The sequence below is a fragment of the Mustelus asterias genome, unplaced genomic scaffold (assembly GCF_964213995.1).
Source record: "Mustelus asterias unplaced genomic scaffold, sMusAst1.hap1.1 HAP1_SCAFFOLD_124, whole genome shotgun sequence".
Lineage (NCBI taxonomy): Eukaryota > Metazoa > Chordata > Chondrichthyes > Carcharhiniformes > Triakidae > Mustelus > Mustelus asterias.
Genome location: NW_027590162.1, coordinates 92483 through 152730, shown reverse-complemented (window position 1 = coordinate 152730; position 60248 = coordinate 92483). Strand labels below are relative to the sequence as shown.

General features: G+C 45.4%; 8 non-coding genes across 8 annotated transcripts; 5 read left to right on the top strand and 3 right to left on the bottom strand.

The window, feature by feature from the left end:
• The first annotated feature begins 13755 nt into the window (after positions 1-13755).
• trnam-cau (transfer RNA methionine (anticodon CAU)) lies at positions 13756-13827 on the top strand. The gene has a single exon. It is a non-coding gene; the product is annotated as a tRNA-Met (tRNA).
• Positions 13828-21754: 7927 nt separating this feature from the next.
• Positions 21755-21836, top strand: trnas-cga (transfer RNA serine (anticodon CGA)). Its single transcript has one exon. It is a non-coding gene; the product is annotated as a tRNA-Ser (tRNA).
• Positions 21837-28104: 6268 nt separating this feature from the next.
• trnap-ugg (transfer RNA proline (anticodon UGG)) lies at positions 28105-28189 on the top strand. The gene is given in 2 exon segments: positions 28105-28140; positions 28154-28189. It is a non-coding gene; the product is annotated as a tRNA-Pro (tRNA).
• A 6247-nt stretch (positions 28190-34436) lies between these two features.
• trnar-ucg (transfer RNA arginine (anticodon UCG)) lies at positions 34437-34528 on the bottom strand. The gene is given in 2 exon segments: positions 34437-34472; positions 34492-34528. It is a non-coding gene; the product is annotated as a tRNA-Arg (tRNA).
• Positions 34529-37708: 3180 nt separating this feature from the next.
• Positions 37709-37780, bottom strand: trnag-ucc (transfer RNA glycine (anticodon UCC)). Its single transcript has one exon. It is a non-coding gene; the product is annotated as a tRNA-Gly (tRNA).
• Positions 37781-39620: 1840 nt separating this feature from the next.
• On the bottom strand, positions 39621-39702 carry trnas-gcu (transfer RNA serine (anticodon GCU)). Its single transcript has one exon. It is a non-coding gene; the product is annotated as a tRNA-Ser (tRNA).
• A 5436-nt stretch (positions 39703-45138) lies between these two features.
• On the top strand, positions 45139-45221 carry trnal-cag (transfer RNA leucine (anticodon CAG)). The gene has a single exon. It is a non-coding gene; the product is annotated as a tRNA-Leu (tRNA).
• A 6777-nt stretch (positions 45222-51998) lies between these two features.
• On the top strand, positions 51999-52070 carry trnam-cau (transfer RNA methionine (anticodon CAU)). The gene has a single exon. It is a non-coding gene; the product is annotated as a tRNA-Met (tRNA).
• The last annotated feature ends 8178 nt before the right edge of the window (positions 52071-60248 follow it).

The window sequence follows — 60248 nt, the reverse complement described above, 5'->3', positions numbered from 1 at the left end:
TTTTCCCCATAACCCCTGATCCCCTTATTCATCAAGAATCTATCCATCTCTGCCTTAGAAACACTCAATGACCTGGCCTCCACAGCCTTTTGCGGCAAAGATTTTCACAGATTCGCCACTCTCTGGCTGAAGACATTCCTTCTCCTCTGTTTTAAAGGATCATCCCTTTAGTCTGAGGTTGTGCCCTCTGGTTCTAGTTTTTCTTACAAGTGGAAAAATCCTCTCTGTGTCCACTCTATCCAGGCCTCGCAGTGTCCTCTAAGCTTCAATAAGATCCCACTCATCCTTGTAAATTCCAACGAGTACAGACCCAGAGTCCTCAACCATTCTTCATACAACAAGCTCTTCATTCCATGGATCATTCTTGTGAACCTCCTCTGGACCTATTCCAAGGCCAGCACATCCTTCCTTAGATAAGGGGCCCAAACTGCTCACAATACTCCAAATGGGGTCTGACCAGAGCCTTTGCCAGCCTCAGAAGTACATCCGTGCTCTTGTATTCTGACCCTCTCGACATTGCATTTCCCTTCCTAACTGCCGACTGAACCTGCACGTTTGCCTTAAGAGAATCTTGAACAAGGACTCCCAAGTCCGTTTGTGCTTCTGAGTTCCTAAGCATTTCACGATTTATAAAATAATCTACGCCTCCATTCCTCCTTCCAAACTGCATAACCTCACACTTTTCCACATTGTATTCCATCTGCCACTTCTCTGCCCACTCTCCCAGCCTATCCAAATCCTTCTGCAGCACACCTGCTTCCTCAATGCTACCTGTCCCTCAACAGGTCCTCACAGGCTTCTTCCCGTAAGGAAAAATACCCAACCTCTCAATCGATCTTCATTGCTACAAACCTTTATCAATGGAATCATTCATGTGAATATCCTTTGCACTCCCTCCAAACTTCGACAAGTGTGGTGCCCAGCACTGGACTCAGTGCTCCAGGTGAGTCCTGTCTAGTGTATTTAAAAGCTCAACATGATCTTCTTATTCATGTATTTAATCCTCCAATAAAATGTAGGATGCCATTTGCTTTATTAACAGCTTTCCCAACATGCTCAGCCACCTTTAATGACTTTTGTACTTAGAAACTGAGATCCCTTTTTTCCTGCATTTCATTCAGAGTTTCTCCATTTATTTCTCCACAATCTCAAAATGAATCAACTCACACTTCTCTGCATTGAACTTCATCTAGTTAGGTGATTGACCCGCACAGGTGCCCGACTGTGGCAAATTGGGGAATTTCACAGTAACTTCATTGCAATGTTAATGTAAGCCTTGTGACTAATAAACTTTCCTTTAACTTTACTTTTCTGTACTTTTACTTCATCTGCCACTCGTCTGCCCAGAGGACAGCAATGGAAGCGTTCACTCAGCATTTACACATTGTTCTGAGCTCTAGGATCTCTCAGCCTAATTCACTCAGCCTTTCAACATGGAAGAACCTCCTCATTCCAGGGGGCAATCGAGTGAACCTTCTCTGTACCGCCTCTAATGCAAGCTTATCTTTTCTCAAATGTGGATACCATAGCTGTTCACAGCATTGCAGATGTGGTCTCCATAAACTCCTGTACAATTGTAGCAAGACACTTTTCTTCATCTACTCCAATTAACTTGCAATAAAAACAAACATGCCATTTGCTTTTGTGATTGCTTTAATGAATAATCCAGATTGTGCTCCGAATTCTCCTCAACATTTTAAATCCGTCACATTTCAACCCCTCCTCAGCTCTGAAGAAGAGTCATAGGTACTGGAAGCATTAACTCTGTTTCTCTCCCGATAGATGCTGCCAGACCTGCTGAGGTTTCTAGCATTTTCTGTTTTATTTCAAATTCCATCTCTCTGCCATCCTCACCTCCTTGTAGACACATATTTGTTATTTTTTAACTCTCCCATTCGACTTAGGCCACCAACTGTCGTGTCATTTAATCATTGCTGCACTTCTCCTTGTTTAGCAAAGACAAGAGAACAGTTCCCACTCGATTCAGTGATGAGTGATGAATGAGAAATGATGTGAGGAGTTGTGACAGAAAATCAACATCTCCGCCTTCTCCCTGGAATCCTGCACATTCTTCCTTTTCGGAGAACAGTCTAATTCTCTGAGGGCGTTTCAATTGAATCTGTATCCACCACACTCTCCAGCAGTGCATTCCACACTTTAAACACTCACTGTGTGAAAAATGTTTTCCTCGTCTTCCTATTCCTTCCTTTGCTCATGATGTTCAATCTGTTCTCTCTCATTCTTCATCATTCCACGAATGGGAACAGTTTGTCCCTATTCACTCTGTCCAGACGTCTCATGACATTTAATACCTGTAAGTGGAACCCCTGATGGGGTGGTAAGATTTTTAAACCAGTCGACATGAAGGCATTGATAAAACTAGCAGCGTTCAGTTAAATGACTTTTAAATACATTTATGAGCTAACAAGAAGCAATGTGAGATGCAGTAATTGATTCAAACGAGTAATTATGATTGTAAAACACACATGCTGATATTTTGAATGGATTATTATTGACTTTAAGGAAGTTAACAGTTGGCAGTAAACCAATCTCGAAACATTAGTTCATTTCACTCCTTACAGATGCTGCCTGACCGGCAGAGATTTTCCAGTATTTTCTCTTTTGGTTTCAGATGACAGCAACCGCAGTAATTTGCTATTATTTTAGAGTTGTACTATTGCACCTCATTTAGCGTTGTAGGACTGAGAAACTCACTAATGAAATTGATTAGATACATTGGAACTGTTTTCCTTTTACTTTTCATTGTCTCTCTATAATTTTCCCACCAGAATGAATCACTTCACAATTCTCAGCGTTGAATTTCATCTATAAATTGTCCACTCATTCCGTCAACTTGTCCATGTCCTTTTTGAAGTTTCACACTATCCTTCTCGCAGTTCACAATGCTTCCAAGTTTCACATTATCCACAAGTTCTGAAATTGTGCCCTGTGCACCATTAGCTCTGTCACTAATAGATCCTGGTGCATGTTCACAGTGTCTACACCTTGTGTGCATACCAAACTGGTTTGGGGCTTATAACAGAAAAGAGGAGCCAATGCAGATACCTGTCTGCATATTCCACGTAAATGTTGCAGAATTGTAGTCAAGTGGTTTTGTTATCATTGTTAATAGGAAGTAGCAGAGAATGGTTTCGATCCATCGACCTCTGAGCTATGGGCCCAGCAGGCTTCAACTGCCCCACTTCTGCTATGTCAAGTCCAGCTTCACCTACCCCCACCCCACCTTCACCCCTACCTCCCCCCCTGCCTCCGCCCCTCCCCCCCTCCCCCCTGCTCCCCCTCACTCCTCCCCTCCCTCTTCCCCTCCCCCTCCTCCCTCCCTCCCCCCTCCTCCCCTCCCCCTCCTCCCCCTCCCCGTCCCCCCTCCTCCCCTTCCCCCTCCCCCTCACCCTCCCCTGTCCCCCCTCCCCCCGCTCCCCCTCAGTTCTCGCCCTCCCTCCTCCCCCTCGCTCCTCCCCCTCCCTCCTCCCCCTCCCTCCTCCCCCTCCCTCCTCCCCTCCCTCCTCCCCCTCCTCCCCCTCCCTCCCTCCCTCCCTCCCTCCTTCCCTTCCCCTCCCCTCCCCTCCCTGTCCCCTTCCCCTCCCTGTCCCCCTCCCTGTCCCCCTCCCCCTCCCCCTCCCCCTCCCCCTCCCCCTCCCTGTCCCCCTCCCTCTCCCCCTCCCCGTCCCCGTCCCCCTCCCCCTCCCCTCCTCCTCCACCTCCCCCTCCTCCTCCCTCTCCCCCTCCCGTTCCCCCTCCCTCTCTCTCTCCCCCCCCCCTCCCTCTCCCCCTTCCTCTTCCCCTTCCCCCCTCCCTGTCCCCCTTCCCCCTCCTCCCTCCCCCCTCTCCGCCTCCCCCTCCCCCTCCCTCTCCTCCCCATCTCCGCTGCCTTTCAATGTAGCCAGTCAGATATTAACTTCCACGTTGTAGTTTAACACCAGCACCAGTGTCAGGAGGCTCAGTCTGGACACAAAATTCCACTGCATAGCACCAAGACTGAAGGGACAGAGAAATACACGCACAAAAACAGCAAAAGAGGTTGCTTGTACACGTGTATGGACGGTCACGGAATTGATCACTGATGTTTTAAATGCGTTTTCTCGTGTAAATATGTTTGTAAATATAATTCCTGCCATGTACCTGTGCTCTCTGTTGTTCAAAGATGTTCACTGTTGTTGTGCAAAGTATTTCACTCTTTTTCCTGCTGTGCTCTGTGACTTAGAGGTTTACAGCATGGAAACAGCCCCATCGGCCCAACTTGTCCATGCCGTCGAGTTTTTTTTACCACCGAGCTATTCCCATTGCTCATGTTTGCCCCATACCCTCCAGACCCATCTTACCCATGTAACTATCTCAATTGTTGTTGAGAGATGATTTCTGCTGTTGTGTAAGATGCTCCCCTGTTGTTGTAAATGTGTTTCCAGCTGTGTAAATGTTTTTTTTCTGTTCTTTTAATATGTCCCCTGCTCTGCAAACGTGTTCTCTATTGTGTAAGAAGATTCTCCGTGAAGATGTTTCTGTCAGTAAATTTTTGTATGTTGTGTTAAGATTTTCCCTGTTTAGTGTAAAACTCTTGCATATAAAAGTGATTCACTGCAGATCGAAGTTTTCTGGGGAAAAGAGAAGCCGATGTAAATACCTGTCTGCATCCTGCACCGAAAAGTCACAAACGTTCTTGTCAAGTCGTTTCATTATCAGTGATAATAGGAATAGCAGAGGATGGTTTCGATCCATCGACTTCTGGGTTATGGGCCCCGCACGCTTCCGCTGCGCCACTCTGCTACGCCAAAGGCTGTCTGTCTATCAATGTAGTCAGGCAGATTTTCGCCCCTGTATTGTTTAATACTAGTTCCAGTGTCAGGAGGCTCAGCCCCTGCATCACACCCAGAATACAACAGAGAAAAACACACAATAGCAGTAAGCTAAATTGTCTGGACATATAACGACAGACAAAGGTGATGGGAAACCGCATGACACGGAATTGGAGAATCTATCACTATATTTCAAGGAATTTTCTGTTGCAAATACATGTTTGCAAATATATTTCCTCCTGTGTAACTGTGCTCTCTGATGTTGAGAGGTGTTTTCTGCTGTTGTGCAAAATGCTTCCCTGATGCTGTCAATGTCTTTCTGATTGTATAAATACGGTCCATCTTGTGTAATTTTTAAAAAATGCTTTGTTAATATATGCCCTGCTCTGTAAACGTGTTCCCTGTTGTGTGAAAATATTCTCCGTGAAGATGTTTTCTGTTCGGCAGAAAGTTAATTATCTGGTCTCATGATGTTCCATATTGGGTTAAAATGTCGCATGTTGTGTGAAGATGTTTTCTGTTCTTGTATAAAACACTGGTTAAACTGCAACTGGATAACGATCGCCCAATTTCGACTGCATTTTACCCTCTGTTAGTGAATGTGATTTGCGGATTCATATTGTATCCAACAAAGGCACGTGAGTGAGATTTGTTCTGTATCTGTCTGTCTCCAGTTGTAGTTGCGAGTTTTTTTTTTGTTTTATTCATTTCGAGAGGGCATCACTGACGAGGCCAGCATTCATTGCCAATCTCTAACTGACCTTAAGAAGGAGGTGGTTTGCTGCTTTATTGAACTGCTGCAGTCGCTGAGGTGTCGGTAGAGCCACAGTGCTGTTAGCCAAACAGTCTTTCAGGATTTTGCCACTGCGACAGTGAAGGAGCCGCAATGTATTTCCAAGTCAGGACGGTGAGTGCCTTGAGGGGGAGTTTGCAGTGCTGGTGTTCCCATGTATTTACTGCTGCTGTCCTTCGAGATGGTAGAGGTGGTGGGTTGGTGGGTGCAGTCTAAGAAGAGGAGATGAAGAAATATTGTTCCCATTGCCAGAGGAGAGAAAGATGGTTTTTAATGTGCTGAGTGTTTAGAACCTGGAATGCACTGCCTGGGGGGGCGGGGGGGGGGGGGGGGGGTGGTCGAGGCAGCATCAAATCCGGGTTGTCAAGGGAGAATGGGATCAGCACCTGAAGTGAAAGGATTTCCAGGGTTTTGAGGCAAGGACTTGGAAAGGGATGAGCTGAGATGTTCTTGTACAGCCCAGCATACAGGCAAAGGGCCGAATGCTCTCCCTCTCTCTGTTGTATCTATTCTAAGATTCTATATGTATTGTTGGACTCATTCTGTATCGCTCTCTCTCTATCTGAGAAACTTTGCAAATCTGTACATATTCTACCCGGAAGATACCTAATTGAAACTGGGCCTTTTGTTCTAATTAGTATATGATTCCACACGGTCCTCTACTCAAAATCTTCAACGGAACATCATCTGCTTACCTCTGAAATTCATTCTCCAACGTCTCATTACCTCGATTGCCCTTTAGTACGTCTGTGCTCGTCGATTCAAATGCTCCAGGTAATACCAACTTCGAAGTTATAGAACAAAGAACAAAGAAAATTACAGCACAGGAAGAGGCCCTTCAGCCCTCCAAGCCTGCACCGACCATGCTGCCCGACTGAACCAACACCCCCTACCCTTCCGGGGACCATATCCCTCTATTCCCATCCTATTCATGTATTTGTCAAGACGCCCCTTAAAAGTCACTACCATATCCGGTTCCACTACCTCCCTCGGCAATGAGTTCCAGGCACCCACTACTCTCTGTGTAAAATATCTGCCTCGTGCATCTCCTTTAAACCTTGCCCCTCGCATCTTAAGCCTGTGCCCCATAGTAATTGACTGTCCCACCCTGAGAAAAAGCTTCTGACTATCCACTCTATCCATGCCTCTCATAATCTTGTAGACTTCTATCAGGTCGCCCCTCAACCTCCGTCGTTCTAGTGAGAACAAACCAAGTTTCTCCAACCTCTCCTCATAGCTAATGCCCTCCATACAAGGCAACATCCTGGTAAATCTTTTTTGTATCCTCTCCAAAGCCTCCACATCCTTCGCGTCGTATGGTGACCAGAATTGAACAAGTGCGGCCTAACTAAGGTTCCATAAAGCTGCAACATGACTTGCCAATTTTTAAACTCAATGCCCCGGCTGATGAAGGTAAGCATGCTGTATGCCTTCTTGACTACCTTCTCCACCTGCATTGCTACTTTCAGTGACCTGTGTACCTGATCCCTTTGTCTATCAATACTCATAAGGGTTCTGACATTTACTGTATATTTCCTATCTGTATTAGACCTTCCAAAATGCATTACCTCACATTTGTCCGGATTAAACTCCATCTGCCATCTCTCCGCCCAAGTCTCCAACTGATCTATATCCTGCTGTATCCTCTGATTGTCCTCATCGCTCTCCGCAAATCCACCAACCTTTGTGTCGTCCGCAAACTTACTAATCAAACCAGTTGCATTTTCCTCCAAATCATTTATATATATTACAAGCAGCAAAGGTCACAACACTGATCCCTGAGGAACGCCACTTTCCACTGCTACCCTCTGTCTTCTTTGACCAACTACATGTCGGTCAACAGCGACAGTTAATGTGCATTTTTTCCCGCGCTACTACAGTTCTGTATTGCGGCCAGTGGATGGCAGCACACTCTGGTAGACTGAAGTTCAGACATCAGAGAGGGACACAACAGACAAGAATTGTTCACATTATATTGAACCCGGGACGGAGGAATTTAGAAATACTAAATCTGTTGGCCGTATCTTTTTGAAATCTACCACGACGCTGCTTTCCTCTGTAATGAAATTAAATCATTTAAATTATATAAATCAGTAAGGCTATGCTTTTTACGGAATGTATTAGTGCCGGTTGGCATTATGTTTTGAACGAAGTGGCATTTTGAATCACTGTTGTTTCGGATAGTAAGAATTGAATATCCAGCCTGCAGTCTGCATTGCACCTTTTGCTTGTACAGTGATCATTAAACATTTAGCACTCCGACTTTCCTATGTATCTTCATCCGACAACATTTCCCTGCTCCGTCTCACAAGGCAGTCAACGTCACACCTCCACTTTGTCTTTTGCCCATGGGAGGCTTATCGTGCCCAGTCCCCATTGTGTTTCACTTTGCTCAGTTATATTGCCCAGATTGCATACAGTTCCAACTTTTCTATTCTCCATTAATAATAAATGAATAAATAGAACCATCCCTTGATTAAACACTGTAAGCTTTGAGCGGGTGAGTTTCATGAAGTGCTGTGTGTGATGCCCGCCTTTATGCTTCTGTACAAATTCAGTCAAAGGAAAATTATCCAAATGTATCTTCAATTCTCCTTCTCACTCACAATGAACTGAATGGGTTATAGATACAGATTCAATTGCAGCTCTAAAAGATAGAGAATGGATTTACAAATTTAAAATCCAAGGGCGACATCAATGCCTGGAGTGGTTATCAGGCTGTGGCCACTAGAATAACAATGCGCATTGTCAATTTGGATTATTCAAAATCATAGAATGGCCCATCCATTGTGGATGAAAGGAAACTTTAAACTGTGCAGCTGTGCTGTGCTTCAGGAATTTGTTTTCCAGAAATCTCCATTAATCAAAAAGTTTGCCTCATCCGCTGAGCACTTCCAGCATTTTCTGTTTTTGTTTCAGATTTCCAGCTTCCAGCTTTGCGTTGTGTTCTGTGCAGATGTTTTGCTGGAACAGGGAACAGGTTCTGATCAGCCCTGTGGCAGATAGAGTAGAACGTGTCTCCCGACTATCAAGCCTGCGAGATTTGACTCCAAGCTGTACAGAAGAATGAGGAAGAGAGAGAGGGAGGATCATTCTGTGATGGACACATTTCCTGTATAAAAGTGTGTATTTCCACAACTGTCTCAACAGACATAAGATGTTCCAACACGAGTTGCAATCAATGAAGTTCCTCTGAACAGTTCTTGACGTTTTAACTACGAGATTGGTGAAAATACGAATTGTTTCTACGTTGTCAAAAATCCATATATGGACAAGTAAAGTAAACTTCCGTCACGCAGCTCTGTGGCGCAATGGAAAGCGCGTTGGGCTTCTACATGATAGCAAGTTAGCCATTCAAAGGTTGTGGTTTCGAGACCCACCAGCGTTGGATTTTGGGTCAGATTCGTGGCAAACAGTTTGCTGCTTCAATGATGTGATTCAGCTTCCTGCTCTGCCAACTCTCCACGCTATTTCTGTTGCCTCGGCTCCCAGGGAAACCACTAACTCGAGAATAAATCACAAACCCCGGGGGCTTTCTTTAAGTTTGATACAACGTTCGCTGGTTGGGTTAGAAATAGTAGCATCTTTTTCAATTAGATATTTCACTTCTTTTGGAAGATAAAGAGGATTAAAGAACACACACACGCAACAACAACAACTTACAAATAACTACACTCAATAAATGAATATCAGTGCCCTGCAACCTGGTGGTGTTATTCTGGTGTGTCTGCTGCGCTTGTCCTTCCAGGCTGTCGTAGTCATTGGTTTGGAAGCTGCTGGCAAAGGAGCCTTGCTGAGTTGCTGCAGTGCATTGTGTAGATGGTGCGCACTGCTGTAGTGGAGGGAGTGAATTTTTATGCATGGGAAGCGAATGAAGTGGGATGCTTTGTCCTGGATGGTGCTCAACTTCTGTAGTGCTGTTCAAGTTGCATTCACCCAGGCAAGATATCTCAGGAAACCAAGTGCTCCTGTTTACTCCCACAGTCCAAAGATGAGCAAGTTGGGTGGATTGCCCATGCTCGATTGCCCCTTGATCCCGAAGGTGTTTGTATAGGTAGATTAGCGGGGTGGATGCGTGGCGACGCGGGGATAGGTCTGTGTGCAATTCTCTGTTGGAGAGTCGGTACAGACTCGATGGGCAGAATGGTCTCCTTCAGCACTGTTGGGATTGTATGATTGTAAGGCCATTCGACTGTGTTAAAAATTCCCTGAGGAAAAAAAAATGGAAAGTTGTATTTGTAGAATTTACAGCATTGGCTTTATTGCAGATTATTGTTTTTCTGCAAAATGATGAAAATACCTGATCGAGTAAATAAATAGTAGATATATTTGTGGGGAGTCTCGAAACATGTTTTTGTTTCATCTTTGTAGATCATCCACTGTAAAGGTAAAGACAATATTGACTAGCAAGGATGGGACATTGTGACTTGCACAATTGCACTGATCACTTGAAAGGACTCAAGGCTCTCGCTGGGATTTGATACCGAGATCTCCTGTTTACTAGGCTTGTGCATTGCTCTATTTGCTCAAGTCAACAAAGACCCAATTCCCGCCCTACGTGTTCCTTGCAAGAAGGTGCTAAGATTGAGAGGTCTGAGTAACGTGAACAATGCAATTGGAGGCTTTCATCCTGGCAACAGGAATATTTCTCCACAGCTGCTTTCGGAGCTGCTGAATATTTCCAGCATTTCCTGTTTCAGATTTTGTGCCTTCATTACAGGAGTTAATTTACTGACAACACAAAACTTGTCTCTTGGACACAGCACCAGACAGAGCTTTTCTGTGATGTTCACACAGACAGGTTTACCCTTCACTTTCCGACACACGTGCTTTAAAATCGGCTGTTTTCACACTGAGCACCCTGCAGCATTGCCTTCAAACCTCACCCCACCCTCCACCTGCCTTGGAAAAACAGCCAGTTTAATCATGGAGCGACGCACTCTGGACATGCTCTCTTCCACCGGCTTCCGTCGAGAAAAAGCGACAAAAGTCTGAGGACAAGCACTAACCAACTAAAGAACAGTTTCTTCCTTGCTGCCATCAGAATTTTGATTGGACTTATCTTGTATTAATTTGATTTTTCTCTACACGTTGCTGTGACTGTAACACTACATTGTGCACTCTCCTTTCCTTTTATATGTATGGTATGCTTTGTCTGCATAGCATGCAATGAACATTACTTTAACTGTCTATTAATGCATGTGACAATTATAAATCAAATCAAATAAAATCAAAGAATATGACACAGATATAAAGGTAAAGTCGCCGTTGTTGCCAATGCCCAGAGGCTGCTTTCCCCCTCAATGGGGAGAGCTTACTCGTGGTGATTTAGCCCAAGTGCTACCACACCTCATGCGGAGGGGCAATGCTGGGAATATCTAATGTGCGATCTAATAATACATCTGGATTTTGTTTGCAATAAATTTGTATCAACATCTTGACTTCATTTTTAAATCTGAGGATAATGTCCGACTCTAACAACCTGTCCTGCCACCTTCAATGATTTATACACAGGTTCACACATTTCCCGCTTTCCCTGCATCCCGATTTGGAATTATACCCTTTATTTTATATTGCCTCTTTGCGTTCTTCCCATCAAAATGAATCACTTCATTCTTCATCTGCCATATGCCCCCCCTCCCCCCCCCCCCCCCCCCATTCCACCAGCATGTCTGTGTCCTTTCGGAGTTCTACTGGAATTTCTGTAGCTCTTTTAACAACCACAGGACTTCCCAAAACATTTCACTGAGTTTTTGAACTGTCTGTTCGACGACGTCAGAAATAACCATGTGGGGATTCGGAATAACGGCTCCTGGTGTGGCTTTGTGGCGCAACCCATAGCGTGTCATGGTTTGGTGAGACATTCAAAGGTAAAGTTTAAAGAAATCAGCTGTTCATAAATTTGCAGGCGGTTACAGCTGCGATGGTCGAGTGGTTAAGGCGTTGCATTTGAAATCCAATGGGGTTTCTTCGCGTAGTTTCAAACCCGACTTGCAGCGAGTGCGTTTGAAGCTGTTCATTCTCTTTGATCACTTCCAGAGGGTTGGTCACTGCCTGAAAAAATGATCGCTATTCCTATTGGATTTCGTGAAGGTATCGACGAAATGTTGGAAAAGAAGACAATGAGAAAATCTATTTGATTTCTATCTTTTGGGAGCCGATCGTGGCTCTGGGAGAGGAAGGGGTGAGGGCAGGGGTGAGGGCAGAGGTGCGGGAGATAAATGGGACATGGTTGAGCGCCCAGTCAAACACCGAGGGTGGGGGTGGAGTCACCCTGGTTTCAGGAAGCTGGAGTCCATATCAGGAGCGCTGCTTTGGAAAGAGGCATCAGGGGAACAAATGCGACTGAGGTTCAGAAGCTAGGAGAATGGGGATGGCGTCCTGACAGGGAGCGGGGAATGAGGATCTGTACTCGACGTGTGAGTCAATCGGGTTTTAATTACAGGTGGTCAGTCTGTGTAGAATTGGAGACAGAGAGGTCAAGGAAGGGTAGGGAAGTGTGAGAGATGGACCATGTGAAGGTGCGACTGTGGAAATTGGAAGGAAAGCAGCTATTTTTTGTCGAGGTGCAGACGAGAGCAGGACGCGGCACCGATACAGTCATCGATGCAGCAGAAAAAGAGATGATTGTTGGGGGCGGAGGGGGTGGGGTGGGGTGGGGTGGGGGGCGGTTGGGGGTGGGGGTGGTGGGGGGGGGGGGGGGGGTGGGGGGGCGGTTGGGGGGGAGGCGAACGAACAGGACTGAATAAGGAATTTTCCACAAATTCCACAAACGGGCAGCTCTGCCTGACCGTAGACTAGCGGGTAAAGCGATTAATTTCGCGACAGTACATGCTGGTATCTAACGATTGCAGGTTCGAATCCGGTCTCTTTATACAGAAATCTGGTGGAACCTCCTGAAAACCGAGCTCTCGCCCGTTAACTGAAATCCACCGTTAGTTCCAAACAGAATTACTTTCCTTGTAACTTTGTTCATTTGATTCTCACTTATCTTAGTATTGTTAGATCAGAACTATTCCACAATGTGTGTTTGATCTGGATAAATTGGTAATGTTCCAAACGAGAACAAAATGCTTTGTATCGATCGGCTAATTGAAATTCTGTGGCGGGAATTCTAATCTCCTCAGGAAGAGGTTTAATGCTGAGCTGAATGAACTGCTTCCGGATGTCAGAAGGACGTATTTTACACAGAGGGTGGTGGGGCCTGGAATGAGCTGCCAGGCAAGGTGGTGGAGGCGGACACACTGGGAATGTTTAAGACTTATCTAGACAGCCACATGAACGGAGTGGGAATGGAGGGATACAAAAGAATGGGCTAGTTTGGAACAGGGAGCGGCGCGGGCTTGGAGGGCCGAAGGGCCTGTTCCTGTGCTGTATTGTTCTTTGCTCTTTGTTCTTTGTTTTTGTTTACAGGGATGAAAGGTGATGTCACTGGGCTGGTAATCCAGATGCCCGCGCTAATCTTTGGGGACACGGAGTAAATCCCACCATGGCAGCTGGTGAAATTCAAATTCACTGATTTAACACATAGGCACATGGATAGAAAACAGAAACAGGAGTAGGCCATTCGGCCCAAACAAAGCTGGAATTGAAAGCAAGCCTCAGAAATGGCGGCCTTGAAATTTCCGTCGATTGTTTTCCCACAGTAAACATCTTCACGGAACAACAGAGAACATTTCACACAAAAGGAAAACTTCTGCTCAAAACGGAACATATTTACAAACCGGGAACACATTTAAAGAACAGGGAAGAATTTGTCAGAACCACAGTGAAGATCTGTCAACGACAGAGTCATAGTTCCAAACAGAGAGAACAGTTTCCCAGCAGAGAGCACAGTTACACAACAGGAAATACATTTCAAAACAGGGCCTATCTTTGTGGAACAGAAAGTCCCTTTTCATACATAATCAGCTTTTCCATCTCAGTATCTTGCTGCTTTGCTTGAAGCTTTTCTGTCTCTCATTGTGTGTGTGCCCGAATAGTCTTTTACTGCTGTTCCGTCTGTCTGTTACATTCGGGGTGATGTTATGTGTTATTATCCAGCCATTGTGTCCTTTCCAACACGTGGGCCTTGTTTGAAACAAAAAGAGACAGTGAATAGTTTCCTGGCTCGCGGGTAGCAGTAATAAGCAGGGAGGGATCAACTTTCGAAGCAGAGTGGCGCAGCGGGAGCGTGCTGGGCCCATAACCCAGAGGTCGATGGATCAAAACCATCTTCTGCTATCATGTACTCACTCCATCGAATAGAAGCATTCTGCTGCTGCCCCAAGGCAAATCTGGGTTTTCTCCGCAGTCCATTTGCTTCATCTTCTTGATTTTCACCAATGAGTCGTCCAGCGCATTTGTCCCAGTTTAGCTCAGTTGCGGGATCAATTCCTGTATCAGTTGAGATTGTTCATGAAGGCCCCGCCTTCTCAGCCTTGCTCCTCATCTGAGGTGTGAATCACAGCCAGTCAGCTCTCCCCATTGATGGCTCCCAGAAACAAGTGGGACTGTCGACCTTGCTTCAATTTTACAAACAATGGACGAATCATATTCCTGACACATTGTTCAAATATAAAAGTGTGCAAAAAAATAAACTGAGCATGCGAACGGGATCATCCCTAAAATTTCATTTCTATCACAGTTTTTGGAATTTGCCATTTCAGGAACAATTGCAAACAACCAAAATCCAAAGACCTGCGTCGAAAAGCTCTGTGATTTGAACACGCAGCCCGCTATTCTGACGTCAAACGCTCTTCCGCTGCGCCACAAACTCACAGCGCTAATAGCGTTTTACATCAGGTTCATGTTCAGAGAATTCAAAACCATATCGGGACCAGAGAGGTGAACTGTCTCTCTCTTTACTTTCTCTGGATTTACATCAAATGGAAACGTAACAGCGAATCAAGATTAACGAGAAAGCGGAAAGGGAACGTTATCCTGCGGGAGAAATGTGTTCTTTGTTACGGATGTTAAAACACAAGAGGTGGTTTGGGGAACAATCACGGTATGACGACGTGGCCGAGTGGTTAAGGCGATGGACTGCTAATCCGTTGTACTGTGTTCGCGTCCCATCCTCTTCGGTGGTGTATATGTTTTGTCTCTTTATTGCCGGTGAACTGATGATTCGTTCAGTATTTTGAGGTTCACGGAACCAAGATGAAGTTTGGGGACACAGGCTTGACGGGTGAATGGTCCAGAATAATTCCACATTCCCATTTTTCTCATCCGATGAGAAACTCGATTCACATCAGGACGCCAGTTTTGGACAGGAGTTTGCCACCAGATTAACATGTGGTTTCAGAAGATCGAAAGCAGACGCCAGCTTCATTTGCGGCCCGAATGGCAGATTTTGTCTTTCCAGAATAGGCAGCTCAGCCATGAAAATTAGCACCGTATTAGCAGGATTGGCTATGCTAAATAGTCCCTCAGTGTCAGGGGGAGTAGCACGGTAAATATGTGGGGTTACGAGGATACAGGCTGGGTGGGATTGTTGTCGGTGCAGGCCCGACGGACCAAGTGTTTTCCTTCTGCCCTATAGGCATTCTCATGAAGTTCCAGTCGGCAGTTTCACTTCTCTGAGAGCATTGATACACCAGTTCCTGATTTCTTCAAACTTTACCTAAAAAGCCGACTTCGATGAGATTCTGACCCACAACTTTGAATGTCTCACCAGACAACATTCTCTCTTCCACATTCTTCCATCGGGAAAAAAGATACATCAGTCTAGGATCACCTACCAATCGACTCAAGAACAGCTTCTGCCCTGCTGCCATCAGACCTCTGAATGGACCTCCCTTGCATTACGTTAATCTTTCTCGACACCCTTGCTATGATTGTAACACTACATTCTAGAACATAGAACAGTACAGCACAGAACAGGCCCTTCGGCCCACGATGTTGTGCCGAGCTTTCTCTGAAACCAAGATCAAGCTATCCCACTCCCTATCATCCTGGTGTGCTCCATGTGCCTATCCAATAACCGCTTAAATGTTCCTAAAGTCTGACTCCACTATCACTGCAGGCAGTCCATTCCACACCCCAACCACTCTCTGCGTAAAGAACCTACCTCTGATATCCTTCCTGTATCTCCCACCACGAACCCTATAGTTATGCCACCTTGTAACAGCTCCATCCACCCGAGGAAGTAGTCTTTGAACGTTCACTCTATCTATCCCCTTCATCATTTTATAAACCTCTATTAAGTCTCCCCTCAGCGTCCTCCGCTCCAGAGAGAACAGCCCTAGCTCCCTCAACCTTTCCTCATAAGACCTACCCTCCAAACCAGGCAGCATCCTGGTAAATCTCCTCCGCACTCTTTCCAACGCTTCCACATCCTTCTTATAGTGAGGTGACCAGAACTGCACACAATATTCCAAATGTGGTCTCACCAAGGTCCTGTACAGTTGCAGCATAACCCCACGGCTCTTAAACTCCAACCCCCTGTTAATAAAAGCTCACACAATATAGGACTTCTTCACAGCTCTATCCACTTCAGTGGCAACCTTTAGAGATCTGTGGATATGGACCCCAAGATCTCTCTGTTCCTCCACAGTCTTCAGAACCCGACTTTTGACCCTGTAATCCACATTTAAATTAGTCCTACCAAAATGAATCACCTCACATTTATCAGGGTTAAACTCCATTTGCCATTTTTCAGCCCAGCTTTGCATCCTATCTATGTCTCTTTGCAGCCTACAACAGCCCTCCACCTCATCCACTACTCCACCAATCTTGGTGTCATCAGCAAATTTACTGATCCACCCTTCAGCCCCCTCCTCTAAGTCATTAATAAAAATGACAAAGAGCAGAGGAACAAGCACTGATCTCTGTGGCACTCCGCTAGCAACCTGCCTCCAATCCGAAAATTTTCCATCCACCACCACCCTCTGTCTTCGATCAGACAGCCAGTTACCTATCCAATCGGCCAACTTTCCCTCTATCCCACACCTCCTCACTTTCATCATAAGCCGACCATGGGGGACCTTATCAAACGCCTTACTAAAATCCATGTATATGACATCAACTGCCCTACCTTCATCGACACACTTAGTTACCTCCTCAAAAAATTCTATCAAATTTGTGAGGCATGACTTGCCCTTCACGAATCCATGCTGACTATCCTGGATTAATCCGCATCTTTCAAAATGGTCGTAAATCACATCCCTAAGGACCTTTTCCATCAATTTACCAACCACCGAAGTAAGACTAACCGGTCTATAATTACCAGGGTCATTTCTATTCCCTTTCTTAAACAGAGGAACAACATTCGCCATTCTCCAGTCCCCTGGCACTATCCTCGTGGACAGCGAGGACCCAAAGATCAAAGCCAAAGGCTCTGCAATCTCATCCCGTGCCTCCCAAAGAATCCTAGGATACATTTCATCAGGCCCAGGGGACTTATCGACCTTCAGTTTATTCAAAACTGCCAGGACATCCTCCCTCCGAACATCTATTTCCTCCAGCCTATTAGCCTGTAACACCTTCTATTCCTCAAAAACATGGCCCCTCTCCTTGGTGAATACTGAAGAAAAGTATTCATTCATCACCTCGCCTATCTCTACTGACTCCCTACACAAGCTCCCACTACTGTCCTTGACCGGCCCTAACCTCACCCTGGTCATTCTTTTATTCCTCACATAAGAGTAAAAAGCCTTGGGGATTTCCTTGATCCGACCCGCCAAGGACTTCTCATGTCCCCTCCTAGCTCTCCTAAGCCCCTTTTTCAGCTCATTCCTTGCTAACTTGTAACCCTCAATCGAGCCATCTGAACCTTGTTTCCTCATCCCTCAATAAGCTTCCCTCTTCCTTTTCACAACACATTCCACCTCTTTCAGGAACCATGGTTCCCTCACTCGGCCATTTCCTCCCTGCCTGACAGGGACATACCTATCAAGGACACCCAGTCTTTGTTCCTTGAAAAAGTTCCACTTTTCATTAGTTCCTTTCCTTGACAGTTTCTGTTCCCAACTTATGCCCCCTAATTCTTTCCTAATCATATCATAATTACCTCTCCCCCAATTGTAAACCTTGCCCTGCCGTACGGCCCTACCCTCTCCATTGCAATAACAAAAGATACCAAATTGTGGTCACGATCTCCAAAGTGCTCTCCCACAACCAAATCTAACACTTGGCCCGGTTCATTTCCCAGTACCAAATCCAATGTGGCCTCACCTCTTGTCGGCCTATCCACATATTGTGTCAGGAAACCCTCCTGCACACACTGCACAAAAACTGCCCCATCCGAACTATTTGACCTACAAAGGTTCCAATCAATATTTGGAAAGTTAAAGTCCCCCATGACAACTACCCTGTGACCCCCACACATATCCATAATCTGCTTAGCAATTTCTTCCTCCACATCTCTATTACTATTTGGAGGCCTATAGTATACTCCTAACAACGTGACCGCTCCTTTCCTATTTCTAACCTCAGCCCATATTACCTCAGTGTGCAGATCCCCCTCGAAGTGCCTTTCCGCAGCTGTTTAACTGTCCTTAATTAACAATGCTACTCCTCCACCTCTTTTACCAGCTTCCCTACACTTACTGAAACATCTATACCCCGGAACGTCCAACAACCATTTCTGTCCTTGTTCTACCCACGTCTCCGTAATGGCCACAACATCGTAGTCCCAAGTGCCAATCCACGCCCCAAGTTCATCTACCTTGTTCAGGATGCCCCTTGCATTGAAGTAGACACACTTCAACCCACCTTCCTGTCTACCGGTACCCACCCTTGACCCTGGTACCTTCCCCAATACCTCACCACCCTCACTGACTTCCAGACTACAACTCCTTTTCCCACTCCCCTGACAAATTATTTTAAACCCCCCTGAAGAGGTATCAAATTTCCCTCCCAGGATATTGGTGCCCCTCTGGTTCAGGTGCACCCCGTCCTGTTTGTACAGGTCCCACCTTCCCCAGAATGTGTTCCAATTATCCACGTATCTGAAACCCTCCCTCCTACACCATCCCTGCAACCACATGTTTAACTGCACTCTCTCCCTGTTCCTCAACTCGCTATCACGTGGCACCGGCAACGTACCAGCGATGACCACATGTTTTGTCTTGGCTCTCAGCTTCCAGCCCAGCTCCAGAAATTCCTGCTTTAAATCCCCGTCCCTTCTCTTACCTATGTCATTGGTACCAATGTGTACCACGACTTGTGACTGTTTCCCCTCCCCCTTCAGAATCCAGAAAACACGGTCCGAGGCGTCACGGACCTTGGCATCCGGTAGGCAACATACCATCCGTGAGTCTCTTTTCCTGCCACAGAGCCTCCTATCTATCCCTCTAACTAACGAGTCCCCAATAACTATTGCCCTCCCGCTCTGCCCCTTACCCTCCCGAGCAACAGAGATGGAGACAGTGCTGGAGATCCTCTCACTGCGGCTCACCACTGGTATGTCATGCCCCTCAACCGTATCCAAAGCGGAATACTTGTTGCTAAGCGGAACGACCACAGGGGATCCCTGCATGGACTGCTTCCTCCCAGCCCCTCTCACCGTCACCCATCTGTTTTCATTCCTCGGAGTAACTGTATTACTTAAGCTTCTGTCTATGGCCACCTCTGCGTCTCTAATGATCCTAAGTTCATCCAACTCCAGCTCCAGTTCCCTAACACGGTTTTGGAGGAGCTGCAGATGGGTGCACTTCACACAGATGTAATCAGCAGGGACACTGACGTCGTCCCTCACCTCAAACATAGTGCAAGAGGAACATAGCACTGCCTGCACACCCATCCCCTTGCCAGTACCAGGTAGAAAGTGCAAAAATGAATTTAAACTCACTCCTGCTCGCCCATTCTGCCTAAGCACTGTGAGCCAAAGCCTTATAGCTCACGCTCTGCTTCCCACGCACTCCCCTGCCCGCTCCCGACGCTGCCCGCTGTATACTGCAGCCTACCTTTTATACTTGGCGCACTTAAAAAACCCTTCCCAGACTCCTTAGCAGCCCACTTCCGGTTTTCACTTTAAACTTAAGAAAAATACTACTGCAAAAGTAAAGGCCAAAAAAAACACACACTAGCTGACTAATTAAATAAATAAATAATTCAATCAATCTCTCACCAGCACTCCTGCCTCCAATCATTCCCTCTCAGCTTGCTCCAGTGGAACAATGAGCAAGTCTCTTCTTTCCTTCTGCAGTCTCTTCTTTCCTTCTCCATGAACGGTATGCTTTGTCTCTACAGTGCACAAGAAAAAATACTTTTTCACTGTATACTAATACATGTGACAATAACAAATCAAATTAAATTAAATAAAACAATGATGAGAAATCCTACATGCCATTCTTTGCACCACAGATCCGCAGCTGCAGCGCTCGTACTGCAACAACGAGCGCTCAGAGTAGAAAGTTCATCTTGCTGAAATAATAGGCCAATTGGTTCCAGTTCAACATTTAAGCAAACGAGCAAATAAACATGACATGTCGTGACAGGGAAAGGATATCGTGGGTAAAAAATGCAAGAATCAAAGTGCATCAGACATGACTGCCGTCAAACTGAACAGGACCAGATATTGGGCGGCACGGTAGCACAGTGGTTAGCACTGCTGCTTCACAGCTCCAGGGTCCTGGGTTCGATTCCCAGCTCGGGTCACTGTTTGTGTGGAGTTTGTACATTCTCCTCGTGTCTGCGTGGGTTTCCTCCGGGTGCTCTGGTTTCCTCCCACAGTCCAAAGATGTGTGGGTTAGGTTGATTGGCCAGGTTAAAAATTGCCCCTTAGAGTCCTGAGATGCGTCGGTTAGAGGGATTAGCGGGTAAATATGTGGGGGTAGGGCCTGGGTGGGATTGTGGTCGGTGCAGACTCGATGGGCCGAATGGCCTCCTTCTGCAATGTTGGGTTTCTATGATTCTACGATCCATTATGCAAATGCTCCCAGTGCCACAAGAGAAGCCCTTTCTCCAAATAAGTGTTTGTATAGTTTTATTTGTTGCTCCTGCACTGACAGGTAACAGTAAATCACAACCACAACAACCAGTAACAGCCAGTTAAATGGTCATCCCAGACTCGTTGATAATGGAGTTTCTTACAGTGACAGACAGTTTCTGACCATCCGCAGATTGGACCCGGAAGAAACCAGATTCACTGTCAGAGCTGAACTTTCTTACAGAGTGGGTGGCAGAACCAGGTGAGCGATGGTGGTGGAGTGGTGACTGTGCGAGCATTTGATCTAGGGTCAGTTCCTGGCCATCACAGTTCTGATTTCTTAAATTCGTTATCGCAGGTCATAACAGTAGGTGGGCACCCTTAAAATGAAATCCTCACCATCACGATCTTTCTAATGGAAAATTAAGCTTCAATTTACTTTCAGTGGAAACTTTGTTCAATGAAAGAACAGGCCTCAAAATTGATCAATGAATTCCCAGTATGAAACAATAGTAAAAAAGTGGCTAAAACGAGACAAGCCAATTTCAGTTTACTACCGGCACACCTGGTGCCTGATGAAATCAGCAACTGAGGTTTAAATTGAGGGGTGAGCGATATAGGACAGATCTTCGAGGTAGGTTCTTTACTCAGAGAGTAGTAAGGGCGTGGAATGCCCTGCTTGCAGCAGTAGTGGACTCGTCAACATTAAGAGCATTCAGATGGTTATTGGATAAACATATGGATGATATTGGAATAGTGGAGATTAGAGGGGCTTTCGATTGGTTCCACTGGTCGGCGCAACATCGAGGGCCGAAGGGCCTGCACTGCGCTGTAATGATCTATGTTCTAAGGTAGTTCCGTAATTATAACAAATGCAAATAACGATTGCTTATGTAGCGCGAGCGATGGTAGTATCGTGGTGAAAATAGCTGCCTTTCAAGCAGGTGATATGGGTTCGATTCCCGGCCATCGCATTGATAATTTATTTAGAACCTTATCGGCGGCCTCTTGCATTTTCAAACGAGTGAACAAAAACAGGGCAAACGCAACATTCGACAGTAATAGAGATACTTTTTTTTTCATTTTCTCTTCGGACGTAATTAGTTTTCACTGAAAAATAATTTAAATAGAAACAAACAAGTCTCTGACCTAATAAATGAATTCAGAGACAAAGATACAAAGTAAAAGTTGAGGAACAAATTTCAGCTCACACACTGTGCTCTGTCCAATCCTGGTCCTGATAAAGTTAATATATGCACGTTACTGAGGTTTTTACATTACTGTGGAAAATAAGTAGCTGCGATGGCCGAGTGGTTAAGGCGTTGGATTCGAAATCCAATGGGGTTTCCCCGCGCAGATTCGAACCCTGCTCGCAGCGATTATGGTTGGAAATGTTTGCTTCAGGCACGTACGAAGTCGCCATTTTTTTTCTATTAAGTATGTGGATCTCCATCATGCTTTCAGCTGCATGGCTCTGGGCCGGGTGTCGGAAGCTGAGCTTGGAAAGGACACCTGGCGTGTCCTCGGGCTGGCATGGATGTGATAGGCCGAATGGATTCCTTCTGTGCTGGTACTTTTCTCTGGTTCTTTCTGCGGTTCCATGCGGAAAATCATAACGTGAGCAGAATGAAAAAAAAAATCAGCATCAGGTGCACAACGACAAAACAATGTCTCACGTCAGAGGAAGATTCTGATGTAAAGACACACAGAGCATAAGAAGGACATTTAATCAGAATGAATTGAATGAATGAGAATATCAAAATGCTGCTTAGATGATACGTCATCGCGTTCATTCAAACACATTGCTACAAGCTGGTCATTACTGCGCGTTCGGTTTTCCTGGCTCAAACGGATTGGGAATGGAAAGAACAGGTGCACATTGTCAGGTCAAACTGTGTCTCAGATTGACAGCTCCCAGGACAGGTTTTCCTCTCCTCTTGCTCTGTGCTGTGGATTCTCGGGGATTAGTTGGGGTTTTCCAGCTCAGTAACTGTTCAAGCCTCTGAGGCCGGCGATGCTCACAGTGTCTGTTCCTCAATTTCAGGGGGCTGCAGCCAATCAGAGTTGTTCCGGGGATAACCCAGAACTGGTTGAAATGATGATATTGTTCACGAACTGAATTCTATTTGATCAAATGAGATACAGATTGTGTGCACTCAGTCACTAAACAACAATATCCCGCCTTCATATAGAGTGGATGAGATGGGGCAGAGGGATAGAAAGAGACAGAGTGAGTTAGGGCAGTGAGACACAGACGGCCAGACAATGTCTCAGTGACAGAATTCCTTGTAAATTCCGGTTTATCAAGAAAGATTCTCCTGGAGAAACAGAAGCTGCAGTCTCAGCTCTAATTGATATTGTAGCAGAGACACATTATTAATCCCACACTCAGGAACAGTGCTGCATTTTGACAGCAAAGATGGGGAGAGGCAATAGAAACTGAATGGTCCAGTTCTAAACAGTGTGCAGGTCCAGATGGACCTAAGGTTCAGAGAGATCGTTGAAGATGAGAAGAAATTTTAAAAGAGTCGCTAGGAAAACGGAAGGGATTCTTGGTTTCATAAGTGAATACACTTTGTATGCATAGAATCTCTGCATTGCAGAAGGAGCCAGTTGGCCCATCGAGTCTGCACCGACTCTCTGAACAGCATCTTTCGCGCAATTTTACCATCGCTAATCCCCCGAACCTCCACATCCTGGGACACTAAGGAGCAATTTAGCATAGCCCATGCACCTAAGCAGCACGTCTTTGGACTGTGGGAGGAAACCGGAACACCCAGAGGAAACCCGCGCAGACACAAGGAGAACGTGCAAACTCCACACAGACATGCACACTTTCTTACACAATATTCACACCTACACATTCACAGGACAAAACTTTCACCAAATGTAAGGTCCCAGACGGAATTTCCCCTCCTTTTAGCCTTTGCTCCGGATTACAGGGGGTTAGTTATAGTTCTTCACCTCAGTAACTGTTCTTCACCTCAGTAACACTCTGAGGCCCGCTTTCCGCAGATTGCCTTTGAATTCATTCATGGAATGTGAGCGTCGCTGTCTGGATCAGCATTTATTGCCCATCCATAATTGCCCTTGGGAAGGTGGTGGTGAGCTGCCTTCTGGAACCGCTGGAGTCCATATGGTGCAGGACCACATCTGTTCACCAGGTTCCGCGGCAAGAGCCAATCATATCTGTTTTTTTTTTCAGTTATTATAGTGATTACAGATGTCATTGCGTTTCTTTCGGGTGAAAATACAAATTATCTGCTCTCGGAATCTCTGGATTTCCTGTTTTATTTGTTTCTCCTGCACTGATAGATAACAGTAAATCACACCCTCAACAACCAATGACAGCCAGTTAAATAATCATCCCACAGTCGCTGATAATGGAGTTTCTGACAGTGACAGACAGTTTCTGACCACCCTCCGATTGGGCCTGGAGGAAACCAGATTCACTGTCAGAGCTGAACTTTCTGCAAATTAACAGATGCAGTGAAAAGAACACAGAAAAATAACATCGCCGCTGGAGAAGGCCATTCGGCCCTTCGAGCCTGCTCCGCCTTTCATTATGATCATGGCTCATCATCCAACTGGTCCCACATTGTATCCACGTATCCTTTCCTCCAGTTTGCCTCAAGTGCTATATCTAATTGCTTTGAAAACATTCAATGTTTTGGCCTCAGAAATATTGTCATCATCCGTGTGTGTCCAAGGTAAAATCCAGTTTAAAGTTGCTGTCAGTGGAAACTTTGTTTAAATCAAAGAACATGCCTCAAAGCTAATCAATGAGTTCTCAGTCTGAAGCAACAGTAAACAGGTGGCAGCCGTCCTAAAAAACGAGACAAGCCAAGTTGAGTTTATAAACTGTGCGATGGACACACCTGGAGCTTGATGAAATCAGCAACTAAGGTAGTTCCGTAATTATAACTGATGAAAATAAGGGTTGTTTAAGCAAAGTGACTGATGGTGGTATAGTGGTAAGTCTGGCTGCTTTTTCTAAAGAGTTGACCCGGTTTCGATTCCCAACCATCGATTTAATAATTTATTTAGAACCTTATCCGCGGCATCTTGTGTTTTAAACCGAGTGGACAGAAACAGGGCGAACGCAACATTTGACAGTCTTGAAATAAAATGGAGATTTCTCTTTTTCAGTTTTTATTCGGACGTAATTCGTTTCTGATGAAAAATTATTGAAATAGAAAAACAAGTCTCTGGCCTAAGAAATGAGTTCTCAGTCAGAGACAAAGATACAAAGGACAGGAACAAATTTTGCCTCACACACTGTGCTCTGCACAATCCTGGTGCCTGATGAAGTTAATTTGAACGTTACTGAGGAGGAATCCAACAGGGTTTCCCCACGCAGGTTCGAACCTTGCTCGCAGAGACTATGTTTGGGAGTGTTTACTTCGGCTGCTTCACAGAGCCACAAATCCTAGTGAATGTTTGGTATGAAGGTTTTGGATCTCCATCATGCTTTCAGCTGCATGTTTCCGGGCCGGGTGCAGCTGGGTGAACTAGGAAATGACACTTTATTATCCCCAGGTTGGCATGGACAAGCTAGGCCGAATAAGTTCCTTGTATGGCTGTTACCTTTCTTTTGTTCTTCCTGTGGTTCCATGAGGAAAATCATAGCATGAACAGAATTTTTTAAAAATCAGCATCAGGGGCATAAGGGCAAAACAAGGTCTCAAATCAGAGGAAGATTCTTATGCAATGACACATTTCATCAGAATATATTGAATGAATGAGAATTTAAAAATGCTGCTTAGATGATCTGACATCGTGTTCATTCAAACACATTGCAACAAGCTGGTCATTACTGGGCGTTCTGTATTCCTGATTATAACAGTTTGGGAACGGAAGGAGCAGGTTCACATCTGCACATTGTTATGCCAATCTGTGTCTCATATTGAGAGCTCCCACGACAGGCTTTCCTCTCCTCTCGCTCTGTGCTGTGGATTCTCCGGGATTAGTTGGAGTTTCCCTCTTCAGTAACTGTTAAAGTCTCTGAGACCAGTAATGCTCACAGTGTCTGTTCCCGAGATTCAGGGGGCTGTCTCCAATCAGAGCTGTGCCGAGGTTAACCCAGAACTGGTTGAAATGGTGATCTTGTTCACAAGCTGAATTCTATTTGATCAGATGAAGATACGGATTGTGTGCACTCAGTTACTAAGCAACAACATCCCACCTTTATATAGAGTTACTGAAAGGGGTTCGAGTGATAGACAGAGACAGAGTGAGTTCGAGCAGTGAGGCACCGACGGCCAGGCAATGTCGCAGTGACTGAAATCCCTGTAAATTCCGGCTTTATACAGAAAGATTCTCTTGGAGAAACAGAAATTGCAGTCTCAGCTCTCACTGATATTGTAGCAGAGACACATTATTAATTCCACACTCAGGAACAATGCTGCATTTTGACAGAAGAGATGGGGCGATTTTAGGAAGTGTGTCAGGGTCCTTGGGAGGGTGTAAATGGGATTTACTGAAATGGACACAGCGATGAGGGATTTTAGCTGCAAGGTTTGTTTGGAGAATCCAGAGTTCCTCTCGGTGAAGTAAACTGAATTAAGTGCGGCTCTGAGAGATGCGTAAAAGTGTATAACATATTGAACTAAGATGTGGAGATGCCGGCGTCAGTATTGAGTGCTGAGGCTGTTGCAGCAATGCCGTCGTCGTGGGGGATGCTGGTGTAGAGTGCCGAGACGTCCGTTGTGACGAGGAGTATTCCTGGTTCAACTGTTCCATGGGTGCTGAGTTTCTGTAAGAAGTTCGTGGTGTCGCTTCAGAAGCTGGCGGTTCCTTTTCGATGGATTTCAGGGTGCCTTCGACTTAGCCAGAGAGGTTCTCACACAGAATCCTAGTGCCTAATATTGAACTAAAGTACTCAGGCGGAAATCGTTGCAGTAACTGCGAGCAGAAAGTTTTGGGAACACTGAAGATTTAAAAAAGTATAGGAGGCATAGGGTCATCGCACTTCAGAAGGAAGCATGCAGTCGATTGAGACTGTACCGGCTCTCTGACAGAGCATCCCACTCTATCCCCAGGTAATTACCCCGATATTCCCCCTAACCCAAACATGCTGGGACATTATAGGACAATTTAGCATGGCCAATTCACCAAAGCTGCACATCTTTGAGGAAACCCATGAGGGCAATGAAAAAATGTGCGAACTCCACACATGTGGAGATTGCTGCTTTCTTGCATCTTTGTAGAAACTTGATGTCTGTGTCGATATGCGCGATCTTGTTGGAACCGGCTTGGAAACTCCACACAGACAGTGAATCACGGACAGAATTGAAACCGGGTCACTGGCCCTGTGAGGCAACAGTGAAAGTGGTTGTAGATAAGATAATTTTATTTATTTGTCAGAGTAGACTTACATTCACACTGCAATGAAGTTACTGTCAAAATCTCCTCGTCGCCAAATTCCGGCGACTGGAATTCATTACTACAGGTAGTAGTTGATACCAAAATATTGAATGTATTCAAGAGGCGGCGAGATATAGCACTTGAGGCGAAAGGGATCAAAGGTTATGGGTAAAAAGCAGGATTAGGCTCTTTAGTTGGACAATCAGCCATGATCGGAATGAACGGTGGAGTAGGCTTGAAGGACCAAATGGTCTCCTGCTGCTCCAGTCTTCTATGAATCCCCCAAGCCGAGAATCAGACCACGAGACCAACGATCCGGTGACATGCAAGGAGCTGAGCCAATCAATATATGTTCTGCTCAAAGCAGACTAGCTGTCTTTGCAGACCTTGATAGAGGAATAGATAATGAAGAAAACACAGCAGATTCATAGGGAAACATGATCCTCTGTCTTAAACCCTGAGTATTCAACCAAATGTTCAATGTCGGAATTGGAGTTTCTCTCAGCGACATTGATTCAAATCATATCAGTTCACAGAAAGTGTGGAAGAACACAGCTAAGTGTGTTCAAATAGAGAGAAACAATGTACGAAACGTTCCGTCGATTAATGGTGAGAATCGGTTTTGCACCCACCCGTGCAGAATACAATGGATAAACAGACCATCGCCAAAACCACTCGACATTTCGTCAACTTCTCAGAAACTTGCAAACCGCCTCCTTCCATTTGATTTTCTATCCATGAAGAGTTGGGGAGGAAGGTTCCCCCCACAATCGCTCCTGGATGTCCAGCCAGATGGAACATGTTTCGAATGTAGCTGCTTCAAACACAGGAAATTTCTATCCCATCAGGTCAGGGAATGTTAGGAATGGAGCGGTGTGAAACATTCCCAGACCATGTCCCACATGTTTCTCCTCAGCATGAAAACTCCAACAGAGGCTCATTCAATCACATCATGATTCACATCATTCACACCTTAACCATGAGGCCACTGATGAAGTCAGGATGACTTCGAATTTCTCCTAAAATGCCAACTGACTGGCAGAATGACATTACACACGGGACTGGCGAGTCACAACCATCGGCTGACTTGGCGAGTAGTGAAAATTGATATAACTGCTTCTGATCTTCACGAGAACAGGCAGTGAAATAGAACATTGTTCATTGACACCTCTGCTGCATTGTGAAAAAGTGGTTGATAAACAATTGCGTTGTGAAAAGATGGTTGATAAACTTTGGGATACATTGAAAAGTTGTTTTCATTGCGTTGGGCTCCAACGGGTGGCTCGTTGGTCTAGGGGTATGATTCTCGCTTTGGGCGTAGCATTAATATGCGAGAGGTCCCGGGTTCAAATCCCGGACGAGCCCAGACAGGCGTTTTTTTAGAAGATAATTCCTTGCAATGAAGAGGGCGACAATGAGCGAAAGCCGAAGCAGTGCTGAGCTCCCGAGAACTCATTGCAGAGAAAATATCTCTGCAAAAGTCCGGAAGCAACCATACAGTCTGACAGAACTGGGAATCCCACGGTCTGATGTTAATTTTTCCATATTTTACTTTCATTCCGGTGCTCCGAGTGAACCGTGAGTATTGGTGCATTTCAGCAATCCTGTTCAAGGGCAATTTACAACCAGGCGACATACACATCAACAGAGGAAATAGGAGCAAAAGTAGACCATTCGGCCCCACAAGCCTGCCCCGCCATTCACTCAGATCATGGCTGATCTGCTTGTGTTTCGATTTCCACATTTCTATCTATCCCCGATAACCTTTGGTTCTGTTGCCAAACAAGAATCTATGTACCTCCGGCTTAAAAATATTCAATATCCCCGCTTCCACCGCCTTCTGAGGCAGAGTTGCAAAGTCGCTCAATGCTCCGAGAGAACAGAATTTGCCATCCGAAAAGAAGAAGCTCAGTTTTCTTTCAGTGCCTGTTGTTCTGGATTCACTCACAAGTAGAGACATCACTTCCACGTGCAACTTGTGAAGACCATTCAAGATCTGAGGTGCTTTGAACAAGGTACCTCCCACTCGGAGTATCTCTGGTACAAAGACGCCCAGCCAGTCTGCGTAACCTTTCCTCTGATCAACCTAGTAAATCTTCTCTGCACTGTCGAACTATTCATGATATCAGACTGGTAATTCTCTTCTGGACCGTTTCCAACACATTCCCACCCTTCATTAAATATGGACATCAAAACTTCAGACAATATTCGTGATACTTCACTAATGACCTGTACAACTGAAGCATGACATTCTTTTCTCATGATGTGGAGATGCCGGCGTTGGACTGGGGTAAACACAGTAAGAAGTTTAACAACACCAGGTTAAAGTCCAACAGGTTTATTTGGTAGCAAAAGCCACACAAGCTTTCGGAGCTCTCAGCCCCTTCTTCAGGTGAGTGGGAATTCTGTTCACAAACAGAGCATATAAAGAGTCGAATTGGACTCCTCTGGAAGGCCGCTGCCCTCGACTTGACATGTATGCCCAAGCCGTCAGGAGGTGCGTCAACACCAAATTCATCAGCCGCACTCACAAGACAGCCCCGAACATCACCCAAGCACAACGTAACGCCATCCACGCTCTCAAGACCAACCGCAACATTGTCATCAAACCAGCAGACAAAGGAGGGGCCATCCTCATACTGAACAGAACGGATTACTGCAAAGAAGTGTACCGACAACTCAACAACGAGGAACACTACAGACAGTTACCTGCAGATCCGACCAAAGAACACACCCGTCAACTCAACACTCTGATCAAGACCTTTGATCGGGACTTTCAGAACACCCTCAGATCTCTACTGCCTCCCGAAGATACACAAGGCAAACACACCCGGCCGTCCCATCGTATCGGGCAATGGGAACCTGTGCGAGAACCTCTCCGGCTATGTCGAGGGCATCCTGAAACCCATTGTACAAAGAACCCCCAGCTTTTGTCGCGACACGACGGATTCCTACAGAAACTCGGCACACATGGAGCAGTTGAACCAGGAGCGCTCCTCGTCACAATGGATGTCTCGGCACTCTACACCAGCATCCCCCATGACGATGGCATTGCTGCAACGGCCTCAGTGCTCAGCGCCAACAACTGCCAGTTTCCAGGTGCAATTTTACATCTCATCCGCTTCATCCTGGACCACAATATCTTCACCTTCAACAACCAGCTCTTCATCCAGACACACGGAACAGCCATGGGGACCAAATTCGCATCTCAATATGCCAACATCTTCATGCACAGGTTCGTACAAGACTTCTTCACCGCACGGGACCTTCAACCGATGCTATACACTAGATACATCGATGACATTTTCTTCCTTTGGACTCATGGTGAACAATCACTGAAACAACTCTATGATGACATCAACAAGTTCCATCCCACCATCAGGCTCACCATAGACTACTCTCCGGAATCGGTTGCATTCTTGGACACACGCATCTCCATTAAGGACGGTCACCTCAGCACCTCACTGTACCGCAAGCCCACGGATAACCTCACGATGCTCCACTTCTCCAGCTTCCACCCTAAACACGTTAAAGAAGCCATCCCCTACGGACAAGCCCTCCGTATACACAGGATCTGCTCGGATGAGGAGGATCGCAACAGACACCTCCAGACGCTGAAAGATGCCCTCATAAGAACAGGATATGGTGCTAGACTCATTGATCAACAGTTCCAACGCGCCACAGCGAAAAACCGCACCGACCTCCTCAGAAGACAAACACGGGACACAGTGGACAGAGTACCCTTCGTTGTCCAGTACTTCCCCGGAGCGGAGAAGCTACGGCATCTCCTCCGGAGCCTTCAACATGTCATTGATGAAAACGAACATCTCGCCAAGGCCATCCCCACACCCCCATTTCTTGCCTTCAAACAACCGCACAACCTCAAACAGACCATTGTCCGCAGCAAACTACCCAGCCTTCAGGAGAACAGTGAGCATGACACCACACAACCCTGCCACAGCAACCTCTGCAAGACGTGCCGGATCATCGACACAGATGCCATCATCTCACGTGAGAACACCATCCACCAGGTACACGGTACATACTCTTGCAATTCGGCCAACGTTGTCTACCTGATACGCTGCAAGAAAGGATGTCCCGAGGCATGGTACATTGGGGAAACTATGCAGACGCTGCGACAACGGATGAATGAACACCGCTCGACAATCACCAGGCAAGACTGTTCTCTTCCTGTTGGGGAGCACTTCAGCGGTCACGGGCATTCGGCCTCTGATATTCGGGTAAGCGTTCTCCAAGGCGGCCTTCGCGACACACGACAGCGCAGAGTCGCTGAGCAGAAACTGATAGCCAAGTTCCGCACACACGAGGACGGCCTCAACCGGGATATTGGGTTCATGTCACACTATTTGTAACTCCCACAGTTGCGTGGACCTGCAGAGTTTCACTGGCTGTCTTGTCTGGAGACAATACACATCTTTTTAGCCTGTCTTGATGCTCTCTCCACTCACATTGTTTCGTTTCTTAAAGACTTGATTAGTTGTAAGTATTCGCATTCCAACCATTATTCATGTAAATTGAGTCTGTGTCTTTATAAGCTCTGTTTGTGAACAGAATTCCCACTCACCTGAAGAAGGAGCTGAGAGCTCCGAAAGCTTGTGTGGCTTTTGCTACCAAATAAACCTGTTGGACTTTAACCTGGTGTTGTTAAACTTCTTACATTCTTTTCTCACACACTTAAATGCTTGTAACAAAGCAAATATTCCATTAACCTTTTTTATTCCTTGCTGAACATGCATACTAATTATTTGTGACTCGTGCACTCGAGCACCGAGATCCCTCTGCACCTTGGAAATCTGCAGCCGTTCTATATTTGAGTAATAATCTGATTTTGTTATCTTCCTGCCAAAGTGAATAACTGCACATTATATTCCAGTTGCCAGGTGTCTGCCCATGTACAAAACCTGTCTGTAGCTATCTGCAAGCTCCTTACGCACTCTCCACAAATTACTTAACGACATATATTGTGTCTTCTTCAAGTTTTGCTGCCATGCTTTCATGATGTGGGCTGGGATAACTGAGCTTCTATATAAAAGCCAACTCCCAGACACAAAGGGCCGGATGATCTTTTCCTGTGCTGTAACTATTCCGTGTGTATGGGTGTGATAACCATTCTGTCGCACGTAGTGTGTGGTGCAGGATTTGAGTGTGGAATTCATTGTCTATCTGTCAGTCTCTGTGGATGTATATGAGTGAATGATTCATTCTGTATCACCCTGTGTTTTGTTCATCCTGTGATTGGGGAATTACTAATTGTCTCCCAGTCTCTCAGACACTTTGTAGATCTGGAGGAATTCAATAAATAAGATACCTAAGTGAAATTGGGACCATTTTTTCGAATTCTTAAACTGCTCGACCCGATCCTCCACCCACCCATTTCATGTAACATTATCTGTTTGTATCTGAAATCCATTCTCCTTCCAACACTTATCCAGCTTTCCATTAAATGCAGCTGTGCTAATCGTCTCCAATCGTAGAATGCCGAAAGTACAGAAGGGAGGACATTTGGTGCATCGAGTGTGTACCGACTACAATCCCACCCAGGTCCTAGTTCAGTAACGCTCATTTACCCTGCTGATCCCGCTGACAATCGGGTCCATTTAGTATGGCCGATCAACCAAGCCCACACATCTTTGGACTGTGGGAGGGAAGCCACACAGACATGGGGAGAGCGTGCAAACTGCACACAAACAGTGGACCGAGGCCGCAATTAAACGTAGGACCCTGGCGCTGTGAGGCAGGAGTGCTAACCACTGTGCCACCCAAAATTATTTCCAGTCTCTTCGCAAATTTCCCGTGTCATATCCTTCAGTACCTTTGGATGGTCAAACGAAATTTAAATCTGGTGATCGTTTCTTCTCGTGTTCTGCAGTGACATATTCACTGCAATGATTTCTCATGATCTCAAACCTGCTCCCGATTTAATAAACGATCGCTGGGCTTGTCCGGGTTTTAAACCCGGAAGCACTGGCATACTAATATTACCCTAACCGAGAATCATACCGCTCGACCAACGAGCCAACTGCCAATGCTCTGGACAATAGCAAATTGCAAATGCTGCCGACTCAATGATAATTTAATATTGATTTCTAAAGTGGATTTAATGATTAAATTACGAGGTCTATCCAATCACACCCCTTTATTAATTCTTCATATTGACCTATTCCTGGAACACCCTCACTTGATGTGAACGTCTTCCCTCTGTTGAGGTTCTGGGTTGCGGCCAGTAGATGTCAGCACACCCAGGAAGAGCGAAGCTCACAGACCAGAGAGGTATGAATAAACAAGAATTGTTCAGACTATCGGGAAGTTTTAACAATATTAATGTTGGACGTGGCTTTTTTTATGATAGTTATTTTGTAACAAGCAGTTGTTATCGTTGTCTGTCTCTTGATTTGAGGATGACACCCAGTCAGGGCCGTGAATTACTGCCATGGGTCTTCAAGTGAGTGAACAGGCCCATTCTCGGCCCATGGAGCTTTCTTCTCTGTTACTTTCTTCTCTCCCGCCATTCTGCCTCATAAAAGCGTGCTGTAGATTGAGGGAAATGTTTTGGCCATTTTCAACGATGAGTAACAAACTCCTCCCAGTCACCAGCATGAATGCTGCCTCGCTTCAATCTGGAGGATGGCGGGGAAGCATTACTGATGGAATTTCTCTCACACTCTTAGGATTCGCTGATACGCTGGTCGCATGTACATCATTGTGCTAAAACCACCAACCATCAATGAGAGTGAGATACATTTTTATCTGCCCTTCTCTGGCCTATTGTATCGAAATGAAATTTTTCAAAATCTTTCACTAATTTACAGCCCATCATCAGACCCCCCTCAGCCTTGTTATTGCAGGAGAAGAAGCATCCAGTTTCTCAATCCGTTACCAGGCCATTCTCTTTCTACATAATTATTCTACGTTTTATGGGCTGTTGGTGTCGCCTGCTGGACCAGCATTTGTTGCCTTTCCCTAATTGTCCATCAACTGAGAGTGGCTTGTTCGGCCATTTCAGAGGGCAGGTAAGAGTCACCCTCATTGCTCTGGGTCTGCAGTCACATGGAGGGCAGACTTCTTTATCTAAAGTGCACTGGTGAACCAGATGAGGTTTTACAACAATCGGCGACAGTTTCAAGGCCGCTATCACTGATACTAGCTTTCAATTCCAGATTGATTTAATCAATGAATTAAATTTCACCAATGGTGGGATTTACTCCGTCTTCCCAATGATTAGTGCACGCTTCTGGATTACCAGCCCAGTGACATAACCTTTCATCCCTGTAAACAGAAACAGTTCATTCAGCTCATTATTAAACCCCTTCCTGAGGATGTGAGAATTCCCTCCACAGAATTTGATTAAACCATTTGCTGCAAAGCCTGTTGCTCCATTCGGGAGCATCAATGATTTATTAAGATCTCAAAGATAAGATTGATTTCTTGGGAGGAGAATAAAATAATGAGATTAAAAACCTGAGTGAAGAAAACAACAAGGAAGTGCATTCTCAGATAGCGCCCGGCAATGTTTGCAAGAAAATGCAGAGTTTTCAGCTATAGAAGGACATTTCGTTTTTTTCCGGAACTTCGACCAGATTTCTGCATAAAACGACCGCGACAGGACTCGAACCTGCAATTTTCTGATAGCATCATCACTACGATTGCCGAAGTCAGACGCCTTATCCATTAGGCCACGCGGTCAACAGATACAACGTTGCACAGAATGTCAGTACCATGTGAATACCTACCGTGGTTATATTTATTGTCAGTCCTATTTTTGGATGCTTCGCTGATTTCCAGATGCCACAAATTGAAGGGGAATCCCCAGCGTTTGTAACCGGCAGAAAACTGAATTTCATTACTAACATTCTTGGATGCCTGTCTGTGTGGAGTTTGCACGTTCTCCCCGTGTGCGTGGGTTTCCTTCGGGTGTTCCGGTTTACTCCCATCCCCAACGATGTGCAGATTAGGTGGATTGGCCAGGCTGAATTGACCCTTCTTGTCGGGGGGATTAGTAGGGTAATTACTTGTGGTTGCAGGGAGAGATTCTCCGTCGGAGAGTCGGCGCAGAATGTCTGGGCCGAGTGGCCTCCTTCCGCGCTGTTGGGATCCGATGCCTCCTATACATCCTGTCTTAAATCTTCACTGCCTGTCCCTGAATCCTTCTGCTCGCAGCTAATCCAGCAACTTGGCCTGTGTTCAATGTGTTATGCTCTTTTACACGTCTCTTACATCACCACTCAATCCCGTCAGCTGCAAAGAGAGAAAATCCGAATTATCCAGCCAAACCTTTTCGCTAAAATCCATCATCGCTGGATCCAAAGCAGTAAATCTCCTAAGGACCCTCACATACTTTCGAAAGTGTGGTTACCGGGTCTGGGTGCAATCCTAAAACAGCTGTAGTTAAGCAGAGCTTTATAAAGATTGAGCATAACTTCCCATTTTTTATACTCAATGCCTCCATTTATGAAGTAAGAAGTCTCACAACACCAGGATAAGGTCCAACAGATTTATTTGGTGGCTTACTTCTTACTGTGTTTACCCCAGTCCAAAGACGGCATTTCCACACCATGGCTTCCATTTCCGAAGCCAAGCATCCAATCCGCCTTCCTGACAACTCTCTCAAATTCGCCTCTCTCCTTCAAGATCTCTCTGAACCTCTGGTCACTCTGAGCCTGCACACTGCTCAGAACTGGGCCATTCAGTTTCTATTGCCTCTCCCCATCCCTTCTGTCAAAATGCAGCACTGTCCCTGAGTGTGGGATTAATAATGTGTCTCTGTTACAATATCAGTGAGAATCTCCAAGAGAATCTTTCTGGATAAAGCCGGAATGTACAAGGATTTCAGCCACTGAGACATTGTCTGGCCGTCTGTGTATCTTCGCCCTCACTCACTCTGTCCATGTCTATCCCTCCACCCCCACTCGTTAACTGTATATGAAGGGGGGATCTTGTTGGTTAATGACGCAGTGCAAACCATCTGTATCTTCATCTGAACAAATAGAATTCAGCTTGTGAACAAGATCATAATTTCAAACAGTTCTGGGTTAAACCAGGCACAACTCTGATTGGCTGCAGCCCCCCGAATCTGGGGAACAGACACTGTGAGCATCGCCAGCCTCAGAGGCTTTAATAGTTACTGAGCTGGGAAACTCCAATTATTCTCCCCGAATCCACAGCACAGAGCGAGAGGAGAGGAAAGCCTGTCCTCGGAGCTGTCAATCTGAGACACAGTTTGACCTGTCAATGTGCAGAGGTGAACACTGTGTCAGCGAGAGTGTGCTAAAGGGGCGGCTGGGTTAGACTAATGTTACTGTGTTTGTGTGTCCGCTCTCAGCGGCTGATTTCCCAGTCCTTCTTGTGTCAAATCACAAGATTCTCCTGTCATTGGATCGCGCTGCTCAGACCTGAAGAGAGAATTTAAGGGAAAGTTTGGGTCGATTTTAAGGTTTCAGTCGACAAAAGCGCGATCAATGCAGCAAAGAAACGGGTTGAAGTGGGAATTGCTGCCTTGAAATCAGATGGAATTTTCACGACAGGAAACGTTCGGATTTCAGTAACAGAAATAAGTCAGTCTGAGAATCTAGATAGTCTAATTTTAATTGCAGTGGGAGAGTTTGTGAGGAGAGAGAAACACAGCTGGAGGATCCGGGAGCTGACAACAGCTTGTCTCTGCACCATCCGCTCTCTTCCTTTCAGTTGCTCTGTGCCGCCACCACTGGTTTCATTTCGGACCCAGTTCTGACTCTCACACACATTTTCCACACACTCTCGGATATCATTTTCTGCCAGAAATACATCTGATGCGTAAACATGGCAACAGCTGCTTTCTCAATGAGCTGCCCAGCTCGGTTGGATCTGTCAGAAATTATTGGGAGATTTTAAAGCAACATCGATTTGGTTGCAGAATTCTCTAATATCTGAATATATTCCATCACTTTTTCGCTTGTGTTTGGAGTCCTGGGCTGAGTGACCACTTAATCCATAGACATTTTGAAATTAATTCTAACATGAAATTTCCTGATGTCTTATGATTGTCTATAATCCTCTTTTACTAACGTTCCAATATGATTATTCTTCCTTATGTTCCACATGTTCGTTCCATTCCCAAACTGTTTTAAGCAGGAATACCGAACGCCCAGTCATGTCCAGCTTGGAGCATGTTTTGAATGAACATGGTATTTCATCATCTAAGCAGCATTTTGAAATTCTCATTCATTCAATGTATTCTGATGAAGTGTATTTCTTATGTCCTGTGTGTCATGACACAAGAATCTTTCTCTGGAATAAGTCCTTGTTTTGTCCTTGTGCTGCTCTTTTTCTTTCTTCTCAAGTCATGATTTTTCTCATGGAATTTATAGCACAGAAGCCATTCGGCCTATATTGTCGATGCCAGCACAGTTCCCGGTCTTTATAGAAAGAGCCCACAGTAAATTAGAATTCAATATCATGGGCTGCCCTGGAGAAGCCAATTAAACATTTCCAATCTCGCTCATTGCGCACAGAGTTTGAACCTTCGCGAGGAAACGATGGTTTTGAGTCCAACGCCTTAACCACTCGGCCAACGCAGCTGCTTATCTCTCAAAATGATGTAATCACCTCAGCGATGTTCATGTTAACTTCATCAAGCACCAGGATTGTGCAGTGAGCAGTGTGTGAGCTGACATGTGTTCCTCTATTTTTATTTGGTGTCCTTATGTTTGTCTGAGAATTCATTTGTTCAATTATTCTTCTATTTCAACATTGTTTTCAGGATAAAGAAATTGAAACCGAATTCTCGGTCCGAAATAAATAAAATTAGAACGGGAAGCGTATTTATCGGCAATTGCCGCGTTCGAATTTTATTTTGTCCACAAAATAAAGTCAAAACTACATTACCAATGCGATGGCCGGGAATCGAACCCGGGTCAACTGCTTGGAAGGCAGCTATGCTCACCACTATACCACCATCGCTCGCTATGCTTGAGCAATGGTTATTTACATTTGTTATAATTACGGAAGTGCCTTAGTTGCCGATTTCCTCAGACACCAGGTGGTCCTGACGCACATTTTGTAAACTGAAATTGTTCACTCTTGTTTTTTGGACAGTTTAAGCCTACTTTTTAATATTGTACCTGCCTGGGAACTCATTGAATAGTTTTGAGGCCTGTTCTTTCGGTTAAAAAAGTCTCCAATCAAAGCAAATTTAGATTCCAAGTCGAACGCCTGAACCACCCTGCAATCGGAGCTGTTTATTAGCCAGTCGATGCAACGACCTCAGTAACGTTCATATTGACTTCATCAGGATTATTGAGATCACAGTCAGGGAGGTCAACTGTGTTCGGTTCCCTTTACTTTATATCTTTGTCTCTGACTGAGAGCTCATTCATTAGCACAGAGACTTCTTCCTCTGTTTCAATATTTTTTTCTGCAGAGAGAATTTGAAGCGGAATTTTCCGTCCGAATAAATAATATTTAAACGGGACGTCCTTTTTGTTTCATTTCCGGCAAATGCTGCGTTTGAACTGTTTTTGACCACGTGATTTGAAACGCAAGAGGCCGTAGATAAGGACCTAAATAAATGACCAGTGCTATGGCCGGGAACCGAATCCGGGCTAACTGCTTGGAAGACAGCCATGCTCACCACTACATCACCATCGCTTGCTCTGTTAAAGTGGATGTTATTTTCATTAGTTATAATTACGGAATTACTTTCGTTGCTCACGAAGGTGTGTCCATAACACAATTTGTAAACTGATCTTGGCTGTCGCGTTTTTCTGCACAGTTTAACCCCCCTTTTCACTGTTGTTTCTGACTGAGAACTCATTGAATAGCATTGAGGCCTATTCTTTCATTGCAACAAAGTTTACACAGGAAGCAAATCGAAGAACTATTTCCATTAATAACTCATGAATAATGAGAATCTTGAGTGAATTTCATTTCAGGTGTCCTGTTCTGTTCTGTTCTGACCTGCGATAGCTAATTAAATAAGTCACCAATGTGATGGCCAGGAACCCTGATCAAATGCTCACACAGTCACCACCATCGCCCACTTGACTCTTGGAGCTGCTGCTGCCCACAGAGGTGGCCAAGCAAGAGGCACAGATGTTGACAAACTGCACCCGCTCCAAGTAGATTAACAATATTACTGAACAAAAAAAGGAACTATGACAGTCTCTCTGAAAGCATTGCACCAACACCTCTTAAACAATCAATTTGCTGTAACTAATTCAATATGAACCTATTCAATGTCAGCCCTATTCCTTGCCAGTCCTCAAACAGGCATTGACTGGTTAGAAGTTTTAATCTTATCCGAGAACAGTTGGGGAAATTCCCAAAGAAGTGAAACTGTCGCCCTGAACTTCATAGAATCCCTACAGTCCAGAAGGAGGCCATTCGGCTGATCGAGCCGGCGCCATCAGCAATCCCATGCAGGCCCGTCACCCCACAGTAAGGAGCAATTGAATATGACCATTCCACCTAACCCGGCACTAATTTTCATGGCGGAACGTCCGATTCTGGAAAGACAAAATCCGCAACTGGTGCCTCAAATGAAGCTGCAGTCTGTTTTGGAGCTTCTGAAACCACATGTTCTCCTGGTGGTCAACTCCTGCCCAAAGCTGGTGTCCTGATTTGAATCGATTGCCAGCTCGAGTTTCTCATTTGGATGAGGAATATGGAATGGTGCTGGATTATTCACCCCAAATACCTGCAGAACTCGGTCGAAACTTCACGTTTGTTCGCAAACCTCAATATCAGTCATCAGTTCACCATCAATCAGTGGGTCAATACGAAGACGGAGAAAATGCACCTACGACGAAGGTAAGATTCGAACCCACGCGTGCAGAGCACAATGGATTAGCAGTCCATCGCCTTAACCACTCGGCCACCTCGTCATGCGTCTACACTCCCCCAAACCAGCTCTTGTGCTCTTAACACCCGCAACAAGAGGACATTTCTCCCGCAGGACAATGTTGTGTTCCTGCTCTCTCATTAATCTCGGTTCGTTGTAACTCTTCCATTCGATGTAAATCCATAGAAAGTAAAGAGGGAGACAGTTAATTTATCAGGTCCCTCCAGGTCAGAAGGTTGCGTGTTTAATTCACGTCAGGCTCCTGGAGGATTTCTGCAGTTGGTCTTTGGATTCTGCATCCGGGGAAAGTTGATTGTTTGCAAATGTTCGCGAAATGATACATTTCAAAATTATGATGAAATGATATTTTAGGGATACCTCCGGTTTCCACGAGCAGGTCATATTTTTGCTGTTTGTAAATTTAAAGCAACGTCCACGGTCCGAGATGATTCAGCGGACATCTCAGGGGAGAGCTGACTTCTGGTGATTTAACCGGAGGATTCACATCTCAGGCGGGGAGCAAGGCTGAGAAGGCGGGGCCTGTATCAATAATCTCAACCGATACGGGAAATGATCGGGAGCTGAGGTGGTGGAGGCTACCTCGCTGAATATGTTTAAAGCGCGGATGGATGGATTCCTGATCGGTAAGGGAATTAAGGGTTATGGGGATCAGGCGGGTAAGTGGTACTGATCCACGTCAGATCAGCCATGATCTTATTGAATGGCGGGGCAGGCTCGAGGGGCTAGATGGCCTACTCCTGCTCCTATTTCTTATGTTCTTATGTTCTTATGTTGGCTGAATCTGCTGCACAGCCAACTGAACTAAACCTGGAACAAATGCGCTGTGCCACCCACGGTAACACAAATCAACATGACGAAGCAAATTTGCTGCCGAGAAAATCCAGATTTGCTCTTGGACAGCAGCCGAATATGCCTTTTTGATGCGAGTGAAAACACGATAGCAAAGGGTGGTTTCGATCCATCTACCTCGGGGTTACGGGCCGCTTCCGCTGCGACACTCTGCTCCGAAACATAATCGCTTCCTGCCTATGACTGTTGCGCGGCAGTCCGACAACTATTAATTTAAAACAACAACCTCCGTGGTGGGAAGCACACCCTGGCTGGACAATAACACATCACATCACCTCGAGTGTAACAGATAGAGAAAGACACACAGAAAAGCAGTAAGAGACTATCAGGATACACACACAATGACAGACAGAAAAGGTGCCGAGCAAACCAGCAAGATACTGAGATGGAAAACATGATTATTTATGAAAAGCTGTTTTCTGTTACACAAAGCCAGGACCTGTTTTGAAATCTATTTCCTGCTGTTTAACTGTGTTCGGTGCTGTGTAACTGTTCTCTCTGTTGTGGAACTGTGACTCTGTCGTTGACAGATCTTCACTGTGGTTGTGTCAAATTCTTCCCTGTTGTGTAAATGTGTTCCCGGTTGTGTAAATGTGTTCCCGGTTGTGTAAATATGCTCCATCTTGAGCAGAAGTTTTCTCGGTTCTGTAAAGGCGTGTCCTGTTGTGTGACATGTTCTCTGTTGTTCTGTGATGTTGTCTCTGGAAAACAATCGACGGAAATTTCAAGGCCGCCATTTCTGAAGCTTGCATTCAATTCCAGCTTTATTTGGGCCGAATGGCCAACTCCTGTTTCTGTTTTCTATCCATGTTTCTATGTATTAAATCCGTGAATTTGAATTTCACCAGCTGCCGTGGTGGGATTTACTCCGTGTCCCCAAATATTAGTCCGGACCTCTGGATTGCCAGCCCAGTGACATAACCTTTCATCCCTGTGAACAACAACAGTTCATTCAGCTCATTATTAAACCTCTTCCTGAGGACATTAGAATTCCATCCACAGAATTCCCATTGGCCGATTGATAACAAAGCATTTTGTTCGAGTTGGGAACATCAATAATTTATCCAGATCAAACAGATATTGTGGAATTGTTCGGATCAAAACTTCTAAGATAAGTGAGAATTAAATGGACAAAGTTACAAGGGAAGTAATTCTGAGAAAGCTCCCTGCAATTTCTGAAAGAAATAGTGGATTTCAGTTAACAGGCTCAGTTTTGAGGAGGTTCCACCAGATTTCTGTACAAAGTGACTGGGTTGGAAACTGTAATCTTCAGATAGCATCACAAAAGGCACCGTTAGGCTCCGGTTACGCGCCTGAAAGTGAGTGATTTTTGTGGGGTATGTGGAATATTTCTTGTACCAGTCCTGTTCAGGCACCGCCACCGCCCCCAACCCCCCGCCCCCCCACCCCGCCACCCCCTCTTCCCACCCCCCAACTCTTTTTCCGTTACGTCGATGACTGTATCGGTGCTGCTTCCTGCTCTCATCTGCGCCTGGAAAAAATAGCTATTTTGCTTCCATTTTCTACCCTCGCATTTTCCCATGGTCCAAATCCGACACTTCCCTACCCTTCCTTGACCTGTCTGCCTCCAATTCTAGATAGACTGACCACCAGTAACTAAAGCCCCACCGACTCACACGCCGAGTACAGATCCTCATACCCCGCTCCCTGTAAGGACGCCATCCCCATTCTCCTAGTTTGTTCACCTCAGTCGGAACTGTTCCCCTGATGCCTCTTTCCAAATCGGCGCTCCTTACATGGACTCCAACTTCCTGAAACCAACGTGCCTCCACCCCGACCCTCGGTGTTTGGTTGGGCGCTCAACCGTGCCCTATTCATCTCCCGCACCTCTGACCTCACCCCTTTCTCCTCCCAGAGCCACGATCGGCTCCCAAAATACAGAAGTCAAACAGACATTGTTATCGTCTTCTTTTCCATCTGTTCACTCAATATTTCGTCGACATCTTCACAAAATCCAATAGGAATGGCGATCAGTTTTCCAGTCAGTGATCAGCCCTCTGGAGGTGATTAAAGAAAATGAACAGTTTCATCCACTCTCGAAACCCTGGGGGCTTGAACCTGCGCGGTGAACCACATTAGATTTTAAATCAAACGCCTGAACAACTCAGTCATCGCAACTATAACCAACGTCTAACAAACCAGTTTATGAACAGCTGATTTCTTCAAAGTTTACCTTTGATTGTCTCGCCAGACAATGACGAGGAATCGAACACACTATCCGTTGCGCCACAGAGCCACACCTGGTGCACTTATTCCCCATCCCCATATGGGAATTTCTGACGTATCGAACAGACAGTTCAAAAGTTCAGCAATTGGACAATGACTATATTTCAAAAATCCTTTATTATCAGTGAAATGATTTGGGACGCCCTTTGGTTCTGAAAAGAGCTACAGAAATTCCAGTCGAACTCTGAAAGGACACAGACAGCTTAGTGGAATGGGACGACATGTGGCGGATGAAGATTTAAGTGATTCATTTTGGTGGGAAGAACGCAAAGAGACAATACAAAATAAAGGATATAATTCCAAAAGGGGAAACAGGAACAGCGGGAAATATATGGACCTGTGTACAAATCATTGAAGGTGGCAGGGCAGTTTGTAACAGCCGTATATTATCCCCGGATTTAAAAACAACATCAGGATTTCGATACAAATTTTCTGCAACGAAAATCCAGATGTACTATTCGATCGCACATTAGATATTCCAAGCATTGCCTGTCGCCTGAGGTATGGTAACCCTTGGGCTAAATCGCCACCAGAAAGCTCTCCCTTTTGAGGGGGAAAGCAGCCTCTGGTCATTTGCAACTCCGGCGACTTTACCTTTATATCTGTGTCATATTCTTTGATTTGATTTGATTTGATTTATTCTTGTCACATGCATTAGTACACAGTGAGAAGTATTGTTTCTTACATGCTACGCAGACAAAGCATACCATACATAGCGAAGGAAAGAAGAGAGCGCACAATGTAGAGTTACAGTCACAGCAACATGTAGAGAAAGATCAAATTAATACGAGATAGGTCCAATCAAAATTCTGATGGTAACAAGGAAGAAGCTGTTCTTTACTTGGTTCGTGCCTGCCGTCAGATTTTTGTATCCAGTTCTCGACAGAAGCCGGTGGAAGATAATCTGTCCACGGTGTGTGGCTGCTTCAACTGGCTGCTTTTCCAAGGCAACGCGGCGTGTCAATGGATGGCAGACTGATTTGCGTGATGAACTGGCTTTGTTTACGACACTTTGTCGATTTTTTGCGGTCCTGGACAGAGCAGGAGCCGCACCAAGCTGTGATGCAACCAGAAGGAATGCTTTTTCTGGTGCATCTGTCTGTATTCAGACTGTGTTTTGCATTATCTGCTGCTCAATGAAGATTGGGATCTTTCTGATTCGATCAGTTAAACTGTGCGTGGAGAAGTGACTTGTTCTGACTGTCAGCTTCCGGAACTGAAACATGGTTTCTCAATTAATTCTGTCTCTGTCAACCTTTGGTACTGCAACTGAGTTTCTGTATCCCCTCATTTTGACTCACCGATTTATGTTGTTTATTCATTTCTGGTATGTGGGTGTCGCTGGCTGGGCCCGCATTATTGCCCATCCTAAATTTCCCGTGAACTGAGCGGCTTGATAGGTCACCTCAGAGGGCAGCTTAGAGTCACCAAAGTTGCTGTGTGTCGGGGGCCCCATTTAGGTCCAAACCAGTTAAAATATTCATTCCTTAAAGGACATTAGTGAAGCAGTTGTCTTCCTTTTGACAATCGATCCATGGTCGTCAGACTTTTAATCCCAGATGTTCTTAATTGATGAAATTTCACCATTTGCCTTGGTGGTGGTGGTGGTCTGTGTGTGTGTGTGTGTGTGTGTGTGTGTGTGTGTGTGTGTGTGTGCGTGCGTGCGTGAGAGAGAGAAAGATTCTCACATAATCAGTCCGTTTGTGAGTGTGGATTAACCTTTTATATTCCCTCACAAACACTGTGATCCCCTTGCTTTTGTGAATTCCCAAGAAGCATTTGTACTACTGAGACCCTGGTGGTCGGGTGGAGGGTGGGGTGAGGGTTGAAGGCAATGCCGCAGGGTGCTGAGTGTGGAAGCAGCCGATTTTAAAGCTTGTGTGTTGGAAAATGAAGAGTGAACTTGTCTGTGTGAAGATCACAGAAAAGGTATGTCTGGACCTGCGCACTCGAGACAAGTTTTGGGTTGTCAGTAAATGAACTCCTGTAATGAAGGGACAAAATCAGAAAGAGGAAATGCTGGAAATATTCAGCAGCTCCGAAAGCAGCTGTGGAAAGATATTCCTGTCGCCAGGATATAACTCTCCAAATGGATACTTCACGTTGCTCAGATCTGACACTCTCAACACCTTCGTGTAAGGAACAGGGAGGGCGGGAATTGGGTCTTTGTTGATTTGAGCAAACAGCACAATGCAGCAATGAGAAGCTCCTCAGCCCCCGGCGGCTTGGGAAAGGATGGGACTCAGATACAGGACTCTGGTTGGGGTTCAAAAATGGAAAAATACATCGAGTTATAAATGTAATGACAATAAAGGTGGAATTCAGATCGACTTGTGCAGAAATTTTACACTTGGCCAATGTAGTCCGGATGGCCGAGCGGTCTAAGGCACTGCGTTCAGGTCGCAGTCTTTTCTGGAGGCGTGGGTTCAAATCCCACTCCTGACAGTGATTTTTCGTTCGCGAAGCAGCATCCAAACCCAAGAAATTTCTCACCTGGCAGCACAAGGGCAGCTGATGCTGAGAAACAACGACCACCTGTGAGTTCCACTCCGAGACACACTTCATCCTGACTTGGAAATGTATCACCGTTCCCCTGGCTGGCTCACAATCTTGGAACTCCCTCCCGAACAGGAGTGTATGTGCACATATACCACATGGACTGCAGCGGCACCAGAATGAATTCATCGCCAATTACTCAAAGATTATTAATTTGGACAATAAATGCTTCTCGCGCCAGCGGCACACATATCCCGTATGAATAAAGTACTTCTTAAAAAATCACCTCGTGCCACAGAAGGAGCACATCTGCCTTCAGAGCAGAAAACTGTGTGTGAATCACATCCTGAACACGACTACTTTTATACCAGGTGTGTGTCTGAAAACAGTAAGTGGAACCAAGCTCACGATAAACCGCTCAATGTTTAGTGGAAGTGTTTCACTGAGTGATGTGTGTGATTCCCTCTGATGTGCTTTCTTTTGTGAATTCCTAAGGAGCACCTCCCCTGAGACCCTGGTGGGCGGGTGTCGGGGAAAGGCGGATTTGAAAGGTTTACGGGGAATTCGGTGCAGTCTCGATGGGCCACTGTGGGATTCAGTTATTTTTCTTTCATGAATCTATCCGAGATCCCATAGCATCTGTGGAGAGAGAACCGGTCATTCCCGTGAAAGGTCTGCATCTGAAATGTGAACTATCTCTATTTTCAGAGGTACGTTACAGATCTGGTAATATCTCTTTTTTCACTAATACCACCAGATCTGGAATGTATTTCCAGCATTCTGTTGTACGCACGAAGAGCGGTATCAGGCTCTGTGGCTTAGTTGGTTAAAGCACCGATTTAGTAAACCAGAAGATTCTGGATTCAGATCCTCGGATTCCTTTCCAGTGAACTTTGCAACTGCGTAAGTCGCAATATCCATTTCTTGCTTGTCAATGTTGTCTTTCCCTTCACAGTGGATAATCTACAACGATAAAAAAAAACATAGTTCGAGAGTCTCCACAAGTATCTTGACTATTTATTGACGTGATCCACGTACTTTCATCATCTTGCAGTAAAAAAACATTTAATTTGCAATAAATCCAATTCTCCAAGTTCTACAAACATAGCGTTCCATTGTTTTCTCAGGGAATTTCGAACAGAGTCAAATCGCCTTAGAATCACACCATCCCGACAGTGGTGAAGGAGACCATTCTGCCCATCGAGTCTGTCCCGACTCTCCGACAGAGAATCGCACACAGGACCTATTCCCGCAGAGCCACGCATCCACCCCGCTAATCTACCGATACAAACACCTTGGTGACCAAGGGGCAATCGAGCATGGCCAAATCCACCCAACCTGCTCATCTTTGGACTGTGGGAGGAAACCGGAGCACCTGGTTTCCTGAGATAACTTGCCTGGATGAATGCAGTTTGAACAGCACTGCAAAAACTTGGCACCATCCAGGACAAAGCATCCCACTTCATTCGCTTCCCATGCATAAAGCTTCACTCCCTCCACTCCCGACACAAAATGGCAGCAGTTTGCGCCATCTACAAGATGCACTGCAGCAACACAGCAAGGCTCCTTTGCCAGCACCTTCCAAACCCACGACCACGACAGCCTAGAAGGACAAGCACAGCAGACACATCAGAATAACACCACCAGGTTGCAGGGCACTGATATTTATTTATTGATTGTAGTTATTTATAAGTTGTTGTTGCACGTGTGTGTTGTTTAATCTTCGTGATCTTCAAAAGAAGCGAAATATCTAATTGAAAAAGATGCTACTATTTCTAACCCAACCAGCGAACGTCGGGTCAAACTTTAAGAAAGCCCCCGGGGTTTGCGATTTATTTTTGAGTCAGTGGTTTCCCTGGGAGCCAATAAACAGAAGCAGCATGGAGAGATGGCAGAGCAGGAAATGTCGGTGCCGAAGCTGAATCACATCAACGGAGCAGCAACCTGCTTGCTACTAATCGGACCCCAAGTCCGATTCTGGTGGGACTGAAACCCACAACCTTTGAATGGCTGACTTGCCATTATTTAGATGTCAAACGCGCTACCCAAAGCGCCACAGAGCCACATGCTGGAAGTTTGCTCTACTTGTCCATATATGGATATTTGACAATGTGGAAAGTTCAACAATCTCGTAGTTAAAAAGTCAAGGACTGTGAAGAGGGACTTTATTGATTGCAAGTCATGTTGCTACATCTTATGTCTGTTAAAACAGCTGTGGGAATACAGACCATTTTGTCCTTTGTACATGAAATCTGTCCATCACAGAATGATCCTCCCTCTTTCTCTTCCTTATTCTCGTGGACAGCTCGGAGTGTAATCTCGCAGGCTTGATAGTCGGGGGCACATCCTACTCTATCTGTCACAGCGCTGATCAGAATCTGTTCCCTGTTCCAGTTAAACACCTGCACAGAACACAACGCAAAGCTGGAAGCTGGAAACCAGAATCAAAAACCGAAAATGCTGGATATGCTCAGCAGGTGATGGATGAATGGAGATTCCTGTAAAAGAGACCTTGGGGTACAGGTTCATAGCTCCTTGAAAGTGGAGTCACAGGTGGACAGAGTGGTGAAGGAGGCATTCGGCATGCTTGGTTTCATTGGTCAGAACATTGAATTCAGGAGTTGGGACGTCTTGTTGAAGTTGTACAAGACATTGGTAAGGCCACACTTGGAATACTGTATACAGTTCTGGTCACCCTATTATACAAAGGATATTATTAAACTAGAAAGAGTGCAAAAAAGATTTACTAGGATGCTATCAGGACTTGATGGTTTGAGTTATAAGGAGAGGCAGGATAGACTGGCACTTTTGTCTCTGGGCTGTCAAAGGCTGAGGGGTGATCTTATAGAGGTCTATAAAATAATGAGGGGCATAGATCAGCTCGATAGTCAATATATTTTCCCAAAGGTAGGGGAATGTAAAACTAGAGGGCATCGCTGTAAGGTGAGAGGGGGAGATACAAAAGGGTCCAGAGGGGCAATTTCCTTCACACAGAGGGTGGTGAGTGTCTGGAACAAGCTGCCAGATGCAGTAGTAGAGGCGGGTACAAATTTGTCTTTTAAAAAGCATTTAGAGAGTTACATGGGTAAGATGGGTATAGCGGGATATGGGCCAAATGCGGGCAATTGGGACTAGCTTTGGCGTTTTGAAAAAAAAGGCGGCATGGACAAGTTGTCCGAGGGCCTGTTTTCATGCTGTAAACCTCTATGACTATATGACAAGCCGCTGAAGCACAGCACAGTTGCACAGTTTAAAGTTTCCTTTCATCCACAATAGATATTCCATTCTAGTATTTTGAACAATTCAAATTGAAAATGTGCATTGTTATTCTCGTCGCCACAGCCTGAAAACAACTCCAGGCATTGATCTCTCCCTTGGATTTTAAATTTGTAAATCCATTCTCTATCTTTTAAAGCTACTATTGAAACTGTATCCATCACCCGCTCATTTCCTTGTGAATGAGCAGGAGAATTGAAGATATATTTGGATAATTTTCCTTTGACTACATTTGTACAGAAGCATCAAGGTCAAGGAGGGAACCACACACAGCACTTCATGAAATTCACCCATTAAAAGGTGACAGTGTTTAATCAAGGGATGGTTCTATTTGTTCATTTATTATTAATGGAGAATATAAAGTTGGAACAGTGTGCAATCTGGGCATTGTAACTGAGCAAAGTGAAACACAATGCGGACTGGGCAGGATAAGCCGAGCATGGGCAATGGACAGAGTGGAGGTGCGACGTTAGCTGGCTTGTGAGACGGCGCAGGGAGATGTTGCAAGGTGAAGGTACATCGGAAAATGGGAGTGTTAAATGTTGAATGATGAATGTGCAAGTAGAATGTGCAATGTAGACTGCAGGCTGGATATTCAATGGCTTCTGTGATGGGTGAATAGACTGTGGAATCTTGGCATGGTAAAGGTGCAATGGGGATTAGGACGGGTAAAGGTGTATCCTTTATTTTATATCACCTCTCCTCGATCTTCGGACCAAAATGCATCACTTCACACTTCCTTACATTAATTAAATTGTATCTGTCACGTGCCTGCCCATTCCACCAGACTGTCGATATCTTCTTGCAGATTATCAATATCCTCCTCACTAAAAATCATAATATTTTCAAATTTTGCACCACTGACAAATTTTGAGATCGAAACCTAAGCACCCAGATATAGGTCAGTAATATATATCAAGAAAAGCAAATTTCTCTCCATATAATATCCCCAATCAGAAATAGGTAAAACTTTCTGAAAAATATGCTTTAATAGGTTTGTACTAATAATTAAACTGTTGCTGAATGAAATTCTAACTAAGCTAATGATTCAAATGCCATTTGGCTCCAAATAAAATGCCAACCGGCACTAATACATTCAATTATAAGCATAGCCTTGCTCATTTATCAGGATTTAAATGACGAATACAGAGGGAAGCAACGTACTGGTAGATTTCAAAATGAAATGGCCAAAAGATTTAGTATTTCTAAATTCCTCAGTCCCAGGTTCAATATGATGTGAACAATTCTTGTCTGCTGTGTCCCTCTCTGATGTCTGAACTTCAGCCTACCAGAGTGTGCTGACATCCACTGGCCGCAATACAGAACTGCAGTAGAGCGGAAAAATGCATCTTAACTGTCGCTGTTGCAGAGACAGATCAAACAGGAGTTAATGATTGGATATCGGCATTACATTCCATAGAGAAATCAATATTAATGTACTTTTAAATGCAGTTAGTATAACTTCGAATTTGCTGTTACCTGGAGCAGTTGAGTCGACGAGCACAGATGTACGAAAGGAAAATCTCGGTAATGAGACGATGGAGAATGAATTTCAGAGATATGCAGATGATGTTACGTTGAAGATTTTTAGTAGAGGATGGTGTGGAATCATGTACTAATTAGAACAAAAGGCCCTGTTTCAATTATGTACCTTCCAGATAGAATGTGTACAGATTTGCAAAGTCTCTCAGAGAGATTCATAATGAACATCACACACATATGTCGCACCAGAGACAGAGCGATACAGAATGAGTCCAACACTCATACACCTCGAATCTTAGAAGGGACAGCAAAGAGAGGGAGACCATTCGGCCCTTTGTCTCTATGCTGGTCTGTACAAGAACAACTCAGCTCATCCCTTTCCCGTCCTTGTCTCATAACCATGGAAATCCTTTCACTTCAGGTGCTGATTCCATTCCCCCTTGACAGCCCTGATTTGATGCTGCCTCTGCCACCCTCTCAGGCAGTGCATCCCAGGTCCTAAACACTCTGCACATTAAAAGCCATCTTTCTCTCCTCAGGCAATGGGAGCAATATTTCTTCATCTACTCTTCTTAGACTGCACCCACAAGCCCACCACCTCTACCAGGGTAGAGGCAGAGAGATTCTTTCCACTTAGAAAGGAAACAAGAACTTGAGGACACAGCCTCAAAATAAGGGGGAGTCAGTTTAGGACAGAGTTGAGGAGGAACTTCTCCTCTCGGAGGGTAGTGAATCTCTGGAATTCTCTGCCCATTGAAGCAGTGGAGGCTACCTCGTTAAATATGTTTAAGTCACAGGTAGATAGATTTCTGATCAATAAGGGAATTAACGGTTTTGGGGAGCGAGCGGGTAAGTGGAACTAAACCACTATCAGATCAGCCATGATCTTATTGAATGGCGGGGCAGGCTCGAGGGGCTAGATGGCCTACTCCTGCTCCAATTTCTTATGTTCTTACCATCTCGAAGGACAGCGGAAATAGATACATGGGAACACCAGCACTGCAAGCTCCCCCTCAAGCCACTCACCATCCTGACTTGGAAAGACATCGCGGCTCTTTCGCTGTCAGAGTGGCAAAATGCTGAAAGACTGTATGGCGAACAGCACTGTGGCTGTACCGACACCTCATGGACTGCAGCCGTTCAAGAAAGCAGCAAACCATCACCTTCCGAATGTCAGTTGGGGATTGGCAATGAATGCTGGCCTCTTCAGTGATGCCCACCTCTCGAAATGAATAAAACAAATAAACACTCGCAACTACAACCGGAGACAGATAGATACAGAACAAATCTCACTCACGTGCATGTTTGGATACAATCTGAATCCCCCAATCACATTCACTAACAGAGGGTAAAATGCAGTCGAAATTGGGCGATTGTTATCCAGTTGCAGTTTAACCAGAGTTTTATACAAGAATAGAGAACATCTTCACACAACGTGCAACATTTTAACCCAATATGGAACATTATGAGACCAGTTAATCATCTTTCTGCCGAACAGAAAACATCTTCACGGAGAATATTTTCACACAACACGGAACACGTTTTCAGAGCAGGGCATATATTAACAGAACATTTTTAAAAAGTACACAACATGGATCATATTTATACAACCGGAAAGATATTGAAAGCATCAGGGAAACATTTTACACAACAGCAGAAAGCACCTCTCAACAACAGAGAGCAGAGTTACACAGCAGGAAATATATTTACAAATATGGACTTGCAACAGAAAATTCCTTTAAAAATAGAGATCGATTTTCCAATTCCGTGCTTTGCCGGTTTCCCATCACCTTTGCCTGTCGTTACGTGTCCAGACAATCTCTCTTACTGCTATTGTGTGTTTTTCTCTGTTTTATTCTCGCTTTGATGCAGTGGCTGAGCGTCCTGACACTGGAACGTGTATTAAATGATACAGGAGCGAAAATCTGCCTGACTATATTGATAGGCAGCAGCAATGCCCCTTGCCGGAGTAGAGTGGCGCAGCGGAAGCGTGCTGGGCCCATAACCCAGAGGTCGATGGATCGAAACCATCCTCTGCTATTCCTATTATCACGGACAATGAAACGACTTGTGGCTTATACGTGGAGTCGGCAGACAGGTATTTACATCGGCTTCTCTTTTCTCCAAAAAACCTCAATCTGCAGTGAATCAATTTTATATGCAAGAAAGCATACGAACGGGGAACATCTTAACACAACATGCAACAATTTACTGACAGAAACATCTTCACGGAGAATCTTCTCACACAACATGGAACACATTTGCAGAGCAGGGGCCATATTAACAGAATAGAAAAAAAAAACATTTACACAGCCGGAAACACAACAGCGGAGCATCTTACACAACAGCAGAAATCATCTCTCAACAACAATTGAGACAGTTACATGGGGAAGATGGGTCTGGAGGGTATGGCGCAAACACGGGCGATTGGGAATCGCTCGGTGGTAAAAAACTGGGCGGCATGGACAGGTTGGGCCGATGGGGCTGTTTCCATGTTGTTAACCTCTATATCATAGAGCACAGCAGGATAAACAGTGAAACACTTTGCACAACAACAGTGAACATCTTTGAACAGCAGAGAGCACAGTTACACAGCGGGAAATATATTTATAAACATATTTACAAGAGAAAACTCCATTCAAACATCAGTGATCAATTCCGTGACTGTCGTTACACGTGAACAAACAACCTCTTTGGCTGCTTTTGTGTGTGTCTTTCTCTGACCCTTTATTCTTGGTGTAATGCAGTGGAATTGTGTAGCCAGGCTGAGCCTCCTGACACTGGTGATGGTGTTAAACAAAAGTGTGGAAGTGAATATCTGACTGATTGCATTGATAGGCAGCGGGGGTGGGGGGTAGGGTGAGGGGGAGGAGGAGAGGGGGGAGGGAGGAGTGGGAAGGAGGGAGGGGGGATGGGGAGAAAGAGAGGGGAGAGGGGAGTGGAAGGGGGAGGGGGGAGAGGGAGGGGGAGGGGGAGATGGGAGGGGGAGGGGGAGCGGGAGGGGAAAGGGGGGAGGGAGCAGGGGAGAGGAGGGGGCGGGGGAGGGGGGAGGGCGAGGGGGGAGGAGGGGAAGGCAGGTGGAGGGGGAGGGGAAGGAGGGGGAACGGGGGAGGAGGGGGAGGGGGAGGGAGAAGGGGACAGGGGTCGTGGGGGAGGCGGCGGAGACTGGGGAGCGGAGGCGGGCGGGGGGGGGGGGGGGGGGTGGAAGCGAAGATGGACTTTCTGTAGCAGAGTGGCGCAGCTGAAGAGTGCTTGGCCCATAGCTCAGAGGCCGATGGATCGAAACCATCCTCTGTTACTTCCTCTTAACAATAATAACAAAACCACTTGACTACAATTCTGCAGCATTTACGTGGAATATGCAGGCAGGTATCTGCATTGGCTCCTCTTTTCTGTTAGAAGCCTCAGCCCAGTTTGATACGCACACAAGGTGTAGATACTGTGAACATGCACCAGGATATATTAGACAGAGGTAATGGTGCACAGGGCACAATTTCAGAATTTGTGGACAATGTGAAACTTGGAAGCATCGTGACCTGTGAGGAGCCTGGTGTAAAACTTCAAAAAGTACATCGGCAAGTTGACGGAATGAGTGGACAAGTTACAGATGAAATTCAAAGCTGAGAATTGTGAAGTGATTCATTCTGGTAGGAAGATTAGAGAGAGACAATGAAAAGTAAAAGGAAAACAGTTCCAAAGTATCTAATCCATTTCATTCGTAACGTTTCTCAGTCCTACAACTCGAAATGAGGTGCAATAGTACAACTCTAAAATAACACCAAATTACTGCGGATGCTGTCATCTGAAACCAAAAGAGAAAATGTTGGAAAATCTCTGCCGGTCTGGCAGCATCTGTAAGGAGTGAAATTAGCTAATGTTTCGAGTCCAGATGACCCTTTGACAAAGGGTTATCTGGATTGGTTTACTGCCAATTGGTAACTTCCTTAAAGTCAATAATAATCCATTCAAAATATCCGCATATGTATTTTACAATCATAATTACTCATTTGAATGAAATTACTGCATCTCACATTACTTCGTGTTAGCTCATAAACGTATTTAAAAGTCATTTCACTGAATGCTGCTAGTTTTATCAATGCCTTAATGTCGACTGGTTTAAAAATCTTACCACTCCATCAGGGGTTCCGCTTACAGGTATTAAATGTCATGAGAAGTCTGGACAGAATGGATAGGGACAAACTGTTCCCACTTGTGGAATGATGAAGAATGAGAGAGAACAGATTGAACATCATGAGCAAAGGAAGGAATAGGAAGACGAGGAAAACATTTTCCACACAGTGAGTGTTTAAAGTTTGGAATGCACTGCTGGAAAGTGCGGTGGATACAGATTCAATTGAAACGTTCCAAAGGAATTAGATTGTTATCTGCCGCGTTACAGGGAGAAGGCGGAGATGTTCATTTTCTGTCACAACTCCTCACATAATTTCTCATTCATCATTCATCACTGAATCGAGTGTGAACTGTTCTCTTGTCGTTTCTAAACAAGTAGAAGTGCAGCACTGATTAAATGACAAGACAGTTGGTGGCCTAAGTCACTGGAGAGTTAAAAAATTACAAATATGTGTCTGAAAGGAGATGAGGATGGCACAGTGACGGAATTTGACATAAAAACAGAAAATGCAAGAAACCTCATGCAGGTCTCGCAGCATCTATCGGGGGAGAAACAGAGTTAATGCTTTCGGTGTCCGTGACTCTTCTTCAGAGTTGAGGAGAGTTTGAAATGTGACGGATTTAAAATGTTCTCGAGAATTCGGAGCACAATCTGGATTATTCATTCAAGCAATTACAAAGGCAAATGGCATGTTTGGTTATTTGCACGTGAATTGGAGGAGATGAAGAAAAGTGTCTTGCTACAATTGTACAGGAGTTTATGGAGAACACATCTGCAATGCTGTGTGCAGCTGTGGTATCCACATTTGAGAAAAGATAAGCTTGCATTAGAGGCGGTACAGAGAAGGTTCACTAGATTACCCCCCGGAATGAGGTGGTTGTTCCATGTTGAGAGGCCGAGTGAATTATTCTGAGATACCCTAGAGCTCAGAACAATGTGCAGATGCTGAGTGAATGATTCCATTGCTGTCCTCTGGGCAGACGAGTGGCAGATGAAGTAAAAGTAAAGAAAAGTAAAGTTAAAGTAAAGTTTATTAGTCACATGTAAGGCTTACATTAACACTGCAATGAAGTTATTGTGAAATTCCCCAATTTGCCACAGTCGGGCACCTGGGCGAGTCAATCACCTAACTAGATGATGTTCAATGCACAGAAGTGTGAGTTGATTCATTTTGAGAGTGTGGAGAAATAAATGGAGAAACACTTAAGGAAATGCAGGAAAAAAGGGATCTCAGTTTCTCAGTAGAAAAGTAATTAAAGGTGGTTGGGCATGTTGAGAGAGCAGGTAATAAAGCAAATGACACCCTATGTTTTATTGGAAGATTGAATACATGAATAAGAAGATCATGTTGAGATTTTAAATACACTAGATAGGCCTCACCTGGAGCATTGAGTCCAGTGCTGGGCACCACACTTGAAGAAGTTTGGAGGGAGTGCAAAGGATATTCACATGAATGATTCTGTTGACAAAGATTTGTAGCAATGAAGATCGATTGAGAAGTTGGGTATTTTTCCTCACGGAAAGGAGTCTGTGAGGACCTGTAGAGGGAAACGTAACATTGAGGAAGCAGGTGTGCTGCAGAAGGATTTGGAAAGGCTGGGAGAGTGGGCAGAGAAATGGCAGAAGGAAAACAATGTGGGAAAGTGTGAGGTTACGCACTTTGGAAGGAGGAATGGAGGCACAGATTACTTTTTAAATTGTGAAATGCTTAGGAATTCAGAAGCACAAAGGGACTAGGGAGTCCTTGTTCAGGATTCTCTTAAGGTAAACGTGCAGGTTCAGTCGGCAGTTAGGAAGGGAAATGCAATGTTGAGTGGGGTGGAATACAAGAGCACGGATGTACTTCTGAGGCTGGCAAAGGCTCTGGTCAGACACCGTGTGGAGTATTGTGAGCAGTTTGGGCACCGTATCTAAGGAAGGATGTGCTGGCCTTGGAAAAGGTCCAGAGGAGGTTCACAAGAATGATCCATGGAACGAAGAGCTTGTTGTATGAAGAACGGTTGAGGACTCTGGGTCTGTATTCGTTGGAGTTTACAAGGATGAGGGGGGATCTTATTGAAACTTAAAGGATACTGGGGGGCCTGGAGAGAGTGGACACAGAGAGGATGTTTCCACTTGTAGGAAAAACTACAACCAGAGCACAACCTCAGACGAAAGGAACGTTCCTTTAAAACAGAGATGAGGAGGAATTTCTTCAGCCAGAGAATGGCGAATCTATGGAAATCTTTGCTGCAAAAGGCTGTGGAGGTCAGGTCGTTGAGTGTATCTAAGACAGAGATAGATAGATTCTTGAGTAATAAGGGGATCAGGGGTTATGGGGAAAAGACAGGAGAATGGGAATGAGAAAAATGGCGGAACAGATTCGATGGGCTGAGTGGCCTAATTCTGCTCCTATGTCTTATGGTCTCATGGAAGAGAAATAAGGGTGGCTTTCGCACTGCTGCTGCAGAATGACAGGGACCTGGACTCAATTCAGGCCTTGGGTGACTGTACGTATTTTTCACATTTTCTCTATGTCCATGTAGCTTTCCTCTGTGTGCTCTGGTTTCCCCCCACACCCCATTGATAGGGTAAGTGGATTTACCATGCTAAATTTACCCTTATGTCTCCCAGTATGTTTAGATTAGGAGGATTAACAGGATAAATATATGAGGTTGCGTGGATAGATCAGAGAATCAGTGCAGACTCAATGGGCCGAATGGCCACCTTTTGCAATGTAGGGATTCAATGATAGAGTTTTTTATGTTCCAGTCAAGCGTTCATCAAGAACCAGGGGGAAAATTTCAAAATAAGTGTCAAAATTGCACAGATTCAGTTCCTAATGTATACATCTTTGGAAACTAAAGGAACATTTAACATGGCCAAACCACCTAAGCTGCACATCTTTGAATCGTGTGAGTCAACCAGAGCACCCAGAGGAAACCCATGGGGGAGAATGTGCAAAATTTGCACAGTCAGCAAAGGCCAGGAGCAAACCCGGGTCTCTGGGGCTGTGAGGCGGGAGAGTGGGATTAGGTAGCGTGCAATTTCAATAAGGCAGTGTAGACTTGATGGACCAAATGGGCTGTTACGGCATTGTAAAGATTCTGTGGTTTGGAATCTAAAACATGATCCTATTGGCACGGTAGCACAGTGGTTAGCACTGCTGCTTCACAGCTCCAGGGTCCCGGGTTCGATGCTCGGGTCACTGTCTGTGTGGAGTTTGCACATTCTCCTCGTGTCTGCGTGGGTTTCCTCCGGGTGCTCCGGTTTCCTCCCACAGTCCAAAGATGTGCGGGTTAGGTTGATTGGCCAGGTTAAAAAATTGCCCCTTAGAGTCCTGGGATGTGTAGATTAGTGGGGGTAGGGCCTGGGTGGGATTGTGGTCGGTGCAGACTCGATGGGCCGAATGACCTCCTTCTGCACTGTAGGGTTTCTATGATTTCTTTTGGAGCAGCAGGCTTGAGGGGCCAAGTGGTCCACTTCTGATCCGATTTATTGTGCTGCTGTGTCCAGAAAGCTGCTAATTGATTTCTCATCATTAAATCAGAATTTACTCCAGATACCGTTAATGCATCAACCCTGTGCTCAGTGACAAACACTGACTCGTGGTTAAGCAATGTCTCAATTTTAATATTCTTATCCGTGTTTCCAAAACCCTCCATGTCCTCAGCTCTTCCTCACTTTCATCAACTCCAGCCTAACAATCCTCTGAGATATCTGAGCTCCACTGATTCTGCCCTCATGGTAAGAAGTCTCACAACATCAGGTTAAGTCCAACATGTTTATTTGGTCGCAAAAGCCACGAGCTTTCGGAGCGCTGCTCCTTCATCACGTTACCTGACTTACCTGATGAGGGAACAGCGCTCTGAAAGCTAGTGGCTTTTGCGACCAAATAAAACTGTTGGACTTTAACCTGGTGTTGTTAGACTTCTTACGTGGTTCACTCCACCAGTGATATTCGTACTTTCAGCTCTCTGGGTTTCAGCTCTGGAATACCCTCTCTAAAAGCCCCTGGCTTCCAGCTTGCTTTCCTCTCGTTCATTTCTGTCGCCTGTTCCCTTCATTTCTTTCCTCCTTCCTTTCCCGCGGGTTTCAGCTTTTGCATCCTCTGACTTTCCGCAATCCTTTTGCCGCTTTAACTGCCATCAACGAATTATAATTGTACAACTATAATTGTGTGAGCGGTTCCACTTTAAGGATTCTTTCCGCCTCCAGCTCTTTGAGTTCTCATTGGTTTCAGCTCCGGATCGAATTGAATGACGCAATGACGCTGGGAGTGACGCTCACGAGTTTGTTTATTTGGTTTGACCTAAAAAGAGGGCAAATATCAACGATAACCCACTACCATCGGACCGGCAGTCGCGCACAGGCGGCACAGTCCGATTGGACACTGCGTTACGATTGGCGAGAGAAGATGTCAATCACATTGGGGGCGTGTGTTGTTAGCAACGCGGTCTGCGATTGGTTACAATTGGGAGCATCATTTTCAATGGTCTCGAACTTCTGACTATGGAACCCATTGATTGGATAACGCAGCTGTCACTCAGTGGGCGCAGAGCGGCCATTGGATAACCGCGATGCGTCAATTTCCGATTGGTTTTCCCAGCTGCCGGTCACAGGCCCATCAGACACCGCGCGGAGCGGCAGCAAATGTCCCGCCAGTGGCTTCAGTCCCCGGGTCCGGATCCATCCACAGCGGGGCTCCGGATGGGGGAAGGGTTTTGGTAGCGGGAATCTCATCCTGCCCGGCTGTAAATGGGGTGGCACAGTGGTTAGCACTGCTGCCTCACAGCGTAGGGAGCGTGGGTTTCCTCCGGGTGCTCCGGTTTCCTCCCACAGTCCAGAGATATGCGGGTTAGGTGGATTGGCCATGCTAAACTGCTCCTTCGTTTCATGGGGACCAGCTCGGGTCAGTGCTGGGGGTAGAACCTGGGTGGGATTGTAGTTGGTGCAGACTCGATGGGCACAATGGCCTCCTCCTGCACTGTCGGATTCTATAAATCCGCAGCTTAGTGTTTCCAATGGCAGCTTCCTGTGTAAACATGTCACGCTGCAGTTCCCCCGTCTCAGCAATAGCGGCACTGCCCTAAAAAGAGGGCAATAGCGGCACTGCAAACTCCCTGGAGTCAGACCAATCAGCACAGAAATTGGGATCTTCCCGTGCTTTGTGTGTTGGGCTCAGTGTCACAGCAGGTTAGAGCAGCTCACTTTGCAGAGGCCACGGTTAGATACTGGGATCTTCCTGTGCTCTGTTTTGGGATGGGGCTTGGTTACTTTGAGTGAATCTCCCTTATTGTTTGGTTCTAATTACAGCCTCTCTCTCTCTTACAGTCAGTCTGGGTGTTCCTGACTGAGCAGAATGGCCTGATCTCACCACACATATTGAGAGGGAGCAGCTGCTGCTCGAGATGAAGATGATTGAGAACTCCAGCTTTCTCTACACTCGTTGACTGAGGACCAGCCCTTCATTCATCATTAGTTTTCCCAGGATGTCAGGTACATTAACATCTTCATCTGCTGTGCACACTGACCTGACAGTGGGAAGGTATTGGAGCATAATGGGGCAGTCAACCATGTCAAAGGTGTGGATAGGTTGAGAAGGATGAGGAGATGAGGAGGGATTGTTCAGCTGGGTAAGACTGCACTCGACTGGTTCCATTCTTATCTTTCTGGTCATATGCAGAGTATCACCTGCAATGGTTTCTCTTCCCACTCCTGTTCTGTTACCACCGAAATCACCCAAGGATATATCCTTGGCTTCCTCCTATTTTTCATCTACACCTTACCCCTCAGTGATATTATCTGAAAGCACAGTGTTAGTTTTCACATGTCGGCTGATAACACCCAGCTCTACCCCACTATCACCTCTCACATCCAATCCCCTGTTATTAAGTTATTAGACTCCTCCTCTGACCTCTAGTACTGGCTAAGCAGTGAATTTCCCCAATTAAATATTTGGAAGACCAATGTTTCCACGACAAATTCTGTTCTCAGTCACTGAGTCCATCTCCCACTGGTCAATGTCCGAGTTTGAAACAAACCCTCATAATCTTGGCACCTCATCAGACTCGGAAATAAGATTCTAACCACATATCTGTTCCTTC